Source organism: Xenopus laevis, chromosome 1L (assembly GCF_017654675.1).
Source record: "Xenopus laevis strain J_2021 chromosome 1L, Xenopus_laevis_v10.1, whole genome shotgun sequence".
Lineage (NCBI taxonomy): Eukaryota > Metazoa > Chordata > Amphibia > Anura > Pipidae > Xenopus > Xenopus laevis.
Window position 1 is genome coordinate 157,963,750 of NC_054371.1, and position 72,089 is coordinate 158,035,838.

At 39.4% G+C, this 72,089-nt stretch overlaps 1 protein-coding gene across 1 annotated transcript; it reads left to right on the top strand.

Annotated features, from left to right (window-relative positions):
• Positions 1-11,365: 11,365 nt before the first annotated feature.
• On the top strand, positions 11,366-41,529 carry rbm19.L (RNA binding motif protein 19 L homeolog). The gene is given in 25 exon segments (NM_001094604.1): positions 11,366-11,483; positions 13,905-14,087; positions 14,172-14,306; positions 14,394-14,423; positions 14,968-15,175; positions 16,710-16,918; positions 17,493-17,567; positions 17,830-17,908; positions 18,519-18,590; positions 18,762-18,962; positions 19,949-20,079; positions 21,754-21,872; positions 22,921-23,017; positions 23,933-24,043; positions 24,439-24,639; positions 29,279-29,393; positions 29,779-29,915; positions 30,013-30,073; positions 30,810-30,889; positions 33,706-33,761; positions 33,870-33,986; positions 34,759-34,864; positions 37,902-38,022; positions 38,987-39,076; positions 40,189-41,529. Coding segments are annotated over 24 exon segments (2,763 nt in total). The 5' UTR covers positions 11,366-11,447; the 3' UTR covers positions 39,070-39,076; positions 40,189-41,529.
• The last annotated feature ends 30,560 nt before the right edge of the window (positions 41,530-72,089 follow it).

Consider the following 72,089-nt stretch of genomic DNA (forward strand, 5'->3'; position numbering starts at 1 on the left):
GCTCACCATCTTGGATTTTATTAGGTGTGTCAGTGACATGCACATACTCAGTGTGCTCTGGGCAGCTGTTCAGAAGTTAAGATTAGGGGTCTTCGCAAAACCATCAAGTGGAAAATGAGGTTCACCTATCATATAAGCTAATACGAGTGACAGCAGCACAGATCATGTGCATTGAATCAGCAGAAAAGATGGGGAGCTACTGGGGGCATCATCAAATGCACAGATCTCCTTCACTGCTAAAGGGCTGTAGTTACCTTGGGCTGTACAGAACCCCAAACCGTAATGTACAACATTTCTGCCTTAATGCTTTAGTTAAGCTTTAGTTCTCCTTTAAGCCAAGAGTTTCTCTGAAGACTGATTACTATAATTTACAGCTGACTCACCATGACTAGCTTTCAACCTTTTCGATACCTATATTATCAGATAAAAGTGTAAAAAAAAGAATTTTGTTTTCTATTACAATACATTTCATAAGAAATAAACATTGTAGGTTATTTTCTAGGGCTTTTTATTGCAGTGACTTGTGTCTGGAGATCAAGTGGATCAACAAACCTCAATATGATGAAACATTAGCCTACCTTTTGCTATGATTACATGTATTATTTTGCTATATATCTTAAAGTCTGTTGGAATAACAGCTGAATAACCAACCACACTGTGAAGTTATCTATGTAAGGAAATCAACATCTCTGAAAATGATGTTTGGTTGTTTTTCTCCTAAAGCTGGAATACACATGTAAAGCCGTAATGATTTTAGATGCACTTATAAGAAGAAACATAATTATTGTCCACATCAGATGCTGTTTTATGTGTGTGTGTATACATAGTGAATAAAGTACCTCCTTTTGTAAAATTAAGGATATAAGTTACCGAGGAGTTCCATATAAAAGCACAAGGCCGAATGCATTGGAAGTTCATGGAACTCCGAGGTATCCTCATATTTTGCAACAGGGGGTATTTTATTCATTATAATACAGAAGTTTCAGTAAGTGTGACAGAAATTACATCACTAAGATCCGATTATAACTGATGACATCACTAAGCACAGTTTAGAAGGATATAATTTACAGGATATTCATATATATATATATATATATATATATATATATATATATATATATATATATATATATATATATCTGAAATGAAGATCTGCACTTCACAGGTCTTAAAAATAAACTTAATTTATTCAGCAACAGATATATATATATATATATATATAATGTTTCTATATGGTCATGGAACGCCTCTGTAACTTATAATATCCTTAATTTTACGAGAGGGGGTACTTTATTCACTATATATACTATATAAATGTATGTGTGCATATAAGTTTTAAATATCATGTAAAATATATCCTTATGTGTTATATTTGTCACAGTGATACCAGAAAGTGACAGATAAAATGATGCATTTCCATAAATATCATGGCCACACCACCCAATCAACACAATGTTCGATGGAAGCAGTAATTCTGTAGTGTTTAAGGTAGGTTCACAGACTGCATGTCTTTAATGATTGAATAACCGCAAAGCAGTGGCTTCACTTTAGAGCAATGGTAGATAAGGAGATTTGTCACCCGCAGTTAAATCTGTGCTACTACGGGCGACAAATCTCCCTATCTGCCATTACCCTTATATAAAACAGATCACAAACTGCTTCAGAAAAGGTTGTCTTGCTCTTTATAAAAGGATAATGCTAATATTATTATCAACAAATTTTTATATATTGGACAATAATTTATTATTTTACCCATAAACCATAGTGGAATGATAATTGTCTGCAAATGTGAGAAAGCTAGCACATTTGCTTTACTTTACTTTGAAACTTGCATAACATTTCATAATTTTTTTTATTAAACTAGGTTCCATGAGTTTTTCTTTGCTACCGAGAATTCTGGCGCCACCAGCTGGAAAACAATGATAATCAACATTTAGGGATAGACTTCTGGTTTATTGATGGTGGTGATTACCAACTCTACAGTAACACAGTAGTGATCAGTTGTTAACACCAGTAAATGTATGCCGATAACTCACAGAATGAGAAACATTTGCATGACAAAAATGTGAACAGAGTTGATCATTAACACTTTGCTGCTGTCTATAGAATATGGTTATATATATATATATATATATATATATATATATATATATATATATATACACACACACACACTACTACAGTACATGACATGTACTGTACAGATGCAGAGTAGGATGACTATCTCTCCATTATCGAGGAACATATATCAATTGCCTCCAGCAGGATAGCTACAATTTGAGTAGGTATCTGCTGATATCAAAGACTTTTCATACCAAGAACAGAATGGTAAGGTGCCTATTGTGCCCAGTAATTTCTAGCTATGGCAGGGAGATGCCTGAACAAATGCCTGAACAAATGGCATTGTTAATAAACACAAATTAACCTAAACTTGCTTAATGATATTATCAATTTTGTTGAACATTGTTTTGACATGTAATCAAATAAAGTAAAGGTATGGGACCTGTTACCCAGAATTCTCGTGACTTGGGGTTTTCCAGATAATGGATATTTCTTTAATTTGGATTTTCAAACCTTAAATCTACTAGAAAATCAAATATTAAATAAACCCAATAGGTCTCCAATAAGGATTAATTATATCTTAGTTTGGATCAAGTACAGAAAACTGTTTTATTATTACACAGAAAAAGGAAATAATTTGTAAAAATTTGGGTTATTTTGATAAAAAGGATTCTATGGGACACGGCCCTTAACTAATTCTGAGCTATCTGGATAAAGGGTTTCTGGATAATGGATCCCATACCCGTATATCTATAATAGAACTGGAAAAGCAAATTACCCTGTATGTAATCTGTTGTATAGCAATCGTTTGTGAAATTTGCTTATATCTGTATAAGTGTCCAATGTCCTATCATTGCTATGCCTATAAGACAGTGAAGGTACTGACAGAAGATGTATATCTATGTACTAACTGTCCCCCACTAGACTTACCCTCTTTTTCTGACTGAATGGATAAAAAGGGTACATACATTGGCAACCTTCATGTTTGAAAGAATAAAAGGAAAACAATAGCCAAAAAGCTTTTATTTCCCGAAATAACAGCGTAGCAATTAAGCAGGTCAGAAAGTGTCAGAAAAGGCTCACTTTCCATCTTGAAGCTCAATGACCTGAGAGAGAAGGGCCAAGAAGCGTTAGTGTGTTTCATGCGTCGGTGCTTATGAAGGTACACTTAGGTAGTGCAGGTTTTTTTAGTACACACTAAGATATATTTTAGAGGAAGATCATTTAGAATTCTACTTAAAGGAAACTAAACACCAAAAATATAATAAGTGGCAGAGTACAGTTAAATAATCCAAAAATTTATGAACTGCAGCATTATTAACACGTATTTATATAGCGCCAACATATTGCGTAGCACTGTAAAGTAAATTTAATTATACAACTAAATCACATGAATTATATACATAGAACATATAGAGTTACATACATCACAATCAATACCGGTACAAAAGGTGAGGAAGGCCCTATGCAAGAGAGCATACACTCTAAAGGAAAGGGAGTAATACACAAGGTGTGGGAGTGGGCAAGACTGAATTAAGTGGGTGAGAAATGTGGTACTGTATGAGGTGTTGCATTTGGTAGTTGAGCAGAGTGAGGGTAGGCTTCTCGAAAGAAGTGCGTTTTAAGAGATTTCTTGAAAGCAGAAAGGTTGGGAGAAAGTCGGACAGACTGTGGGAGAGAGTTCCAGAGGAGGCGTGCAGCCCTTGCCAAGTCTTGAATGCGAGCATGTGAGGAGCTAATGAGAGAAGAGTTGAGTAGTAGGTCAGTAGAGGAGCGTAGTAAGCGGTTGGGTGAGTATATAGAGATGAGTTCAGAGATGTAGGGTGGGGCAGAGTTATGAAGTGCTTTGAATGTCAGGGTCATTAATTTAAATTTGATTCTGAAAGGTAGCGGAAGCCAGTGCAGGGATTGACAGAATGGCGTGGCAGAGGAGGAGCGGTTGCTGAGGTGTATGAGCCTCGCAGCAGTGTTCATTATGGACTGGAGAGGTGACAGTCTCTGGAGGGGAAGGCCAATTAAAAGAGAGTTACAGTAGTCTAGACCTCATTTGACGAGAGAGTGAATAAGAATTTTGGCAGCATCTTGGGTGATAAATGATCGTATTCTGGATATGTTCCTTAGGTGAAAGTGACATGATTTAATAAGTGACTGGATATGAGGAGTGAATGACAGGGCAGAATCTAGGATAACCCCAAGGCACCGGGCCTGGGGAGAGGGTGAGATAGTGGAAATCCCAGCTATGATGGATACTTCTGGGATGTTACTGGTGTTAGTTGGAGGAAAGAGAACCATTTCAGTTTTAGAGAGGTTTAATTTAAGGTAGCGTTGCGACATCCAGGTAGAGATAGCGGACAGGCAGGAGGAGACGCGAGTTAGGAGTTCTGGGTTGAGATCAGGAGATGAGATCTGAGTATCGTCAGCATAGAGGCGGTAGTGGAAACCATACGAGTTGATTAATTTGCAGAGGGAGGAAGTATAGAGGGAGAATAGTAATGGTTCCAGGACAGAGCCTTGAGGAACCCCAACAGAAAGAGGTAGGGGAGAAGATGAACGATTGGAGATGTAAGAAGAGAAACAGGACAGGGCTGTGTCACGAAGGCCAAGCGAATGGAGGGACTGACGGTGGAGAGGGTGATCTACAATGTCAAATGCAGCTGAGAGATCAAGTAGTATTAGTAGTGAGAAATGATTGTTGGTTTTAGCGGTTAAAAGGTCATTAGTTAGTCGAGTCAGGGCAGTTTCAGTGGAGCATTAGTGAGTTACATTAGGGCTCAGGTAAACACTGCTGTGTTTTTTACTACAACTTACGTGCTACATGAATCCAATTATGTCTATTAATACCTGTGGCTGTAGCCATTCTGCTTTCTGTTTTAAAGTGAACCTGTCACCCAGACACAAAAATCTGTATAATCAAAGTCCTTTTCAAATTAAACATGAAATCCAATTTCTATTTTTTATTAAAGCATTTATAGCTGTTGTAAGCTCATTTAAAAATCTCACTATTACTTTCACTTTCCATTCAGCACTTCTTAGATGTCACTGCTCTCCACATATTCCCCCGCTCTCTTTACCATTTAATTGTGTAGCCAGGGCATGGGGATGGACATCGGGTCCCCCATTCTGGTGCACAAACAAGATTCTGAGATGATGCAAGGCTTGCCTTAATAACAGTGTGCACAAAATGGCTGCTGCCTGCTTGCTATAATTTTGAAATCCCAGCCTGAAGGAAGCAAGATTCAAACAATTTATATAGTGTAATTAAAGTTTATTTTGCTTGACTAATGTGATAAAATAGGATTTAGGAATATTTTTTTTGGGTGACGGGTCCCCTTTAAGGTAAAATGAAAGAGCACTAATAGACTTTAATGACAATAAACCATGTTATTGTGAATTAAAGATTGCCTGCTTGAGTATATACCAGGCAATAGTTTTTGTGTAAAATATGAATCTAATGAGCTCACAAAAGGGATGGGGCGTTCACATTTCGATATTGAGAGAAAAAAACATTATTTCCTGTCCTGCATTTTATAAGTTCCAATTGATTGCAATAAATCTTGAAGATAACTGTGTAGGTGCACAGTGTCAGTTAAAGCCTGCTGATTTATAGCAAGATTTGGAAGTGGCTGGAGCGTGAATATTTACTATACTTGTTTGTCAAATGGGGTTGTGTCACAGTATGCGGTTACTGGTGCGGGTTTGGAAAGGTGGTGTGTCTAGCTTTTGGTATTGTTTAACAACAGTATTTTTATTAAAAATAAAATTCTCCTTGCGAGCACTCTACCCCCTGAACAAGGAGGGAGCTCCTGGTGTAGTTCGCCATCATGCAGCACAGACATGAGCCTCTTGAGCTAGCACCCTACTCGAGCAGGCCTAGGTTGCATGCATACTTGCATGTAGTTGCGTGACAGTGTTATGCTTATGTGTGTGGCCTCCTACACTGGGCGCGCTTTTGGCTGAATAAAAGCAAATGTCACCAAAAATGGTCCAGCATTAAATGGAAAGCCTTCCAAAAAGAGTAGCAGCAAAAAAAAAGCCCCATCTGCATATTATATAACATTGGTTTTGGATTTATGTGGTTATGCTGTTTAGAACAGTGTGTGAAATATATATTATTAGGGCAATATCAAAATTCTCTGCTTTTTTATTATTATGTGTGTGACCTTTCTATTTTTATTTGGTGTGTAATGTTCTTCATAGTGGTGAGATGGCTATCCCCATTTTTAAATGATGAAGAGCTTTCATTGCACAAATGTCAGTGAGTCATTGACGTGTAAAACACAACCCCCAAACTCCCAGAAAACTAGCATCAGGGGGCTGGGGTATAAGTGCTTTCAGATTTGCATCCAGGGGAAAAAAAAAAATCTAAATAGTGAAGTTCACAATTCACAAAGTGTATTAAAATGGCAGATAGGATAATAATTGGAAAATTGGAACAATGAGACATAGTAATAAATAATATGCACCTGAATGCTGGATAGATATACTGTACAGTAACACCAGAAAATTAAAACAAAGGCCACTATTACTAATGTGACAACTGTGGGGAAAAAAAGTGTGTGGGGGGTTGTATTTTGTCATTATAAGAGGTCCAGATAATACCAGTAAGGGGCCCAACCCAAAGTTTGCACAATTCATTATTTTGGGTTATGGGTACATAATAAAAGTCAACTTTCAACACCATATCCTACAAGAAGGAAGATCCCAAAGAAAGATACCAGGGCACAAGTTAAAAAGAAACTGTCAGAGGTTGTGATCACCATTTACATTTTAGGCACATCAGAAGGACAAGCACTGCAGAACATCTGTAACCTTGGATAACACAGGGTCCAAGACTTTTGCCCAGTCCCTGATCTCCTTCATGTGATGAAGTGCCCTAAGGGCTTCTTTTGTCCCTTTGTGGTAGATGGAAGAGCAGCTTTGACAAGTTCTTTAAAAAAGACCTTGACCTGTCAGTAGGCATGCCATCTCCTTTCTCTACACCTGTCCTCTTTCTTTAGATGACATGAAGGCCTATTTTGCCCCCAGGTGAGGTAACTTTGTCCCTAAATGTGGCATTCTGAAGCATTGTGATATATTTACATTTATTGTCAGACTAGCTCCAGTTTTTCAATCTCTATTATCTAGCAAAAATAAGATAAAAGTGTGTGTGGAAATGTAGGAGGCTCCCAAAGATTAAGAAAAAGTTGGACTATTAAATTTCTCTCTCACACAGACTCATGTTTTCATTAAATATTCTAGCAATACATGATTTGTATCCCTCTATCTCAGAGCCCTCATATAATATGAGTGCCATAAAATTGGTCTTCTCTCAGATTTTCTTAAAGAGATTACCATGACTGGGAGCTACGGTTGATAATAAATCTGCAACTAAGGGATCTTTGTTATTGTTATTTTTAACTAGAATTGCTTATCTTTCCTTACCAGGGGATCTTTTCTTTCTTCATTGATTGGAATCTTCTGTCCCCATGACACTTCTGTAGAAATCAGACTGACATATAACCAACTAAATACTACGCGATTATCTATATAGAAGTAAAAGGGGAAGACAGGTTGCACATATATGTATGATATTTGCATGTTTCCCATGAGTTTTCTTTGTAGATGTTTTGGGGCAGATTCACTAAAGGGCAAACTGGCCGACACTAGTGTCAATTCGCCAGAAATCCCATCCGCAGGGACATCGCCAATTCATTTACAGGCATAGAGAACGAGACCGTCACTTGCATTCGTTTGCACTCTATCGACAGGCGACTTTTCACTGGTGAACGGTTGTTACTCCGCAAATTCAGTAAAGTGCAAATTTTTTGCCAGAGTTTACTTCGCCACCTCAGACCAGGCGAACTGATAAAATGAAGCAACATCTTCCTCAATCTTATGTCAGTGACATCATATCCTGTATTGATGTCAAATTAACCTAAGAGCAAGAGTGCTAGCAAAGTTTCACTAGGCAGAATTGAACGTGAGCTGAAATTTGCTATGAAATGCTCGCACTGCCTAAGTAACACTAAAAGTCACCAGCGTTCTGCTGTATCGAAAAGTCACCAGCGTTCTGCTGCTATGCATTTTAGTGAATTTGCGTAGTGGTAATGAATTTGCGCCTGACGAAGTGGAGCGGAGTGTGGCGTATCGGTCGCTGGTGAAAATTCCCCCATTAGTGAATTTGTCCCCCTGTCTGAATATAGAAATGACAAAAGTATCACATTTAGGTCACTGACACAAAGGGGCCCATTCACTAAGTTCGAGTGAAGGAATAGAGGAAAAATAGTTTGGTTTTCGAATGTTTTTTTTTGGCTACTTTGACCATCGAATTGGCTACTTCGACCACGACCTTCGAATCAAACGATTCGAACTAAAAATCGGTCGACTGTTCGATAGTCAAAGTACTGTCTCTTTAAGAAAAAACTTTGACCCCCTAGTTCGCCACCTAAAAGCTACCGAAGTCAAAGTTAGCCTATGGGGAAGGTCCCCATAGGCTTTCCAAATTTTTTCCTGATCGAAGGATAATCCTTCGATCGATGGATTAAAATCCTTCGAATTATTCGATTCGAAGGATTTAATCGTTCGATCGAACGATTATTCCTTCGATCGTTCGATCGAACGAATTGCGCAAAATCCTTCGACTTCCATATTCGAAGGATTTTAATTCGCCAGTCGAATATCGAGGGTTAATACATCTGCCCCAAAGTGTATCATGGGCAGTGAAACATTTTGACAGAGGTCTTTCTGCATGACATATTATTAGTCTGCTTATTTTTATGTAATCATACGAGTGGGAGGTGTGATCCATGTTGCTGACAAGTATATAAATATTTAATTCATAGACTACTGATCCAGTGGTCAAGATGTCATGTGAAATTGTTTTTCAAATTGTATTTTTTGTGTATAACATTGCTTTGCTATTTGAAGTTCCTAAACCTGACTGTTTTGTCAACCTGACTGTCCCTTCTTAACCTGTCAGTTAGAGTTTCTATTGCTAACAGACTACTGCTGCCCAAATATGGCAGCCCCTCATAGAGAAACATGGGGTAAGGAAGGTAATGTAAAAGCATAAGGTACTTTTATTGCAAAATTATAAATAGCATTCAAAGACAATGTTATGGTAGATATTGAAAAAGGTTATTTTCTGGTCAATCAGTATCTCTTTAAGGTCCCCACACACAGGCAGATATAAGCTGCTCACAGATTAAGTCGGCAGTTTATTGGGCTGTGTATGGGGCCCTCTGATGGGCTTCCAAGGGCCCACGATCAGACCAGTCCAATATTGCTCGCCTGAAGGATTGGCGAGATCTCTGTATGTTGGCAAGATTTACTAATGATGCACTGGTGCTTTTTAGCTGTGTTTTGTGTTGCTCCTCAACCAAGGCATTCTAAAAATGTAATGAAAATACAGCATTAATAAAAAAAAAAAACAGCAATAACTAGTGGCAAAATGTTTTTATATGAACAACCTTTGAATGAGAGGCATCTCTACAGGTTGGTAACTGTATTTCTGTTGCTATGAAGTTAGGGGTGTAACTACAGAGGAAGCAGACCCCACGATTGCAGGGGGAACATTCAGAGATGTAGGGAAAATAAATCAGATAGTGAGCTATAGACATTTACAAAGATCATGGACTATTAAAAAAACTGTTACTGAATTAAATGAAGTGAGAGAGACAGCATAGGGCAATTCTCAAGACCCATTTAGGCATCCAAGATATGCCCCTCTATTCCAAGATTCGCCAGCCCTAATACTAGGCACAACTGGCAGACACTTTATTAACGCACAGGAGAGACAGGGTATTACATTAAGCAGTTGCCTGTTGCATCACTTAAAGGGGTTGTTCACCTTCAAATAAACTTTTGGTACAATGTAGAGTCATATCCGGAGATAATTTGCAATTGTTTTTTATTTTTTATTATTTGTGTTTTTTTGAGTTATTCATCTTTTTATTCAGCAGCTCTCCAGTTTGCAGTTTTAGCAGTCTGGTTGCTATGATCCAAATTACCTTGGCAACCATGTATTGAAATGAATAAGAGACTGGAATATCAATAGGAGAGGGCCTGAATAGAAAGATGAGTAATAAAACATAGCGCTCCAGCTCATCCAATCACCATGCCGCTTTACCGGGACTTGAAATTCTGTAACCAATAAGGGAAGAAAATGCTGTCACTGGAAGACGATGCAGCCACCTGTGCTCCCCTCCTCCCTTCTGTAGTTGGCAGCTCACTGACAGCAGGTGGGCCACACTAATGAAGTAAGTACAACATGGCAGCCCCCCTAAAGGGCACCAATTTTTTTTTAAACTTCTGGGGGGGGCAAGTTTTTTTACATTGATGTTTAAGGGGGGCCCTGGCCACCAATTTCCTTATAACGTGGGGAGGGGGGGCCCTGGAAACCATTTGGCAACCATTTTATTTTTACCATTTGGGGTCCTAGCCACCAATATTTTTTAATGGGGGGCCCTGACCACAAATGTTTTTTTTAATGGGGGGCCATGACCACAAATGTTTTTTATTTTTTATTAACATGTGGGAACCCTAGCCACCAATGTTTTTTTTTTTTTTTACTGTGTGGTGGGGGGTGGACCTGTAGGTGGGTCTTGCGGTGGGCGCAGCAGCGCCAGGCCCAGGAAATTTTGTCGTATGGAGCCCTGCGATTTCTGATGGCGGCCCTGCCTGAACATGAAACCACAATGTCAGCTTGGGAGGCACACAGAGCAGATTTCAGCTTAAACACAAATACATTGTGTATAGCAGCACCAAAATTCACTCCTAATTTTATACTAATTGGCTGGGCTCCCATCTATGGATGAGCCCCACAATTTTTGAATCACTGCAACAGAAAACTGTAAGAAACTTTAAAACAATACATGTGTTGGCTTCAAGCAGGGGCATAAACACAGACAAACCAGACCCTGATCTTCCAGGCATGGAATGTAAAGAGCCCAGTAAGACCCTAATTATACATCAATTTTAATACATTTTAGTAGAATAGGTCAACTTACCAATTGTTGGGGGCTCTAAATTGAATTTTCTGTAGGGCCAACTAATATAGTAGATAAGCCACTGGTTTCAAACGAGTCAAACTTTAATTGTGAATTAAGAACTGCAACATGCAACCTTGTTTTCCTTTCGGAAACACCTATATTCGCCTCTGCACATTACTGCATGGAAAGTACCTACACAAAGAATTGCAGCTGTTAAAATATTTTCACAAATGTTCAATAACGCATGAAATGTATCCCGAAAGAAACTTGCACGAGGGCGCTCTAACTCACACGCAGCTGTAGCGTTGTGGAAACTTCCACTTCCGGCCATGTGACTCGCATCAAGATGGCGGCATCCATGCTGAAAACGTGAATCGAGTGGATTGGAACTGTTTTGTTACTAAATATCGTAGAACCATGTCTCGGTTGATTGTGAAAAATCTCCCTAACGGGGTAAGGATGCTTTGTTTGTGCTCACGATCCATAGACAGATTCCCCATCCCAACACACACTGCCATATCCGCGTATTACATTCCGATAGTCACAGTTTTAGTTTAGTACTAGGGATCAGATTCGTTTTAAATTTGCGAGCTGGATAAAGTACAATGTGCCACTTCATACTTCTATTAAAGTTACTTTAGTACAGCGCTAGCGATCTTGTAGGCACGTGTTTAGTAAGCAGCGCTGAGGCACCACCACGTCCACACGGCGTGCATACCATGTGTCAAATAGGGAAGGATCTTTGATCAGTGGATGGGCGCACTGATCTTTAAATCAACCCATTTGCTAAATTGCAGATGACGCCCGACATGCAGTCAGGGTTCATTTGTCTGTAACCCCCTCAACCAAAAACCAGACTGATTTCTAAGCAGCAGAACCGTAGAAAGGGACCTATTGGATAGCCGCAGGAAAAAAATGATAATATTAATAAAATAGTATCCAGGGTTATGGATGTCTTATAGCTTAATCTACAGGTAAATCATTCTTGTTTGTTCATAAGTTATGTGCAAGTTCTGGCAGGATCACACCTTTAATTTTACTAATACCTAGTCCCCATTCATACTATTGCACTAGGGTTTTTAACATAACGCCTCTTAGGTAAGTTCAGATTTTAAAGAGATAATTTACAATTGAGTGGAGCAAAGTGCAAAAAAAAAAAAAACAGGAGTAGAAAGCCTTTTTTTTGCCTTCAGCGCTACCCTCTCTGAATGCCACATTGGTAGAAGCAGCAAGTGGGGGAATGTGGGCATTCCCCTGCCATACTTTATATCCATTCACCTGGCTTAAGAAAGTTGCAGCTAGAGCCCCCTGCTTATTACCACATGCTCTTAGTCAGAGGTTGCTTGTTGTCAAACATTGTGGATTCTGCACTGCAGCTCCCACTGTTGCCATACAGTATGGTACGGTACAGTATACAGTATGGTAGCATTTGCTGATCATAGATAACATGGAGCACCCTACATATATTCTGTTTTGTTGCTCCATGCTCTTAGCTTTTCTGTTCTTTCTTTGTTTTGTGACAAAAAGTCACGCAATTCCCCTCGCTGGGATTCGGGTTCGGTTCAGCCAGGCAGAAGGATTCGGGCCGAATCCTGTTGAAAAAGGCCGAATCCCAAACCAAATCCTGGATTCGGTGCATCCCTAATATTTTCACTCTTGCTTGTTCTGCATCCAGTGTATTCCTTCCTATTTTCCTTTCTTTAATTCTTCTTTTTCTCCACTCCTCTTACTAATGCTCAGAGCTGCCATCAGAAAATATGGGGCCTCTAACTTTGGCTTAAACTTGCTTCTTTCTTCTGGTGTATACTGCAACACAATTGTCTTTTGGTCCATGCTGCAGGATATTTTCTCTGCATTTAACTCCCAGTACAGGCATGCAAGAAATGAATTCATTGGGGGGGGGGGAGTTCAGGCTTAGCCCCAGACAATTTAATTTTCTCTTAACTGTATTGTGTATTTAGGCCAAAGTTAGCTGTACCGGGACTTAAACATTTAGGCCAAGATTTGTATGTGCTTCCAGAAATTTAGCCCAAAACAAAGCCTTTTCCTCCTTGACCTAATAAAATCATATCTATAAAAGTACATGTTTTCTAGATACGATACAGACTTTAAGGGCTGGTTTACTAAGGACCAAGAGAGTGCTAAGGACAGAGAAATGACAATTAAGCTGGCCATAGATGTAAAGATTTTTAAAAGATCCAATCGTTATCGTGAGACCACAATTATCTCAAAATGATAGTTTAAATGTACGATGTGTCCATCAACTTAAAAGACCATTTCAGGCGATATTGCCAGCAAAACTGAAGGGCAGCTGCCTGCTTGGCCCTGCAAACATAGATAGATTGCACTGGGACCGATAAAGATTGAAATCGGTCGTTCACCAAAGAAGAATCGTCGCGTCTATGGGAACCTTTAGATCACAAAGCTGTAGGATTTATCCAAATGATGTCATTATTCTGTTATTGCCAACTACTGATAACACTTCTGGTATCAGTAGTCGGCAATAAAAGAATAATCACAGAATTTAATATGCTCTTTGAGTGCTCTCCTCTCAAAAAGCATATTAAAAGTCTAAACTCTTAGATCACCTAACATTAAGCACTTGTGTGTACCTATTCAGTGGCACAACTATGGTGGCTTTTCATTTAAGTTTGGAGAGGATCCTTACCGACTTGCTGCTTCCTGTCTCTATGGCAGGGTAAAGGGGTAAAAGGGGGTGTTGCAGTAACTGTTTGCCGCTACCATTATCTGCTATTTTCTGTTTCCTTTTTCTTGTGTGGACCATAGTGCAAGTATCATCTGACATGACTGCAAGCTTTAAATGTGAATATGGCCAGTTAAAATATTACATTTGTTTTGACACCTTCACTCCAGATAAAAGAAGATCGCTTCAGAGAGCTTTTTGCTGCATTTGGCACTCTCACAGACTGCAGCTTAAAATATACAAAGGATGGCAAATTTCGAAAGTTTGGATTTATTGGATTTGTGTCAGAAGAGGAAGCCAAAGCAGCTCTCGGTCACTTCAACAAGAGCTACATTGATACATCTCGTGTATCTGTAAGTGAGAATATGAAGCTGCTAGGAAATTACGTTGTGGCTTTTGTGCACTTAGGTAAAATTGTCATTTCTTATTTTTCTGAGGTGGAACTTTGTAAATCATTTGGGGATCCTGAAAAGCCCAAAGCTTGGAGCAAACATTCTCAGAAAAATGATAAAGATTCTGAGAAGAAAAAAGACTCAAAGCAGACACCTACTGACTCTGCAAACTCCAGAAGTGTGAGTTTTAACTACCAGTCTGGTCTGTAGGGAATTTTTTGTTGATGAAAATAACTGCTAATAATTCTCATATTTGTCTTTTTGCAGACTAAAAATAATACAACTGCCCTGGAAGAAGTAAGTGAGCTACAGTTTAGTTGATTATAATAATAATTTGAAGTGTAAAAAGGATGCCTCCTATGAAAGAAAGAATTGTTCTTACAGCTAGGTTGCCAAAAGAGGGGAATTTTGCCTGATTTGGCCACCTATGTGCTGGGCCAAATCGGGCTAATCCATTGTTTGCACAAGGGACAATTATCAGTTCATAATGTATATCTGTCAGAATAGGACTGCACCAGTGGGCGTATGTGGTCAATGGCTGACCGTATTCTAATCCAACAGATCTTGGCCCTCCTATAAGGATCAATAAGCTTCCAACTCACCCTGGTGGCACTGAGTCTGTAGGTAATTTTTGCCTGTTTATGGTCATCTTAAGGGTAGTCTACCTACTTTGTTGTGGTCACACCAGAGGTTGGTCTGGCAAATCGTTTTTTGTAGGATAAGTACAAGCAGATACAATATATCAATGCATTATGTGCATCATTACCATTCATCATTATTTGAAAAGGAAGTTAAGTCTGTCTATATGATTTCTCAGCTATTGCGATCTCCTTTTCTGCAGCTGGAAAAGGAAGATGACTTCAAGGAGTTCCTCTCAGTGCACCAAAACAGAACAAAGACATCTACTTGGGACAATGACACCCATGTAGTAGTAGAAAAGAAACAGAAAAGTCAGACACAAGATGATTACCTGAATTTTGATTCAGAATCTGAGGAGGATAACAGTGAGAATGAAGTGGAAAATGATGACAGAAATTCAGTCTCCACAGGTAAGAAGAAACTCCAAAGGCACTTGTGGGATTCTACCACAACAGGAAAATGTCTCTGTTAACGATCCTCAAATTCATTTTTAATGGAAAGTTTACTTTAACACGTTTGTTTGTAATTTTATAGTTGTTATAGTGCATATTTGCTATAAGTAGTATTATTTATATTTTCAATTTTTTTATTTACCTCATTAGACAAATTGTGCTTTAATATTCAAAAATTGTCTGGTTTGCTAGCTTAATTGTTTGCCCTTAAAGAGGTTGTTCACCTTTTAATTAACTTTTAGTATGATGTAGAGAGTGATATTCTGAGACAATTTGCATTTGGTTTTTATTATTTGTGGTTGTTATTTAGCTTTTTATTCAGCAGCTCTCCGTTTGCAATTTCGGCAATCTGGTTGCTAGTTTTCAAATTACCCTAGCAACCATGCATTGATTTGAATAAGAGACTGAATTATTAAAGGGGTTGTTCACCTTCAGATAGATCAACAGAAATAACAACTTTTTCCAATTACTTTCTATTTTCTATGTGTCACCATTTTTCTAATATTGAAGTGTAACCTGTCATTTTTCACCTTCTAAAGCAGCTCGGGGGGGGGGGGGTGCCGACCCTGTAAACTGTTCTAAATTCATACATTTCTTATCTTTGTCCCTGCTAAACAGAGTTTCATTACAGGCAGCTTGTTAGAATTGATACAATAGTTGCTAATACTAATTCCGAGCTGCTGCTGAGAAATGTATCAACTAAATGTTGCAAAATTGTAAGGCTGCACTGAATTACTGAGCTGCCAGACTCAAACACTAGAGACAGGAACCTTAAACTTTACACTTAGATTTTGAGAAAACAGTAAAAAATAAATAATGGAAAGTAATTGAAAAAAGGCTTTATTTCTGGGGAACAATCTGAAAACAACTGAACAGAAAAAAGTGTTCGGAAGGGGAACAACCCCTTTAATAGGAGGGGGACGGACTAAAAATATAAGCAATAAAAACTAGCAATAACAATACATATGTAACGTTACAGACCATTTGTTTTTAGATGGGGTCAGTGACCCCCATTTGAAAGCTGGAAAGAGTCAGAAGAAGAAGGCAATAATACAAAAAATAAATAAAGAAGACCAACTGAAAAGTTGCTTAAAAATGGCTATTCTATAACATACTAAAAATTAACTTAAAGGTGAACCACCCCTTTAATAGAGTTCTAAATGCATTTTTTTTTAAATTTTATTTGACTTCTGTTGTTCCGGCCATTGATACTACCCCTTATAATATTAACTAGTTTATCAGTGTGATCCAATAATTTATTGTTTAGTAAATCCATGGCAAGGTTGAGATCATTGTCATCTTCAACAGAGATAACATCCGGTTGGCTCTCTGGCTGTTTTCAGAACTCAACCACACAGCCTCTCCCACAACAACAAAGAAGGGAGGTTTACTTCTGCAGCATCGGGAAGCCACTGACTGCTTGTTCATGGTCTGTGCTACACTGAGTCATTAGAGCATGTATTACACGAACATGCATTTTTCTGTTTTATAGGAAAGCTTGCTTTGAAGTCAGAGATTTCAGATATGGAGTACCTTAAATCTAAGGTAGTGCGAGATCCCTGCCCTGCCTTGTCTGAAGAAATAGTGGAAGGAGAGGAAGCCGAAAAGTCTTCAGAGGATGATGAAGCTGTGACTCTGCCACAATCTACAAAAAAAATTGAGCAGCAGGACTCCAAGAAGCGCAAAGAACCTATGAAAAAGGTGGGCCAAAAGCAGATCTGCAATGTTTTTTCTGTCAGCAGATTAAATTCAATATAAAGAGACACAGTACAGAAATAATAAAAGTCCGTTGCACTGTAATTGTAAGGCTGTTGGCAGAGGAATGTAACTGCAGAAATTTTTTTTTGCTGCACTGGTGGCAGTATGTCTGCAGTTACATTCCTAACAGGATTAATGTAAATTGTCACTGGTTTAACATATGCATTACATAGAAGCCCAAAGTTGCCATGTGAAGCAACTGCAGGCTACTGCACACTGCTTGTTTTACCACCGGTGATGTTCCAAATGTAGGTAAGCACCTGAGCACCAGGTTAGGGTCAAAAGCAGACTAACTGAACAGTTATGTACCATGTGGTCCTCCCTTAAATTTGCTGACTTAATGACAGAGGTTAGAGAGCTGCAATGGAGGAAGTTGTGTTCTGATTATTATGTTAGACATCAGTTCACTCCAGCTTTTATCGGTTACATTTATCTATTTAACCAGTTTTATTTTCACACTGAACAATTCCTTTTAAATTTAGTGCCTTATCAACTAATTTTTCTTTTTCTCATTCAGAAATCAGCTGTACAGAATGAGCCTACAACTTCGTATACTGTCAAACTCAGGGGTGCACCCTTCAATGTTACAGAAGTATGTAATGGGATCATATTTACACAGACCTGCCAAATATTTTTAATTTCATTTTTATGTTAACTTTGTTTTTATTTTGTTGTCTCAGTTTTACTTAACCAGTGATTGGAAAAAGTAAAAGGGGAAAAAGGGATGGACAGCAAAATCAAGCCAGAAATCAATAAACAATGAGCACTAGAATATATATATGATCCACGTGTTCCAAATATTTGTATATAAATTTAATTTTTTTCCAATAAGTTTGTCTTTTATCTCTTAACAGCAAAATGTGAAAGAGTTCCTTGTACCACTAAAACCAGTGGCCATCCGGATAGCGCGTAATACTTATGGCAACAAGACTGGTAGGTACCCAGTGGTCAAGAGAACACCCATGAAAAAATGCATCCTAGTCACACACATTCAGTTTCTGGGATAAATGCATTAGAAGAGTATTCAGTAATCATGTTATCCTACTCCTTTAAAGTTCTCTATCTTTAGCCCACAAAAACAGATATATCCAGTGTACATTATATCTTATTCTTTAAAGTTTGTTTATGGCCCTTTTACCTGTTACCATTTGTGAGCAGCCATCTTTACTGGGAAATCAGCCAGCATTGCATAACAATATATTCCAGTATTTTCACCCAAAGTCTATAACAACTAGAGATTCTCATTTTGTACCCCTACTGTAAAATATAAAGATATTACAAGTCAGCTTGGCGTTCCATGAGAGCCAAGTGCCGGTAATGGAACCCAAAGCTGACTTCTAATATCCTCATTTTATAATGGGGCACAAATTACTTCACTATGTACCAATTATAAATTATGACATTGTTAAGCATTTTATTAGATTAAAACACATTATAATCTCGGCTCTTGTATGTATTTAAAATTATAGGACCTGTCTCTAACTGTTGAGTGCTTCTACTTCTAACTTTTTCTACATCCTTAATCAAATGTCTAATGTTCCAGGTTATGTGTTTGTTGATCTGAGCAGTGAAGAAGAGGTGCAGAAAGCTTTGAAGAGGAACAAAGACTATATGGGTGAGTAGGCTTTACTGGGGGGTGGGCACAAAAAAGTGATCATAGGACTTTGTGTAGAGAAAATAAATTGCTGTCCAGGTGAGCTGGTCTACAAATCACTACTTGGTGAATGGAAAGTCTCAATAAACGATGCACATGTTTAATTTGTTGTAACCAATATACATATCACAGGTGGCCGTTATATTGAAGTGTTCCGTGACAACTACACGAAAAGTCCCAGTGTCCAATCAAAGGCTGAGAGCAGGCCCTGGGAACAGCGTGACAAGCAAGAATTGCAGCAGGAGGATTTGTCAGAATCTGGCAGGCTCTTTGTACGAAACTTGCCATACAGTTGCACCGAGGATGATCTAGATAAACTCTTTTCCAAATATGGTGAGAAATAATCTTCTGTATTTGGATTTATGCATATTAACTAAACCTGACAATATTTTGCATAGGCAGGTGAGCTTTTAATGTTGTTATCCTCGGCTAATCTATTTGCCTGGAGCGTATTTATAAGAAAGTGCTATTATGTATGTATGTGTAAAAGAATGTATGAACAAATTAATATATTAATGTCTTAGAACTTGTACATGATTATTCTTTATTTTTTGCATTCGTAAACTAAAATGAATTCTGTATTACAGTGCTTATTGCTATGTGGCAAAAATGCAAATGCACAAATAACAATGTGAATTACCAAATTGAAATATTAGGTCTTTAAAAGAGAGCTGTTCTAAGCTATCCTTGTAAAATTAACTTGAGGATATTTTATGCTCTAGTTATATTACTATTCCCATTTCATTTGATTGTCTCATCAATTGCCATTGTTTTATTCTAGCAGTTTACAACACAACCAAGCATCTCTTCAGCCAGCAGCCACCTCAAATACACATGTGAAAGGCTTCTCACAAGTCATAGTCGGTATTACATAGTTTGCCGTGACTGCTCATTAGAGATGTGCAGATGAGGATATTAAAAGGACAGTCCTTTTTCTAATCTGGTTAAGTGACTAGTGCTGAACATATTTTTATTCTCTTTTTTTTTTTTTTCTTTTTTTTTTAATCACATAAACCTGTTTTTTGTTATATTTGAGATAAACATGGCAAACAAGGAGGCTACATCTACTTTTTGTTTAGTTCTTGCAAAACACTTTAAGGAAGGAGGGGTGTATTCAGGTAATCTAATTTTTTTTTTTGTGAGTACCTTCAATGTGCCTGTTTGCCCCATTTATCTGATGAAATAACAATCATGAAAAACGGTTATTAAAACAATATGGAAAAAAAATAAATATATATATATATATATCATATGTTATTTTATAGAAATTCTAATTTATTTTACAATATTGAAATGTCCAATATCCATCTGCCCTCTAGGTCCTATCTCTGAAATCCATTTCCCTATTGACAGCCTTACCAAGAAGCCCAAGGGTTTTGCCTTTGTTACTTTCCTCATCACAGAACATGCCGTAAAGGCATATGCAGAAGTAGATGGACAGATTTTCCAGGTAAATATTTGACCATTTGCATATGTATGCAATGACTGAGCTGGGTTTCTGTGTGATTAAGGACACCTCCTGATTCTGTTCTATTGACGATGAGCGATGGCTAAAAATAACTAGTATTTCAATAATCTTTAACTCCAATATGTTATGTAACTCCTGTTATGTTCTTAAAGGAGAACTAAACCCCCATTAAGCGAAAACCCCCATCCCCTTCCCTCCATTACCCCTTGCCACCCCCTGCTTTCTCCCTCCATGATACTTCACTTGAACAAAAGTGTCCCTGGCATTAATGTTGGCATATTCAGACAGAGTAGCGCAACAAAGCTCATGGGCACCATCTTCAGTATCCTTGGATTCCTTACGCAAGTGATCTCCGACACTGAGCAGTTGGGGCCAGTCTGGTATTCGTACCTACTGCATATGCGACAGAAAGCTCCGAAGATTGTAGAAGGTAAACAAGAGGATCTGAAGTTACTGAAGATGGCACTCATGAGCTCTGCTGCTCTTCTCTGCATGAATATGCCAACGTTAATGCCAGAGACACTTTTTTTCAAGTAAGGTACTATGGAGGGAGAAAGCAGTTAGGGGGACAATGGAGGGAATGTGATGGAGGTTTTCGTTAACGGGGGGGGGGGGTTAATTCTCATTTAAAGGCACATAAGCTATTCATAAACTTAAAAAAACATAAAATAATTTTTCTCATCACAGGGTCTGAGCATTTTGGGGATATTGCTTGTCTTCCTTTGGTGACACATAACCTGTTTCTACATTCTAGGCTTTGTCCTATGTCATTCCTTACCACACCTCGTTTGTGGTGATGGGATTTTTTGTAAATGCTCTATAGAGGATTTCGGAAAAGGGACTGAACACTAGCTTTTGTGGATGATACAGAAACTGCAAGCAGAGCTAGGAATGCCCATATAACTTTTAGATGAAACCCAGAAGAAAGTTTATTATTATACATAAACTCTTAAAATAGTCCTATTAAATGGAAAAATTAAAATATTTGCATATTTTTTTTATCTAATGCTATCCGTCCCAGCATGTAAAGTATTAGTTTTGCTTTGTTTGAGTCATTCATTTTTTTTTTTTTTTACCGTTAAGGGGATGTAAATTCAAAAAATTAAAGGTGATTTTAAGGTTCCCACATCAAAACCAGGCCTATCTTTAAAGTGATACCGACACTAAAAATATTCTTTTCAAAATATTAATCTACATTAAAAGTTACCTATAGGTCACGTTGATCATTTTTTGCAGATAGTTCTGCTTTTGTAACTGCTTTTGTAACTAACAGTTACGAAGTTCCTAAACCTAACTGTTTTGCCAACCTGTCCAAAGAAATGGCCAGCGCCGCACGACTAGCCATTTTGCGAACCTGACTGTCCCTTCTCAGCCTGTCAGAGTTTCTAATGTTAACAGACTACTGCTGCACAAATGTGGCAGCCCCCTCATAGGGGAAAAAAGGGGGTAAGAAAGGTTATGTAAAAGCATCAGGCAAATACAGTTAAAAAAAAAAATCATAAATAGTATTCAATGATAATGTTATGATGGATATACAAAAAGATTATTTTCACTGAGATGAAAAACTAAAATAAATATGATTAGTAAGCCACAAAGGAATATGCAAGATGTGAGTATTATTATATTATTCATTATTACTATCCAACTTATTCCCAGGGTAGGCTGCTGCATGTTTTGCCTTCTGCTGCAAAAAAGGAAGAAGTGAATGAGTCTGAAGGAGATGCATCTGGGTACAAGAAGCAGAAGGCCTTAAAGGATAAAGCAGTCAGTTCCAGGTAATAACGCAAACAAAGCAATGAAATGTGATTTACACAGAGTAATGAAGATATTTATAACAGTGCTGTCCAACTTCTTCCATGTTATTGACCCATAACCTGACTGAAGGAATGTTTGAAGGCCAAATGTGGCTGCAAGGACTATTGCTTGAAGTTCAGAATACACATACCACAAACTCTTAGGCAGTAAAATATGGAAACACAATTTATTTTGGGCAGAGAACATTCTTCCTTTCCCATCTTGCATCTAAAGATACATCTCCCCTAATGGATTAGACCATTAAATAAGCAGTTGTAAGCCTCCCCTTTGAGGGCCAGTATTTAGTTACCGCCCCATTCGCTCATATCAGGGTTATGAGCATATAATAACACTGCTGTATAGAGTAGTGTTAATCCCCCATTCTTGCCACAATTGACACCCAAACTGAGTTTCCAATTGCAAAAAAAACTAATCTAACCCTAACTAATCTTCACGGTTAAGTACCCTCCTCCCCATTGCATTGGGCTCTTTTCAGAGTAGGGTAGCCTCACCATTAGGTAACCACCGAATTAGACCTAAACTCCCCAAAAGCAATCAACAGGACCCTTTTTTACATTTTTATAAGATGGAGGGGCATTGATGTTTTGTAGAGTGAAATATCCTATGAAGACAAGCAGTATTGATGTTCCCAATTATATTTGTAAATAAGAATTTGCAGTGTTCTTATACTTTTCTCCATTGTTAACTTGGGGGACACAGGAACAGTGGGTATAGCTGGCACCACTAGGAGGCAGGACACAATAATTAAAATAATCTAGTGCCTTCTCTGCCTGCTATACCCACCTCTGCAGGCAGAGATATAAATTTAGATTTTTTTGCTGAATGGCTATTTCATCAATGCAATTATTATTTTATGGGCAAATCACACATAACTTAAAGACTTTAGGCTTAAACACTTTATTTAAATGTTGTAAAGGATATCTGTATAAAAACAATTGTATTTGTTCCTTTTTCACATGATTGCCTGTACCTCTCATCTATAATCATAAAGATGTTTCTTGTCTACAGTTCTCACAACTGGAACACACTATTTATGGGGACCAGCTCAGTAGCTGATGTCATTGCACAGAAGTACAACACCAGCAAGAGTCAAGTGCTTGATGATGTGAGTAATTTTGCTACTGCCTTCTCATTCTGAATGTCTCACCGCGCCATATTTCTTATAGAAGAAGCTATAGGTAGAAGCAGAACGTGGAAACTATGACCTATGGGCAAGAATTTGTGTCCCAAATTGTCTGAAAATACCTTGGAAAATGTACAAATGCCCATGCTTTCAACGCTGTCAACTATATTATAGGCAATTTTCTTCATTCCAGCTGTTACATATCTATTACTCCCATTCCATTTTGTGGTTTGCTGTAGCATTTTCTTGCTGTATACAGTTCTTTCAATGAGCACTATCAGGTGTATCTTTTATAATATAAACTATGCATTGTCCACAATGAGCCTACAGGGGTTTACACTTTAAATTAACTTTTCTTTTAATAGAGAGTGATATTATGAGACTATTTGCAATTGGTTTTGATTTTTTTAATATTTGTGGTTCTTGGGTTATTTAGCTTTTTATTCAGCAGCTCTCAGTAGTTTCAGCAATGTGGTTGCTAGGGTCCAAATTACCCCAGCAAACGTGCATTGATTTAAATAAGTGAATGGAATATGAATAAGAGAGGGCCAGAATAGAAAGATTAGTATTAAAAAGGAGCAGTAACAATAAATGTAGCCCTTCAGAGCATTTGTTTTTTTTAGATGGGGTCAGTTCAAGCTGGAAAGACCCAGAAGAAGAAGGCATATAATTCAAAAACTATGAAAAAAGAAAAAATAAGCCCAATAGAAAAGTTGCTGAAAATTAGCCATTGTATAACATACTAAAATTTAACATAAAGGTGAACCACCTCTTTAAAAGTTTTACTCCCATATGTGATAGTGTTACAGATGTATCCGTTTTTCTTCTGTACCTTTTCCCTCTGTTCCTTGAGTTCTTGATGCTGTGTTTCATATTATATACATTTTGGTTCTGCAGGGGGGGAAAGGCAGCCTTGCAGTCCGGGTAGCGCTTGGAGAGACTCAACTGGTACAGGATGTACGGCGCTTTCTCATAGAGAATGGAGTCAGCCTTGATTCTTTCAGCCAGGTAAATGAGAAAATCTGATCCTTAAGCAGAAAAGGGAAAAGAGCTGTACAGATGTTGCATACTGAATGAAAGTTACTATGGTATGTTAGAGACAATGAAGTATAGCAATAGAAATGCACCATAACTTTTGTTATGTATTTTGTTTTTAAGCATTGATTCACAAACACAAGCTGTGCCCAAAAATAACATTATGAATTTACATTCTATAGCATTTAATTTGTACTTTCCTATCATTAGTTTATTAGTATATCTAAAGGCGTCATATAGTGTCTAGCATAATTTGTGCGTGCTGTGCTAGATTTGACTACATTAAAGCTGTGTGTCTTAAAAAATTCATCACTGCTTGCTACAGATACTGCTATTGATATACGTGGTTTACCCTATTCTGTTCTCAGGCTGCAGGGCCACGGAGTAAAACGGTGATTCTAGTAAAGAACCTTCCAGCTGGCACGAAGCCTGCGGAACTGCAAGAGCTATTTGGACGGTTTGGTGATCTGGGGAGAGTGCTGCTGCCAGAAGGTGGCATCAGTGCCGTTATGGAGTTTCTAGAACCCACAGAAGCAAAGCGTGCTTTCTACAAACTGGCCTACACAAAGGTACTCATGAGCTGATGCTGCATCATCATCATCATTTATTTATATAGCGCTGTCAAGATACGCAGTGCATCATCTAGTAGTAATGCATTTCTCTTCCCTGTATATCTGGGACATAGTAAACGTGTGAACTCCTAGCATGCAACCGACTCAAATGCTGGGACGAGCAGTATAGCAAGCAAAATGTTTACATAAAAGTTGAATTATCCCACTGTAGGAATCCATTTTACCATACCAATGTGTGCTTATGTATGCTTGTCATTTGCACTAAGGGTTGGCATATTGTATTTCTCTGTTGTCTGAGGGAGACACAGGGAACACTGGGGTTAAGCTCCACCCTCCAGGAGGCAGGACATGTTGAATTTTAATTAAGGGGCATGCCAGAGGGACTGGCTTAACGATACACACCAACCGAATCTAATCAGTTTTTAAGTGTCCTGCTTCCTAGGAGGATGGACAGCTCTTCAATAAAGAAGATAGGCAGAAGATTCTGGCGGAAAAAGGGGGTCCCCTTGGAACAGGGAAACCTGTATCCAATTGGGGGGCTTCCCTTCGTGGGAGAATCTACCGGGGTCAACTCTAGCAATAAAGGCTATAACGACCACCCACTGCTTTTTCTGCGCCTGGTTACGGACTGCAGATGCCTTGGCCGGTAAGAAACAAATTTGAGGGGGTATTCAGATGTGCCTCATATTCACCGATGTGGCGCCATTTTACTGCATGCAGTCCAATGGAGCACAGCACAGGCACCACAAGGAGCTGCCGAAAGCGGCTCTGAGTGGCCGGCAGTTATCCGAGTCACTAGAGAGGCAAAAGGCTCATTAAAGGGGCAGACAGCAGTTAATAAAATCGCCTCCCTCAGTCAGCATCTCGTCAGGCGAGCTCATAGTACCCACCTTATCAGTAAGTACCACAGGGCAGCATGGCATAACCTAAGTCAAGGGGACTATTCCCCAGGGCGGGAGGCAGAGCACCAACACCAGTGCAGGCACAAGTCACATATTTTATGTGCACCAAATGCGAAGCTAAAATACCAGGGGATCAGAGTGAGCCTCTCTGCAGACCATGCTCCAAAGGGCATGGAGCGCTGCCCATCCCAGGGAGTAATCCCTCCTCCACTGCGACCAAGGCAGGTATCGCCACTCAGGAGGGCACATCATCAGAGGGTGCCGCGGGCACTTCATCAAACCCACCAGCCCCCTTCTGGGCAATTCAACTCTCGCAATCCTTGGTGTCATTGCAGAGTTCACCCTCGATAGCTGACAACCTAGGAAAAGCTCGAGCCAAGCTGGGTCAGAAAACTGGTGTGAAACGCAAAAGACCAGAAACCTCTAAAGGGGATACTACCACCCATACCCTTTCAGAGGGCTCATCAACTGGAGCGGATTCATCTCAATCGGAGGGCAAGCTACCCCCATTCGAGGTTTCCTCGGAAGAGAATATAGAGGACCCCCAGGGTCGCGAAATGCAGCATGATATTGAAAACATCATCAAGGGAGTTTTAGAGGTACTAAAAATCTGTAATTCTGCAGATCAGCAAACACAAGCAGCATGCTTATTCAAAACACAAGTTTTTCTGTCACATGAACAACTGCTCAACATCATACAGGAGGAATTCCCCACAACGGAAGTTCCAAGCTACATGAAAATTTTTGAAACCCATTTCCCAAGGACTTAATGGACAAGTGGTCAATGCCTCCAACAGTTGACGCCCTAGTATCCAGACTGTCAAAAGCCACAGCCCTACCAGTCAGATACGGCAGCGTTCAAAGATCCGTCTGACAGACGTTTGGAGGGGTTTTTGAGGGCAGTTTACTCATTGGCCGGGTCTTCCCTGTGACCCGTACTGGCTTCCAACTGGGTATCCAGGGCCTTACAAGCATGGTCCGAATCACTGCTCAAAAGATCTTCAAGAGGCAGTTCCCCGGTCCGAACTCCTGACTTCAGCACAGGCGATAACAGAGGCCTCAGCTTCCTTTGTGACACCAATTTAGTCACTGCACAGACTAACACTCGTCCGTTAGCACTATCGGTAGTGGCTCGCAGAACTCTATGGCTAAAAAACTGGGTAGCCAACCTCAGTTTGAAGAAATCCCTTACCTCCGTTCCCTTCAAGGGACACAGAGGCTTTTTGGAGTAGTAACGGAAGAAAATCATTCCTCAGGCTACGGGGGGAAAGAGTACATTCCTTCCTCACCCTAAAAGTCGATCATCCATATCAAAACAAAAAATTTTTCGAGGCCAAAGTAGTCTTTACACAAGATGCAGCAGTCCTCCCCAAAGTTCTCACTTTAGTTTAAAACCAACTGATAAGGGTTGCCCAGCATGGAAGACCACAACCGATAAGACCACCTCAGGTTGATGGGGCACACCCTCCAGAATCGTGGAAACCAATAAGGGGCAGGTTGCTGCAATTCCAGGAGTTATGGAAACGGCATTCGTCTGATGCTTGGGTTGACAAAAATGGCTAAGAATGCTACCAGTTGGCCTTTTCTTCCCTTCCCACAGAAAATTTCTTATGTCCAGAGTCCCCAACAGTACCCCAAAAGCTTAAGCATTTTTGGATTGCATTACCAAGATGGAGCAAAATGGAGTGATTGTACAAGTTCCCCCGTTGGAGTACCAGTTCCCCCGTCCGGGTTCTACTCCAATTTACCTGTTCTGGACTTGAAGTATCTCAACAAGCACATACATTCTGTACGGTTCAAAATAGAGACTCAGTAATTCGAGGAATGGAACCTGGACAACTAATGATGTCTCTGGGCATAAGAGAGCTCACATCATCTAAAGCAGTGATCCCCAACCAGTAGCTTGTGAGCAACATGTCGCTCTCCAACCCCTTGGATGTTGCTCCCAGTGGCCTCAAAGCAGGAGCTGATTCTTGAATTCCAGGCTTGGAGGCAAGTTTTGGCTGCATAAAAAACAGGTGTACTGCCAAACAGAGCCTCAATGTAGGTTGACAATCCACATAGGGTTTACTAAATGGCCAATCACAGCACTTATTTGGCACCCAAGAAACATTATTCATGCTAGTGTTGCTCCCCAACTCCTTTTACTTCTGAATGTTGCTCACAGGTTCTAAAGGTTGGGGATCCCTGATCTAAAGCATATCAGAGTCTGGCACAGCTACTGGAACTGGTGCAAGGAGAAAAATGTCCTTCCTTGAGTTCAACGTCCCTAGAATTTTGTCTTTCCTTCAATGGGGTCTTCAGTTGGGCCTAAAGCTAAGTTCACTGAAGGTACAAGTATCCGCTCTATCAGTTCTTTTTCAGTCACGGCTGGCACCGGGCCAACTCGGTACGGACATTCCTGCAGGGAGTGGCTCATGTTGATCCACCATTTCTGCCTCCCATTACAGGTTGGAATCTTGCTTGACCCTCTTTTCGAGCCTCTGGGAACAGCATCCGACAAATGTATTTCTTATGGCCAGAAGAGTCTCGGAGCTCAGTGCCTTATCGTTTGACCCAGCCTTTCTAGTATTCCACAAGGGCAAGGTGGTGTTGCGCACAGTGCCATAATTTCTGCCTAAGGTCGTATCGGCATTCCATATGAATCAGGAAATTGTGGTACCATCCTTGTGTCCGGAACCCAAGAACACAAAAGAAAGACGACTTTGCAATCTGGATGTGGTCAGAGCTCTTCGCTGGTACCTGGAAAAGCCCAAGTCCTTTCAAAGTTCTCAAAGACTGTTTGTAGTCCCGACTGGGCCACAGAGAGGCATGGCAGCATCCAAGACTTCTATTGCACGATGGATCAAGGAGACCATCTGTCAGGCATACATTTCTAAAGGAAGACCACCACCAGAGGGCATTTGAGCACATTCCACAAGATCCATGGGACCGTCCTAGGCATGTTGCAACTCAGCCTCTCTGGTTCAGATCTGCAGAGTGGTCACCTGGTCGTCTGTTCATACATTCACCAAATATTACAGTCTGGACACGTTTTCATCAGCAGAGGCCTCGTTTGGCCGCAGGGGGCTGCTTTGTTAAGTCCCCAGTGTTCCCTGTGTCCCCCTGAGACAACAGAGAAAACAGGATTTTTGATACTCAACGTTAAATCCTTTTCTCTGTAGTCGATAGGGGGACACAGGGCTTCCGCCCTTCTGCGAGATGTTGCCCACATTGGTCCATGAGGGAACATTTCCCTGAGTTACCTGTTCTGCTAATTGTTACTCGGATGTTTTTCTGATTTACTGTTCAGCAGTCTCTTTGGTACAAACTGATTAGGTTTGGTTGGTGTGGGGTTAAGCCAGTCCCTCTGGCACGCCCCTTAATTAAAATTCTAACCACCATATGTAATAAAAGGCACTAAGTTTTCCCAAAAGCAGTAACCCATAGCAACCAATAAGATGTTTGCTTTTAAACAGTTGACCAGCATATTCTACCTGCTGATTGGTTGCTATGGGTTACTGCTCCTGGGCAAAGTTAGTGCCTTTTATTACATAACCCCCTAAGTGTCCTGCCTCCTGGAGGGTGGAGCTTAAACCTAGTGTTCCCTGTGTCCTCCTATCGACTACAGAGAAAAGGATTTAGTCATGAGTATCAAAAATCCTATAATATGTTCGATAAGAAATCCTCTTTCTCATTGCACGTCAGAAATTTTAATGTGGTTAGCCATGTATTTATGTCTTTCCTCTTCCCAGTTTCATCATGTACCGCTGTACCTGGAGTGGGCTCCAATGGATGTTTTTACGTGTCCTCCTCCACAAAAGAAAGTTGAACAAACAGAGCAAGAAACTTCAGAGGAACAGGAGGCAGGTGAGAGAAAGGGGAGCTGCTTGTGGAAATGGCTTATATCAGGCTTAATAAAGCACTGGACTGAAGCATAAATTTAAGGAATTTGGGAAGCAGATTGGAACATACAAAGTTTGCTTGGGGCTGGTTCTCAGCACTCCCTATATGCAGTAGTAAAACCTTGTTGTAACGTAAATTTAGCTTTAATTAAACCTAATAAGGGATTTTACTGGGGAACTGATACATGACTGTGATAGAAGTAATCCTCTTCTATCCAAAATAAAACTGTAAACCGTTTGTGGAAGGAGTTCTATGATTTTAAAGTTTAAAGATATACTAGAGATTGTAATGTGTTGCTATTAATTATCCTGCCAAAACACTGTCAGACCTCGGCTTTGATATCATGCAGATGCTGCAGGCACCAAACAAGAGGTGAAAGAGCTGGAAGTGGAGGAGCAGGAAGAAGATGAAGAGGAGACACTTCCTGGTTGCACTTTATTTATCAAAAATTTAAATTTTAGCACCAGTGAGGAAACCCTTAAAGAAGTAAGCATCACTGCAAGGGATTTGTGAGGGAGGTTGATTTCTCAGCCATGGTATATTTTACTACACTTATTTCCAATTGCATTTTGTTCTGTAACAGGTCTTCTCTAAAGTCGGAACTGTGAAGAGCTGCAGTATTTCTAAAAAGAAGGATAAGTCAGGTAAGTTTAGTAATCTCTTATTAAACCATCAAATTTAGGTGCTTTGCCAACTTTTTTGTATTTGAGCACAGTCATGGTAAAAATGCTTTATGTGCCATGAGCCTAAATGAATGTTTTTTTACTATGGGAAGTCCATCAAAAAGAGAATTGCATGGTTGTAACTGTAAAGCACCAGTCGATAAAAACAATTTTGATATTCACAAGACTTGCATCTGTAAAAGAAAAATTTCATTTCTGCTGATATATGAGATGGCCAAAGATAATTCTGGGAACACATTTGGATGACAAAACATCCCGTTTGCCATCAGCCTAAAAGGCCATTAACATTTCTATTTTTGTCTGTTTAATAGCAATGTTAGTGGCTGGGTTGTTTTCCAATAGCATCTATAAACACATTCCATAAGTTAGTGTGCAAAATTAGCCTGCAGGGACCGCATGGCAAAAGTAAATGCCCTTAAACTTAAGGTCTTTTTTTTTTTTTTTTTTTAGGCACTTGTTTGAGGCACGTGTTTGGGTGCACCTAATCGCGTGAAGTAACCAGTTCCATTTTATTCTGCCAGTACCTAGCAGCCTTTAAAACTGTTTTTGGCATAGTGTTGTTCATTGCCTTTTTTAATGCAGAATGATGCAATTTTATGTATAAAGCATGTTCATAATATAATGAAATCGAGAAATACATGTTAGAAAATATCACTGCCAGTCAAGGAAAATAAGTCAATCTTTCTGCTCTTTCCAGGTTCTCTCTTGTCTATGGGCTTTGGATTTGTGGAGTACATGAAGCCAGAGCAAGCACAGAAAGCACTCCGACGACTTCAGGTATATATTTATTTATTTTCAAACATTTTAAATTTATTTCCTCTTTATCTCATTTTCAAAAACCCCCTAGTTCCTCCGCACAACAAATAATACATATCTCATTGATCTCTCACCATTTATTTAAATTCAAAGTAATTTATCTTGAACCCCCAAGCTTTATCCCTATGTACTCATTTGAGGTTCACACTGGGTAAGTTCCTTCCTAATTAGGCCACCCTCTTCATTGTTCTGGATGTCAGTGACATTTTTTTGTATATTCAATCTCCACGTTCCTTTATGCATTCAATCACTGGCAATTATTTATTGTTTTCCATGTCAGATTAAAACATCACCTTGAACTTTATGGTGCACAAAGCAGCATAAACCCATATTGGTGGCAAAACAATCCTAATGGGTTTATTTATTGTTTAAACTATTTTTAAATAGACAGGTGATTAAAATTTCTTAGGGATTTGCATATAATGTGAGCCAATGTCAGGGCTCATAATATGCAAATCCCCAAGCTATTTGGATCTACAGGTAGTGGATTATCTGTTTTGAGAGCTATGGTCCACAAGATTTTTCATAAGTAGGAGAAATGAAAGGACTTGGTGGGAATATCAAAATAGAAAAAAGTGTGTAGAAGAAAGGAACATCTGTAGACAAAGTAAAAATAGGGTAGTAAAAGAATGGGGTATAAATGGACTGAGAGTTTGTGATGTGTGAAGAAGAAAAAAGTAAAGAGAGGAAATAAACCAACACAAACAGATATTATCCCTCTCTTTCCCTATTTTATATATTTCTCTTCCTCACCAAACCTTTATACTGTATATCTTTTTACTTTCATTATTCCTTTCATGGCCAGTAGGGGCTGAATAAACCTCTGCTCTATGCTACAACCTTTGTAGGCTACTGTAGCTGTAAATGATTGTGTAAAATGAGAAATTCCTCATGTTTGCCATGTGATGGCAGCATTGATTGGCTTAATCTGAAATCAGGGCAAATCCAGGATCTCAAACTTGGCTAAGTGCTTTTGCTTCTATATCATATTATGTGTCATTGTATCTGCACATTTGGACTTGAAAAAAACACAGGTATGGTGTTTATACATCACATGAGCAACAGAATTGTGCAGTACACACCAGTAAAAAAACTTATTTCAGAAACACCGTTTAAAAAATCCAGTTGGAAAAATTATGCTGGCCAATGACACAGTGACCTGTTGCGTTCCTGTTTTTGGGGAACTTTTTGACTTTGCTAGCATATTTGATGGAGGGTATGCTACATCATATTGATCATGTGGTATTGATCATTTAGATGTTCTTTTAAGGCCCTTTCAAATGGGCGTTTGTTCCTGCATCACCCTGCAGTTAATCTTTTCTGCGTTCTACCACTGGGGGCAGCAGGAACAAATTCAGCCCATGCTTCCTAATCAGGCTGTACTCATTAAGGGTGAAACTATATGGGAGATTTTGTTTTTGATCATCAGATTTTGTTGCTCGGATTTTATCTGATCTTGCCATCCAACACCACACAGCAGCATGAGTTTTGAAGGATCCCACAAAATATGACCCCCCTATAGCTATAATGTATAGTCAGATCAGATAAAGTCAGTTGGTGTAGTTTGCATCTACATACAACATTCAGTGTATTTCAATGGAAAAAATCGGTCAGGCACCATCTCAGATTTTATCTTGTCGGATGAAGCATGCTGCATTTCCATCCAACAGGTGTGTCACATTGCAGGCAAAGTTTTCCATTTAGTTTACTCATTTTTGTATCAGTCCCATGATATTTTGACCCATGCAACTACAGTACATCCGAATTGTAGGATGTGATTTGTCGATCCGACACTATTGTACAAAATCTCCCATGGAGTTTAGCCCGAAGGCACATGTAAGAGCCAAACTCAGGTGAAACTCAACTTTATGCTTTCCACCTGCATTTGGCACATACTTGAGCGTCAATGAGGATGTCAAACCTTTCTTTGCCTGTTTCCAGATAGGCAAGTGACAAGCCTGACTTTAGTTTCCAATATTTATCATGTCATATAACATGGGCCCTTTCAGGTTACAGAGCCTTTAGAAAAATGCTTACAAAAATCAAGAGCATTAATACTATGACCGTTGACGCAAAATACAAAAACAATCATTTTGAAACAATGTTTCGCCTTATGTGCACTTCCAGAAGGTTAATATGTAGCTTTAATTTCCTTCATTTCTATAATTCCATAGAGAGAAGAATAGAGGGAACTGCCATGGGGGGAAATTTGTTCTATGTTGCAGTCTGTCCTATACAGAACATATCCTGCTGCCTCTTATATAAATACATAGGCAATGTAATGGATTGGTTACTTTAAATGGTGTTCATTTAATAAGGATGAGAGTGCTTTGAATCTGAGTTTTTGGTGTCTGCAGATGGAGATCAAGAATTGGCAAAGAATAAGTATGTACACAAGGGAAATGTGTGCCTGTTTTAAATTTGCTGTCAGTTTCTGTGTGTATCTTTTGAATGTGACATCCTCCTATAGATACTGGATGTCAGGCAGCAGAGAGAGAGTGACAAATGCCTTGCTCCTAACTTGTGATAAGGAGAAATGTGTACTGTCAGGCAAAGCGGACTCTCCTCTGCACTGCTGAGCCAGTTGAACTGGCCGTAGGGTTGCCACCAGGCCGGTATTTTACCAGCCTGGCCGGTAAAAATTATGGTTGATCCCAATGTTATTCATAGGGAAAAAAGTTAAATATATAGGAAGACCGGTATTTTTTTTCTAGAAAAGGTGGCAAACCTAACTGGCAGCCTCACGATTCTAAACGATTTCCTTTTGCACCCCCTAGCAATGCATGGTGGATGGGCATCAGGTGGAGATCAAACTGTCAGAGAGGGCAATCAGGTGAGTGACTCAAGTGTTTGCTTGCTTGAAAGCAGTGTTCAAGTACTCGAACAAAAGCATTTGCTGTAGAACGGTAATGAACTTTTCATTCTTGCCTGGCATCCACAGAGCAGCAACTTCAACGGAACGCAAAAAACAGATCTCTAAGAAACAGCAGAGCTCAAAAATTCTTGTGCGCAATGTCCCCTTCCAAGCAACGGTTCGTGAAATACGTGAGCTGTTCAGGTGAGTGGGTTCAGTCAGGCAGACAACAAGTACTCCTGCTACATTTAGATTGCAATTCTAGTGTATTATCAGTAGGGGGAGCAAATGTTTCATGCAGATAATACATACTATGGCTGATCATTTGTACACTTAGTGACATTGTCTGTTCAGGGATAGACTGAGTGATGCCTAGTGCCTGTGTCTGATTGTCGCCATGCTTACTGTGTTTTGCATAGGTCAATGCAGAAGTTCTGATTTACATATTTTTTGAAGCAGGATTTGTTAATGCCACGGATGGGGGAAAGTGCAGCATTCCTTGCTGAAATCTCCATGGCCTTGGTGTGCATTGAATATTGGAATGCTATACACACTCTATTGTGTCTGATGACATCCAGTGTGTCAGAGGCATAGATACCTGGATAGAAACAACGTTGTGTGTGGTAGACTCTACAATATGAATAAGAGTCCTGTGCACAATGTAATGCATCCTGCCAGAGATTTTATGTAAACTGCTGTGCACTTTGTTTCTATGTATGCCTTGGAAGATCATATTGCATTTCTGTCATGTAACATGCTGTAAGCTCATATGGTTGTATGGCCTTCTAGAATCCTATCTAGAAATTAGATTTAACTGGGCAAAAGGTTGAACTTGATGGACATTTGTACTTTTCATGGAAACATGAAAATGGAAACACATTAAAGGTTAGCATGAATACGCAAAATGTGGTTTTATATAATTATAAGGCATGAACGTTGAGTATCAGAGAGCTAACCGTTCCTTTCTTGACTATAGCACATTTGGAGAATTGAAGACCGTCCGCCTGCCTAAGAAAATGGCTGGCACAGGTAGTCACCGTGGATTTGGCTTTGTGGATTTTGTCACCAAACAAGATGCAAAGGTTAGGACAGCCTCAAATTCTCTGTACATTTGTATGCATATATGCACAGGAACTGTAATACTGTTTTCTTTGATAGTAGTGATGCACCAAATCCACTATTTTGGATTTGGCCAAACCCCCGAATCCTTCATGAAAGATTCGGCCGAATCCTGAATCCAAATCCGAATTTACATATGCAAATTAGGGGTGGGAGGGGGAAAATTTACTTCCTTGTTTTGTGACAAAAAGTCACGTGATTTACCTCCCATACCCTAATTTGCATATGCAAATTAGGTTTTGCATTCGGTTCGGCCGGACAGAAGGATTTGGCCAAATCCGAATCCTGCTGAAAAAGGCCGAATCCCGAACCGAATCCTGATTCGGTGCATCCCTATTTGCTATAGTGATCTTCTGCTTTAACTGCAGTAGAATAGTTCTCTCTCAAGGCTGCCCATGAAAAATGCCTCGGGTGAGGCTAGGAATGTTCCAGCTTCCACCTGTGTAAGATAAACCTGTGAGAGAATAAGATAATGTACCGTATATTGTCATGTCCATGCTTTAAAGTTCATATAAGAGAACAAACATAAAAATATTTAAATGAGATGTATTTCTCTTTTAATTCTGTCTATGAGTGAGGGCTGAGCGGTGTCCCTCCAAAGAAAAAATTCTCCCTTTTCAAAGCAGGGAGCAGTTCATGTGCAGCGATTTACTGTAGGGAAAATTGCTGGAACTGAAAGGAGCTAATCATTGCTGATGGCTTATCTGGTCATGGTGGGATTATCGACAGAAAAGACTGTCCACATTCACTGCTGACCTTGCTCCAATGAGCCATAGCTTTGGTGCATCCTATTGGCAACAATGAGTGATTTTCAGGAAGAATGCTGGGATTTCCTACAAAATGATGGGTATTAAATAATCCTGTGTGCTACTGCCCTTATGGTAGCCTTGTTTTGGATGCATGGGAGAACGTGAGTTTGTAGGTACATAATTGGGTAATTTGGAAAGACTGTAGAGAGAAACCATAATCTAGAGCCCAGTTAACAAACTTGTAGTTGGGGATCTGAATACTCCCTAGGGGTCCTCCAGTGCTTCCTTGGAGATATTCAGAAGACATGCACTTTTTGTGTGTGCTAAGCATTCCCATAACAGTATGTGGTGTAGGAGAATTATTCGTTATGATTTCTGTCCAACTCCGGACTTCTATTTCATTTCTATTTCTTAAATGTCACATTTGCACATTTGTTGGATTTCTGCCAGTCTCTTTCAACAAGAGATGTTCTTCTGCTTCATCCTGAGTCTTTCCCTCCAGACATGAAGATCCTATTTTCATTCTCTCCACCCTTTTAAATAGCTGTTTTCACACTGCCTGTTTCCCAATTAACAAGTGACGAATCTGTGTAAATAAACAGGCAGAGGGGGGTGATGTTTAGATGCTGTTTATGTTGCACAAAATCTTCCAATTACAGCTTCATTTATACTCTTACTTTCTCACTTCTCTCAATATTTGGCTCAGGCTGTCGCCCCTTCTGGCCCCACTTTCTCTGGCTGTCATTTCACCACCTCCCTGAACCCTAGTGCTAATGCCAAGGAGGTGATACTGTATTATTGAGTAAATAGTTTGCTCTAGATCCAAGATTTTTTGTTTGCATTAATAATCAGTGACCCAACACAAATGAAGTGTTCAGCATTCAAGTTCTTGAGCAACACGTTCTGATCTCTTTCCTTCATGCATTGTATTCAACTGTTTGTTCTATTTGTTTTATTTTCCATTCTGTTCAAGGCTGTAGCCTTACATGTTTCACTTAAATAAAAACCAAGGATACTGTTGAAGTCTTTTTTTTTTTTTTTTTTCCAAGGCTTAAGTCCTAAATACATTGTCGGCTTGGGGTTTTATGTCATAGATAGATAGATAGATAGATAGATAGATAGATAGATAGATAGATAGATAGATAGAGATATAGAAAGATAGAGATATAGAAAGATAGAGATATAGAAAGATAGAGATATAGAAAGATAGAGATATAGAAAGATGATAGATAGATGATAGATAGATAGATAGATAGATGATAGATAGATGATAGATAGATGATAGATAGATATAGATAGATATAGATAGATATAGATAGATATAGATAGATGATAGATATAGATAGATGATAGATAGATAGATGATAGATATAGATAGATGATAGATATAGATAGATGATAGATAGATAGATAGATAGATAGATAGATAGATAGATAGATAGATAGATATAGATAGATGATAGATAGATATAGAACGATATATAGATAGACAAACATAGATAGACAGATAGATAGATCTAGATAGATACATAGATAGATCTAGAAAGATAGATGGATCTAGAAAGATAGATGGATCTAGAAAGATAGATGGATCTAGAAAGATAGATACAGTAGATAGATCTAGAAAGATAGATTGTTAGATAGATAGATCTAGAAAGATAGATTGTTAGATAGATAGATCTAGAAAGATAGATAGATCTAGAAAGATAGATTGTTAGATAGATAGATCTAGAAAGATAGATTGTTAGATAGATAGATCTAGAAAGATAGATTGTTAGATAGATAGATCTAGAAAGATAGATTGTTAGATAGATAGATCTAGAAAGATAGATTGTTAGATAGATAGATAGATTGTTATCTAGATAGATCTAGAAAGATAGATAGATCTAGAAAAATAGATAGATCTAGAAAGATAGATAGATAGATCTAGAAAGATAGTGAGACAATTCCATTCTATCTGACAATAAGTGCTTCTATTATCAAAAACTGTTGGGTAGTTCTGGAAAACCACAGGTTGGACATTATAGTTTTAGCTTTGCAGCATTTAGTAATTAGCCCTCACTGAAAGGGGCCATCAGAGGCCATCGACACTAACACAGTTATGAGTTCAAATATAAGCAGACATAATGTTCCTTGGAACTGCTGTCACTTGATACGAATATAAAATAAGAGGTATCAGAATCCCATAAGTTCTGACAAACTGCATGGCATGATAAACAGCGGTCTCCATGTCTTTTCTTTCTCTTGACAGAGAGCTTTTAGTGCGCTGTGTCACAGCACCCATCTTTATGGGCGCAGGCTGGTTCTGGAGTGGGCAGAAACTGAGGATAGTGTGGAGACTTTGCGGAGGAAAACTGCTGAACATTATCATGGTAAGATGGGGAAGCGTGACAAAGACATATTCCATAGTTTAGCATTTTTACTAACTGCAAATTTTCCACTTATGTGGCTTTTCTGTTCCCATTGATTGCAACTGACTGTAAAGTCCAAGTGGTGTGTAAAATAACCATAAATTCCAGCTTTACTCAGGCTCTCATACCTTTATAAATAAGAGCACTGGAATTTTTATACAAAAATGTATGCTCAAAGGAAGAGGCGGTCTTTTACACGCCACCATGTTATAAATATGCAATTCATTGCATTCCAATGTTCTGCATTATTTTGGCATACAATTAATTTGCAGGTTTGGTAATATGCGCCAAAGAGTTGAATTGTACCTAGTATTTTAGGCCAAGTGCAATAGACTATTTTGCTGCTGATGAATATTTTGGCTGTATTTAAGGGAGGAGAAATATAAAATTCCTGTCCAGTTAAGTTTCTTTTTACATCAGTTCCATTTCTTTTCAGTCATATGCCGGTCGCCTCTTCTCCTTTTCTTCTTTTTCCTCATACCACTTCCCCCTTTCATTCTCTCTGTACCACTTCCCCCCTCCCGCTCTATCTCTGTCAGCAACTGTGTCTCCTGGCAGGTTAATTAGTATTGACTAGTTTTCTGCATTCTGTAAACATGCCAGTCAGTAGGGGCCTTCACCTTTATTCTCAAAGGAGGGAACTTCCTAGGTCAAGCAATAATGGGAAGTGATTGGGAAACATACAGCAGGGTCAGGCATCTGGTCCTTGGCTTGCATTTAAAGTAAGTCCCAAAATGATCTTTCATTTAAATTACTTCAAAATAAAATAGTTACTCCCTGATGTACGGTTACATTTGTAAAGTGCTGCAGGAGACAATGGCACTGTATAAATAATATTTCTGTAGTGCAGAGTTCATGCTGATTAATATTAGTTCGTTTTACTTTAACTAGTTCACATGTGCTTTGCATTTCATTTCTAATACAGGCTCCCCAAAGAAAAAGAAGAAAGTGTCTGACCTGATGGACGATTTCATGGAGAGCTTGGATAAGGACAATGAGGATGAATAAGATTTGGGTATGTGATCCACATTAACCATATTCTAGCTAGGCACAGGAAGGAGGCAACACTGTAACGGACACTTTAAGAATACTGTGGATGTGTTGCTGCCCATAGCTTACATGCTTCTTTATTCATATGGCATGTTTATAGTTTAGTAATGGAAAAAAAATTGGGAAGGAAAGAAAATAATTTTCCTTTCAGTGCTATGTACCATTCTCAACTTCATGGCATGGCTTCGGACAGCTTGTAAATTGTATTTAGTTTTGTGCCTGTTTTGTGAGTCCAGTTCTGCACATACATGTGTGCATGTGTTTATGTACTGACAGGTGGTGTGCCAGAGCACTGTGCATGTAGTTAAGAGGAGCTGGGTCCACTGCTTTAGGCAGGAATAGATGAGGTGGAATGATGCCCCCCTTCCTCTCCTCCTGGGCACAGCATGATTGACACTTACAAATGACCCAGCTGAGCGCGCAGTGCTGTGACCAAGCTGCTCCTCCCAGACTGCCAGCGTTTTGTCATCTCATTACCAGCCGTCCCCTGATTCCACTCAGCCGAGAGAACCTTTAATACCAGCAATCTCTGTGTAACACTGTGGCCAGATGGGCTCCTCTCCCCCCTCCTCTTTTATTAACACAGCTTCCCTCTTTTGGATCCCCTGACTCCTCTTTTTCTGGTGTATTCTTGCTTCTTCTGGATAAACTCTCTCCAATCTCTGTGTCTTCAAACTCACTACTGATTTGTCCAGTGCTATGGACCTAATCTCTCTTTTTCCTTCTTTACTGCTTGCCTCTGCATTCCATCCCTTCTCCTGGCTGTCTTTCCTCAATCATTTGTATAGTCTTTTGCTCTGAAGCTTTTTCTTAAATTAGTTTTGTATTTTAATCTCTACTCCCTCATCTTTTACACTTCATATTCCTTACCTCTCTAGGTCTCTCTAAATTCTTCTAAAGTCCTTATTTCCTTCCTCCTGGCCTGAATTCTCTCCGGTTAGGCCTATGAACAAAAAGTGAATAATTTCTGCTTCTACTTGTTCTGGAGACATTATATACTACAGTATGAACATAATGGTGCCAATCATGCTTGCACTTATGTTTCAACATAAAGTCTTGTCTTACCTTTTCCCGCAGAGGCTCCATAAGCTGCAAATGAAGCTTTTCAAGGGATAACATAGTTGGAAGACTCTTTGCCAAGGTTTGAGCTGCTGGATTGATAATGAAGGGGGTTACATGTGACAGCTGGACTTAATAGTTGAAATCACAGGACACTTTCAGCCCCTTCCCCAGTTCAACTCATGTCTGCTGCAGTTTTTAAAAGAATTTCACTTTGCCGTCTTCTGCAGTTTTTAAAAGAATTTCACTTTGCCGTCTGCTGCAGTTTTAAAAAGAATTTCACTTTGCCAACATACTGCATTTACCCACACCCAAATAAAACAATGGATTTACTTACATCTTCAAACGACCTGGGTTCAGAAGGTTTCTTTTGGAGCAGTGAAGGAGCCATGACAAGCTTTTGCAGAAAAGGTTGCTGTATGGTTAACCAAAGCACGCGGTTGTACTTTCTACACTGCTTTCTGGGACATGTCAGCTCTCTGGAGACACAAAAGCTTCCTAATACAGACAGAGTAGCCTGCCTCCTATTAATCATATTTAAAACAATGAGTACAGGCCCAGGGGTGTAGTTGGAAGGTCTGCTTGTTTAATTAAAAGTACCATTCTCCATATTTATTGCCCAATTCTGTTAAATATTAAGAGCCTGGGATGGGAATTTAATGGGAGGGTGGCTAATGTAATCTGCAAGCATCAAGAAAGGATCAGCAAGGTTGAGAGAAATTGCTAAGTGTTAGGAGGGAAAATCAGGTTGCTGAAGGTGAGGAAGTAGCAGAAACAGTGTGTCTGATCAGGAGGCTTGATAAATGCACTTTGCTAAGCTTAAGGCAGAGAGGACCTGGATCAGGTGGCTGAGATTTACTGTCCAGAGATGGCAAGGTTTTGCATTATAGACAGAGATATGTGTGTGAAATAGGAAAAGTGCTGCATCTCAGATCTACTAACACACATGACTATGACTGAGACCTTTCACAGTACAGATGTTTCTGGGACCTGTGAGGCAGAAATGGCTTGATCTCATACTTGAAAGAAGAAACAATGTTGCAGAAAGTCCAAATATAAATATAGAGTGCATTTCTTGTAAATGTACTCAGCGTGGCACTGTGGCTTATTATGCAAGTGGCCTTCAGTAGTCACTTGTAGTGGCTGAAAAGGCTGGTGGCATAAGGAAACTTAGCTGTACATCTCTGCCACTGTGATATTTTGGTTAGATTTCTAAATGGTATCCAGTTTGAAAGGCTCTATCTGACACTTATATCCACCATTCCAATATGAAAATGCATTATGACAGATTGGATTTAAAGGGATATGGCCATCACAAAGGAACCTCATTTTATAATATCTTTTGTTTTTTAAACAAAATTTTAAAGCGTTCTTGTATTTATTTGGGACTGAACGTAGGGGTAGATAGAAGAAGCACATACCTTTTGCACAATTTTAGAGGTTGGAATAATCTGTGAGGAGGGAAGAGTCTGGGATGGGACAGGGGAAAGTGAGCTTGTTGGGTGGTATGCAGACCAGTGGGCTGATGGTGAGTTGAGAGGGGTGTTGAAAATTCAGGGGACTGTTCCATATACCCCTGCCTTGGGTGCCAATTCAGATTTCATGTGTTTATATAGTACAAATGTTCAGAGAGAGAGAGATGAGGACTACAAATAACGTAGAGGAAACCTGGTATGTTTAAAACATGCAACACTTAGTTGGGCTGCTTGACAAATCTCACGCTTACTGCCTAAACACACTGTTGCGTTTAGGAGTCCCTTAAGGCCCCCATATACTGGACAATAAAAACTGCCGACAGACCAAGTTGGCAGCTTATTGGCCCGTTTGTGGGGCCCTCCGATGGGCTTCCGACTGTCCATATTGCCTCCATTCTGATCCGATCTTGGGACCTAGTGCCCATCAGATCAGCCCGATATCGCCCACCTCAATGTGGGCATAGATCTCCCTTTGTATGGCCACTTTTAGGAAGCAATTGCAACAGATCACTCTGCAATTCCATCAGTGTCAGTCTGTATGAGCAGAAGATTTGCTTTGCAAGTGACTTCCCATTGGTGTGTGGATGCCACTTCTGCTGAAGTACCTGAAAAAGATCAGCACACTTTATATAGTACGAATACATTTGTTCATAAAGCACAAATTGAATGCTATCCAACTATTTGTCCTATGGGCTGATCAGTCATATGCCCAAATGTATGGCCATTAGAAGATCTTAAAGTTAAGCAGAGTTTATGGGAAGAAAAACGTATAGGAAGAGGAAAACACAAAAGTAGTGAATGAATTGTGAGAAAGCAAGAGGACAAGCACTGATTATGAAGGGGAAGGAGTGCTGATTTTGGGTGCACAGGGGGCACAAAGCCATCCACACTGCCCTTTAATAAGTGTTCTCTCCTTTTGCACAGGATAACTATTAGGAGAAATGCTTAATCTATACAGACACCACTGGCAATGAAGGATTACTGGCTAGGTTGAGGGGCAGTGTGAAGATGTTAACGCAATGTGACATTTGTGAAATTGAGCCCCTTCGTTGCCACGGTGACAGCCAGAACGCCATGCTGCTTGATGAGATGTTAAATGGTTTTGGCCTCCTGTCAGTATGGAGACTTCCCTAGGGTGGGGAGGGGAAGGCTCTCTTTGCGAATCCTCACCTTTCCACCCTAGTCATCCAAAATCAGACAAGATTTTAAGTTTTAGCCTTGCTTTCGGAACGCACTCCCATTTGTCTTTTTTATGTTTTACTGCACAACTTCTTGCTGTTTTCTCCCAAAACATAACTGTTACTGCACCATTATCCCGCTGTGTTCTTTATATGCAACAGAACACCGTGATGTGTATAGAAGAGCTACTGCCAGCAAACTTTCTGCCTTATGTTGCATATTTTCCCAGAGAAAGCTCTGCAGTACAGTTATTATCCTCCTTTGTTTTCAGTTATTTTAGGCTTAAAAAGCCCCATTTATTGCAAATATTGTCTAAATATTTCTGTCAATGTTTGGGAATGTGTACAACCACATTAATGAATATTTTAGCATAAGTTCCATAATGTGTAAACTTATTTTATATTTTTAATCTTTTACCTGCCCTTTAACATATGTCTTGCATGAGCATGGTATGAACCTATCCCTTTAGCCCAAAGTAAAAAGCAGGTGTTTGATTTCACAATACTTACTGGAATAGTCCGTTAAAAACTGCTGTGCATAGATTTCTATGACCTGTGATTGCATTAATTCTCTTGCAAAATGGACATCACAACATATTTGTCCTCGGCTCAACCACCTGTTGATCTGTTGCTGCATGATAGTGCTGTAGTATTTACAGTAAATTATCTTTCTGCTTGTATTATTTTAGGGTGACACCCTGCTTCAGGGAGGGGTGCAGCTTAACTAGGGTGTCTAGTTTCATTTAAAGTTTGCAGTGCATCCCAAGATTTTTGTGTATTTGCAAGAAAAAAAGAAGTTATGAGATTGTGAGATTAGGCAATGAACAGAATGTGAATGACCTGCTTGTTAATAGTATCTCCACACATATTTCCATGCTCTTTTGTCATTTCCTTCTCACCCACTAAAACAATTTCCTTGATTGACATTCGATATTCTCTTTATGCCAACCGTTAAACTATAGGTCATGATCCAAAACTGGGTCCACACTGTTTACAGTCTGTCACCAATATCCCCTTTAATGTAATTTAGCCCCCATGTAGAACTGACAATAGTAATTAACGTGAGATACACAATTCTAAATATTGGTTTGCAAAACCAACTCCCATGCACACTCTTAAAAAATTCTGTCCTGTGTGAATCTTCTGCTACTGTTCTCTTGCAAAGTTCAGCATTTTTTTCAGTATATGCCTGTGTTTAGCTCTATCAATCCACAATAGTCCTTATGTATAAATCCATTTTATCCACATACAGCTCTGTCAGTTGTCTCTGCTCCTGCAATAAATGCTTTTACTGACACTTACAGCTGTTACTATGATTGGCCTCTGCAATTCATGTACTGATCAAAGACGTGCCTGTCCATAAACCACACTTGCTATTATTCCCATACAAAATTATTCTCACTTCAGTAACACCCGGCACACCTCTCATATCACTACTCTCACCCTACCCCATCACTAGGGTTGCCACCTTTTCTGGAAAAAAATACCGGCCTTCCTATATTCTTGCCATTTTTTCCTATTAATAACATTGGCATCAAGCATCACCCTACCTGCCGAATGTAGTTCAGATCTCTATAACTCCACCATCCCACTACACTGTATACTGTATCCAGTATACACTACACTGGATTCAGTTCTATTGCCTCCCAATCCCATCAGACTGGATGATTATGATAAGGCTACAGTTTTGCTTGTGCTGCCCAAACAAAGCTTTTATGTCACCAGTGTACTGCCCTGTTAATGATGCTTTTCCCAAATATCTGTCTATCATTTTGCCAGTACCTTGCTCTGTTATCCGCTACTGCCAAACCTAACTCCATAGTAATGATCTGTGTCCCATCATGACCACTGTCCCCTCCACTATTCTTTTATACTGTCAAACCACAGGTCTTCCATTTCACTACCCCAACACCTCCGTGCACAATGTGTTGTTTGCTAGATTTATCCACTCAAAAGATAATGGCATCCCGGATTGTATATCTTTATTATTCATCATGCATATTTATAAAGATCCAACATATTCTGCAGTGCTGAACAATAAATGTAAGCAATGTATTTACTGAGCTTACAGATTAAAGAGCTAACACTTTAATGGTGGCCATAGACGTAACAATTACGATCTTTCTTGGAAAGGATCTTTCCGACAAAGATCGTTCACTCCAATACACACGTGTAGAGCTGAATTGTCAGATATATGGGAAGAAACAATAGAATTCTACCTGTAGCTGACAATTAATCACTAACAATGGGGTTCGGCTTTTTTCCCACCATACACACACCGAATATTGTACGAAAATTTGTTTTGTACAATGTTATCTGTGCGTCCATGGCCACCTTAAGAAGAGAATAGGATACAAGATAAGGCAGTTCCTGAACTTGATAATAATACATGGGGCTAATGAATCCTTATGATGTTACCTTGCATATACAGCATTATCTGGATTTTTTGGTTTCCCGGAATTGATGCTTTTTTTCCCGCTGTCCCATAAAGACAATGGAAAGTGGTAGGTTTTTTTTCACAGAATTTATTTAGTTTTGATGCCATCCCCTGGGAAACAGTTCTGTGGTAATTCAGAGGTGGGGAAGAAATTTGATTATTACTTCCCTTTGTTGTTCATTGGATATATATATTTAAGATGCAGCAGCTATATAGGCAGAATTTTAACTGAGGTGCCACAGTAAGCATTCTTAGGGAATCATAGGACTATGCCTTGATAATGAGAAGTGTGAGTGTTGAGAAGTGTGCTTCAAATACTGGAAACTTAGTGCCCTTCAAAGATGACAGCAGTCAAACGAGTATATCCAATACACAAAGCAGTAAATGTATATATCAGTTTTCATGATTTTATTCTAGCCCATAATGTCCATATGGCTCCACGATAATCCAAAAAAAGTAAAGCTTCCAGTGGTAGTAAAACGACTTGCCTAATCGCTCACAGGAGCAAGAACATGAACATCTGTGATAAGCTGTTGTGCAAATTGTAAGCTAAGTGCTGCCTATTGATGGTAACAGGAACCCAGTGGCAGTAATTGCCCCCCTTCACTTGGTCACTACATGAATTAAACAGCTCTGTAAACTCTGCTCTGTGGTTTTTTAATATGACTGGCTAATTTTTACTATTTACTTTAGACTGAACATACATCCTTATTCCTAAATATCATGATAGCAAACACCCTCTGATATGTCTTTAACAGATATACAAAAGAAAATAATGTCAGTCAGCCAGAGGGCATTTTAAGTTTCACCTTGAAGAAACAAATAAAAAATCACTTGTAAAGTATAGGGTCTTCTGCAACATACTAAAGGTTAATGCTGACCCTCGCCTTATGCAGTACAGCTTTGTTTTTAATATCTAGTGTGTATATAACTGTACCATTACTCCAGCTTGTGCCCCTGAGTGCTGAGTAAATATGGGATCCTTAACCTATGGCTTTCAATGTCACTGTCCTTCACCATTCCTGTATAATCTATTGCCTCTATATAAACATAACGTATCTATATCGCCATGATCTTTCCCAGGTCTGGACTGGAGTTTTAATTACTATGGAACTTTCCATGGCATGTCAATATGCTGATGTGAGGTTTACTGCAAGTCATAGCATTCTGTTTTACTGCCATGCGCCTTTGCTTTTCCAGGAATGAGTCTCCCTGAGCCCAGTGCATATTCTTGCAGCGGTGCTGTCTGCAGTTGTATTATTGATGCAGCAATTCTCTTTGCTTTGCTTTGCTATATTCTCACAATGCATCTGTTTAATTACCTTCTCATGGGTCATTAAGGTATTTTCCCCAGATCCTAATATTATATCTTTAAATACTTAACTGATGAATAGGAAAAGTCTGCCCAGTTTATCATTGCCTACTAAGGAAATTGTCTGGTGCATGGTGCCGAAAGTGTGTATTGCCCAATAGACCCCCCACATTCTCAGATATGTATTCGGATGAAAAGAAAATCTGCATTTAATACTAATATTAACAAAATATTAGAACATCGGCCAGAATATAAAGAGATGAATTACTGATAGTAAAGCCAACATCTTAACCCCTTCATGTCCAGAGCTCTGCTCAGGGATAATAATCCATTCTAAGCACATTAAAAATCTCCTGTATATCTTGTCAAAAGGCTTTATCTGCTGAGGTGCCACTGATCTTGTTGACAGCAACAGAGAAAAAAAAACTTTCCCTACCCCCAGAAGCATTTTCCTGGCTGCCCCTTTAAAATACAAATCCTAGAGTAGAATAAAATTGCAATAACCATATGCAAATGTGGTGAGCGGAACGCAGCGTGTAAATCAGAAGAGAGAAGAGCCAGGAGCAATGGGGAGCGAGAGAGAGAGGGAGGGGGTGACCTGGGGTTAATCAGTTTTACTGCTCAGTGAGAGAAAGCTGAGCGAGGGAGGGGGGCAAGAAATAGGAGACAGAGGGAGAAGAAAGGAGAAATGAGAGCAGAGAGGTACAGAAATAAAGGGGAAAAGGATGGAGAAACAAACCAGAGCATGGAGGAAAAAATAAGAAAAAGGATAGGAGTGGAATGGCAACAACAAAAAGAATAAGCAAGGAAAAGAATCAGAAAAAGGAGGTTAAGGGGGTTGAGAGGGAGGAAAATGAAAAGGAGAAAGGAAAGGCTAAAGACAGGACAGAGCAGAAACAGCACCAATGTGCAGAGAAGGAAGAAGAAACTGGTTAGAGGGACAGAAAGAGATAACATTGGGCAAGGAATGAAAAGGAAGGATTTAGAAAGCTTGAGAAGTAAGCTTGTGAGATTCCAAATACAGAAGCAGTTGGAAAAATTAAGATAAATAGAAGGTAAAATGAGCAGCTGTAGGAAAGGAAGATGAGCAGGAGAAGGTATGGAGGGATGACAGACAGTTGAAAAGAATAGGAAGAAATATGAATAAGGAAAGATAGAAAGATGAGCAAATTCAAACTTGACTGAGAAAGGTAGAAGTGCACACACTACTAAACAATAGAATGGGAATAATATATAAAGCACATCCATACCCACACTATGACTCATCCACAATATGAAGGTTAAGCATACTTCAAATGCACCTATGCTGACACTACAAGGAGCAATCATGCATTATACTAGCATGTCTCGTTTCACAACCACAAACTCAGTCATGCCCATAATAAGAGTTTTACCATGATTTTGCTAATGTATTGCAACCAGAGATTTTATCTGATTATTTTCCAAATTGATTGCTTGATAGAATCCATGACTATTCATAAGAAATGGAAAAAATGTGTCCATACGCAACTACACCTTTACGTTCGGCTTCTCCTTTCACGTCCCATCCAGATGAACTTAATCGTGCATTTTTGACGCCGACGTCCGTTTTTAACACCGGCGTCCATTTTTTTTTGGACGCCGGCAACAATTTTTTTTGATGGCAGCGAACTTTCGCCAGCGAATTTTTGCGGACGTTTTGCAAATTTATTTGCCACCGGCGAATAGTGCAAATTCGCCGCGAATTCGCGCCTGGTGAATAAATTCGCCCATCACTAACTGCCAGTCATTAAAACTAATCTTATGCTGGGATACCTGTTATTTTAAGGCACCCCTTCCGTTCTAGTCCTGGCTAAGGCAGTCACCAATATCTGCAATGGACTTACTTTGCGTTGTAACTTATATGGTCACTTGGTAAATCCTGTTTTTGCAGCCATCTTGGGCACCATAGATTAGATTGCAAACTGGGTACTAAACGTCTTAAATATGGCATATTAAAACAGATATATTAATTGGGGCAGTGTACCCATTGTTTAATATGAGTTCAATAAATAATGCTTTTGCTGAAATACTTAGTTAATTAATGATTAATTAAGCTAAACAAAGCAAAAGGGGAAATTGAAGATACTCTATGGCTGGTCCTTGCGAGGTAGATCATTAGATTATAACAGAACTCGAATGTAATCCACCCTAAACTGTAAAACACCAATTTTACACCTGCGGCGCTTTTGGAAACGGAGATTAGCAGGAATCAGCACTTGTTCAAAAAATCACTTCCCCGCTCTGCAGTTTTACTAATGGGGTACTCCCTCTCCAAGTATTTGAAAATCTGTAGTTAAAAAAGATAAAATCGCAAAGACAGGGAATCCATTCTATGTAAAGTATTTCATTTTGGTTCAACACAATCACTGCATATAAATTACACTCACAGCATAAAGTAAAATCAAACACATATAAGTTCCTTATCTGTCCGTGTGTCTTGCTCTCTGTTCCACTCCATGTGTGTTTAGTGCTCTGTCTCAGCCTCACTCCCTTACCAGCAATCAGTAGTCCTGTGATCCGGACTTCGAGCTCTCAAGCCCACACTGTTCCTGGAGCAGTTCCTTAGTTTAGACGTATGGACTCCCCACAAGAGTGGGGTGAATTTGACCCTTTTCGTTTTGCCAAAAATTCGCCACATTTTTTTTTTTTTTACACGCGATGCCATACAAGTAAAACAAGGCAAAATAATTCACCCATCCCTAGTCTGTACGTCTAAACACACAATTAGTAGTAGCCTAAATAAGTGCCTATACATGTTCTTAGTAAAATAATCAGTCATGTGCACTTTCATTTCGGTTGCTTTTGGCTGATTTTGGCCTTGTCACATAAGCACAAACTGGTCAAGCAGATCAAGAGTCACTCACATTGGATCATGCAGTCAGAAATGCATACAAATAACTGTCCATATGGTCAGATTAAGAGAACCCTGATCCACAAGCTCTCACAGATCTCAAATGTATTGCAGTAGAACCCTATGTTTCTGAGGTGGTGGCCTCAAAATGGCGTCACTTTTGATTGATTGATTGATTGATTGATTGATTGTATGGAACTGCAAAAAAAATCCCAAAAAACTGTATAAATTCCGGGAAATCATAAATCTGGGAAGTAAAATTTGGTCTAATGTATACCGTTCCCAGTTAGACCAGTGAGTGGATACCATTTTATTTCCGACACACATACACACACACACAGCTTGTCTTAAACATTTTATTTAACTTGTCAATGGACTGCCCAGTCCTCCACTTTCAAATAAGCTTCTTATTGCCAATGCCCTATAAGCATTCAGCTTGTCTGAATTAAGTGGGACATGCAAAACAAGGTATGATGCGGAGCCTCTGTTTTGGCATTAGCAAGAAATGACATGTATGGATCAGCATTGTGCTCCCCCACGTTCTCGTTGTCCGATCAAAGCCACAGGGATTAGAACTATCTGTAAGTGCTGCCGCTACAGATCTTGGCAAAGAAAATGCTTTGTTTAGTAGCAGGCAGCAGAATGGGGCAGACCCCCCTCTCCCTAGGGGGGCACTCACTACATCTATCCTTTCATAGTATCAAAGGCAGGACAAATTTGTTCAAACACCCCCCATACTCAGTTTAATTCCTAAACTAGACCAGAGTGGATTTTATATTAGTGACACAGGCTAAATACTTTTCAGCTTTTCTAACTCTAGTCTTGTTCACACTTGGGAAGGAGAATTTTTTTTTTTGATCAGAATTTTCTGGATTGCTGTAAATTTGAATTTATGGCAGATTATTTTGTAAATTTTGACAGATGAAAATAACTGCAGAAATAGACAGCACTGCTGATTCTATTCAAATCTATAATGCTGCAATGCATTTATTTCAGGTTTGGACTGGCAATCTGTGGGTTCTGGCAAATGCCAGAGATGCCATAGACACACTACTTATTGGGCTGATGGGGGGCGGGGTCTGTTTGGGCCTCTGTGCCCTTTTAAATCCCAGTCCGGACCTGATTTATTTATACCATTTTGCTGGCTATAATTGTTATTTTTCTGAATGTCATTGGACAAAATATTTCATGGTTAACAATGCCAAATAGGAAAACTGCATTGACAGAAAAGGGCAATATGAAGCATTACATGAGGGGTTCTTAATATTTTACTTTGGGAATCAGCTTCCAAAAATTGGTTTATAATCAATCAATGACTAAACACCACAACCACCCCAAAAGGGTGTTTAATGCAGAACTTATTAACCTTTGTGGAAGTAAGGATACCAGCTACTGGCACAGTAACATAAGCATCAGACAGCAACATGTTGCCACCTGTCTGCCCACTTTAGCAACTGAATTTAGGCGTTTTCTTACATGTCCCTTGTACTGTACCTGCTTATAAAATACACTATAGTTTGTAGATACCATGAAACAGGTTAAACATGGTAGCTCCTTATGAGTATTTTGGGGGAAAAATAATACTGATATTTCTGAGCACCATGTGGTTGCACAACAACAACTGCCAATAAAAAGCTCTTTATAGATTGCTCTTACTTCTAACTAAGTTGGGTTACAGGTTAAGTGTCTTTTCTTAAAGAAAAGAATTGCTATTCTTCAATTCTCTCTTAAAGGAATTGTTCAGTGTAAAAATAAAAACTACCATAGGTAAATACTGTAGATAGACTGTGCAAAATAAATATAAAAATTCTAATATAGTTAGTTGTAATGTATAAAGGCTGGAGTGACTGGATGTCTAACATAATAGTCAGAACATTACTTCCTGCTTTTCAGCTCTCCTGATTTCCACTGATTGGTTACCAGGCAGTGACTTGAAGGGGGGAATAAGGGTCATAACTGTTGCTTTTGAATCTGAATGCTAAAGATCAATTGCAAACTCACTGAACAGTTATGTCCCATGTGGCCCCCCTTAAAGTCATTGACTAATTCAGAGTTAGAGAGCTGAAAAGCAGGAAGTAGTCTTCTGGTTATTATGTTATATACCAGTCACTCCAGCCTTTATAGATTTCATTTTTGGCTAACTAACTATATTAGAAACATTTTTTATTTACCCAGTTTTTATTTTTACACCGAACTGTTCCTTTAAATGGAAACCTTCATAAAATAAAGCTCTTTATTTACAGGTTCCAACACACAACCCCAATGGCAAAAGAAAAGAGACATTGCTGGGTAGAGAGTGGTGGAATTAAGCAACTGGGGTTATTGGAGACATGTACCTGAGAACTATAAGGTGGGAGCCCCATTGCAATTTCTTTCACCAGGGCCCATGAACCTTAAGCTAACCTCAGTTTTATAGATATTGCTTTTCAGTGTCATGGGGATTTGGTATGCAAGGTATGCTCCAGTATATCCTTTATGTGCCAAATGTAACTGTTCGTATGTTCCATTTGTTTGTCTCTCATTTGGCTCCAAGTCTTCCAAGGCATGAAGGAATGTGTGTTCATGTAGAAGATTTTTTTGGCAAACAGGGCTCCGTAATCCTCCTAATATATTCTGCAACCCTCCTCATTCACCCCCAAAACCAGTGTTAACTTCAGACTCTGCTAATCCTATACTCTTAACCACGTAATCCCAGGAGCTTCTATTGTAGTCAGATGTGATTTATGAAAGTGCAATACTGTCCATTCCTACATACATACAGCAACTTTGGTGTGAGTAAAAAGTATGCAATCAGCACCTTTCCAACACAAGTCAATGGATATGATTTCTGAGTGGCCCTGTAAGAAGTCAGATCTCATTTGATATGCAAGTAGTTGCTCCAAGCCCAAATGCATATACATCAGTGGTCTGGTCACATGCAGAAAAACAGGAAAAACAATCTAGCCTGTCAAGACTAGACTGGATGATTCTTACTTCTTATACGGGGCCCCCCTATATTGGAGATTACAATATATACGTATATGGACAAAGTGTCACATATGCATGTTGTTGAGTGCCATCTGATATTTAGTTTTATGTTGTATAGGAATTCTTGAGCGGCAGGGTATCCAGGAATAATTAAATATATATAGAGTTTGGGATTTGTTAAAGGAAGGGGCCTCCAAGCATACAATTTTAATAATAATGCACCATAAGTAAAATACCATATCTTTAGTTGTACATCTATGGGGTTATCAATTGACTGAGAGAATATACATTCTAATCTTTATGTATCAATATGTTTGGTCAAAATGACCCTAATGGAGTTGAATTCATTCTAAGTTATAGTAACTGTCCTGTGTTATTTTAGCTTTTTGAATGATGTTTAGTTCTTTCTGCATGATACAATGGATATATTTTCAGGAATGTCCTATATCACTAACATCAGGGCCCCTAATTATGTATTTCTTTATGCTTGGCCTATAGTTTGCAATAGTTTTTGTGTTGTACAGTATAGGATCACTTACCCGGAAGTCTGTTATCCAAAAAGCTCTGAATGATGGGAAGGCCATTTCCCATAGACTCCATTTAAATGAAATATTTATTTAAACATCATTTCCTTTTTCTCTGTAATTATAAAACAGCTCATTGTAGTTGACCCAAACTAAGGCATATTTAATCCTTATTGGAAGCAAAACCAGCCTATTGGGTTTGTTTTCATGTTTATATGATTTTCTAGTAGACTAGGTAAGAAGATCCAAATTACAGAAAACCCCAGGTCCCAAGCATTCTGGATAATAGGTCTCATACCTGTACTGAACTTTTCCCAGTATGCTGTGGAATATATTGGTGGTATAAACCATATAGAAAGGAATAATCAGTAACAGGCACTAAGCTTAGCTTCTCAACAGCTGCTCAGAGCCCACTGAGCATGTGAGCGTCGCAGATACTTTCCAAGATGGCGACCCCCTGTGACAAGTTAGCAATCCTGGATCATTGCTGCTAACTTTAGGCTGGTACAATACACTCAGTATATAAAATATGGCATTTTTAACCATATTCAGTTTTAGGGTTTAGTTATCCTTTAAAAATCCATACATGTGTACCCTAACACTGGAATATAATGCTCCCAGACACTGCCAATATTTCATCCTGGAAACCTCCAAAGGAAATAAGGTAGAATGGATGATAACTATGAACCCTACAATCTGTGTTCAAAGCAATGGCACAGAAAGAGAGCTGAGTAGAAAATAGCTTTGTCTCTATTTTATTGCACCACTTAAAAACATGATCATCTCTATTAAAGGGAGCATGTGAGTATCTCCTTGCTGCTATATGTGGGCAGAGAGTCTGTTGAGGTGCTGTGTTTAAGGCACGGCTGATGGTTAATGGAAGTGTGAGAAGCACTGTGTGATACAAATGCCCCATTGTAGGTTGTAGCGATCGTTTTCTTGTTTTCTTGCCTCATCCCAGCAGTTCCTTCTGGGATTTTGTTTATAGCAGTGTCAGAGTTCACACTAACTTTACTCTGCTCTGGTAATGCCTCTAATATTATATTCTTCACACCATGCATCCCACATGCTTGCAAGTCTAGTCTTCTATTCTTCTGGATAAAATCAAAAGCCAATTCTGACATTACACCTTTTTTCTGTCCATGGTTTTTTTGGGCCCCGAAGCTCAGAATTATGATGTACGGACAATGAATTGTGTTTCCTTCACATGAATATTTTTAATAAACTTGTAAGAATTTACATCATAACAATTCTTATTCTTTACTCTGAAAGTATATGTCCCTGAGATGAGTAGGTTACATTTAGATTAGATTTTACACAAATGTTTGCCCTAGACTAGCAATGACAGTAGAATGACACGTGGCCAGTGAAAGCTGGTACTTGTATGGGATCCTTTGTCTGGAAACTTATTATCCAGAATGCTCAGAATTGCGGAAAGGCATAGTCCCACAGACTCCATTTTAATCAAATAATTCTGATTTTTAAAATTGATTTTCTTTTTCTCTGTAATAAGAAAACCGTACCTTTTACTTGATCCAAATTAAGATACAATCAATCAGAGGCAAAAAAATCCTTTTGGATTTATTTAATGTTTAAATTAATTTTAAGTAGACTTGGGGGCAGATTTATCAAGGGTCGAATTTAGAGTTGATTGGAGTTTGTAGTTTGTAAAAAAAATTTAATTTTTCAAATTCGGGTGAATTCGGGTGAATGAAAAAACAACTCCAAATTGATCCCAGACGTCCCCCATGGGCTAAAACAGCAATTTGGCAGGTCTAAGGTGGCGAATAGTCGAATTCGAATTCTTATTCTAATTTGAAATTCGAAAATTCTAATTTTCACTTCAACCCTTGATAAATCTGCCCCTTGATGTCTGGAGATCCAAATTACAGAAAGATCCCTTATCCAGAAAATCCTAGGTCCTGAGCATTCTGGATAATTGATTAGCTGCCCAGATCTGCCATCTGAGCCACTCATACCTGCACATCCCATAAAACTTTGAAGACAAACCAAAAGGTAAAAAATATTATATGTACATATACAATAATCTTAATACAATCCCTACAACTGTTTTGGACTACCTATAGTAACGTTGAGAAAGCTTCATATTTTTTAAGACAATGTTATAAATATTTAACTGTTTCTAGCTTTAATTATAAGCTGGTGTATTTCTTTAGATGTCAGTAAATGCATACAGCAGAGGGAGCTGCAGTGTTGTAGCACAGGGAGCTGGTGGGCAGCAGATAGCATTGAGCAGTCTGGGAATGGATCAGATTTGGCAGTGTGCTCATTTATTTTGCATGGGGTGCTTCTGTTACAGAAAGAAACTAAGGATGGGATTCCAGTGCTGTTTTACTGAGGGGGGTTCATAGCAGGACCTAGCAATGGAAAGTGAGGTGCAGTACCAAGACTGTGTGGGTAGTGATAACCCTATCATAGAGCACAGCACGAGGACAGGAGGATTATAGGGGAGGTGAAAGGGGCAGTTGGGATTAAAGGAGATGGGATTAAAGGGGTATTTGCCTAAAACTCATAAAGATTTGCACCTCTTAAAGTAATTATAGGAAAATGTCTCCATTTAAAGCATAATCACCTCCCGTCCCGATATCTAACTGCTACTCAGTACTTCATATTACCCCTCTTTATCTCTCTTTATGTGACATTCCTTTGTCCCATCCCATGCCCTCCAGTCTCTTAACCCCCACTTTCCCATCTCTCTGTATAATAATCATTCCCCTATGTCCTCTCTCCGTCCCTCTGTAAGTACCTTATTTCTGAACATTCTAACTCGCATCTATACCTTTCTCTCCATCTCCCCCTATCCTCTTGAAGCACTGAGCGGTTTCTTGGTTATTGCACTTAAGATGCTTTGAAGTGTAAGGCAACAAAATTGTAGAATCTGATTTTTAATAGAATGAATATTTCTGAACATCAAGTAAGCAAACTGGCCTTGAATCTGGATTTGGTTGCATCATTAAAGGGGTGGTTCACCTTTAAGTTAACTTTTAATATGTTGTAGGATGGCTAATTCTAAGCAACTTTTCAATTTTAATTCATTGTTTATTTTTCAGAGTTTTTTAATTATTTGCTTTTTTCTTCTGACTCTTTCCAGCTTTCCACTGACCCCATCTAAAAACAAATGCTCTGTAAGGCTACAAATGTATTTTTTATTGCTACTTTTTATTACTCATCTTTCTATTCAGGCCCCCTCCTATTCATATTCCAGTCTCTTACTCTGTAGGTTTTCTTATTACTTGTACAGAGAGACACCATAAATATGTAATTGTGTATCCCCCTGAACTAAAGATACAGGTGCAGGTAACATTGATTGTATACTGGTCATTTTGCCATGGTTGTAATGATTATATTGTTTCTTGGTTTGTCAGCCATAGTTTTGTGGTTTCAAATGATGGCATTTCCTTAACCTACATTTCTTTTCTTACATTTTCCATTATATTTTTCAGTGTCAGGGTGAAAGATGATAAGCCAATTTCCCCCAAAATACTGCAAACCATATATTAGACAAGATATAAGCTCTTTGAAAAGAAAAAACTGATTGGATGTTGTGGGATGCTAGACCTGTTAGAAACGTTCTGCATGTTTTATATTTACCCAAATTAAAGGCTTATTCATATTAAATTATGTTCATTATAGAGAATCAAACAGTTGAAACTTTTGAATGTAAATAGGTAAGGGACCTGTTATCCAAAATGCTTGGGACCTGGGGTTTCCCAGGACCTTTCCTTATTTTGGAAAATCATGTAAACATTTAATAAACCCAATAGGCTGAATTACTGTATGTCTTAGTCTGGATCAAGTACAAGGTACTGTTTTATTATTACAGAGTAAAAGGAAATCATTTTTAAAAATTTGGATTATTTGGATAAAATGGGAGTCTATGTCCGTTATTCAAAGCTTTCTGGATAACGGGTTTCCAGAAAACAGATCCCCCATACCTATATGGGAATGTTGCTTAGAATGAAAATATTTATTTTAATAATTCAATAATAGTTGAATAGCACAGCACACAGGAAGGCATATCTACAATCACTAGGTGCTAAAATGGGTGTAAAATGTAACTCATAAAAATGCAATACCCAATGCTATGCTGTACCACTATTGGTTGCATCACTTGAACATTCAGCTGAACCACATGTAAATGTATGACCTTGTCACCCTTCCCTCACACATAACTTGCAGTGCAAAGCAGTTTACTAACCAGCAGAACACTTTGCACTTGTGGATAGCATTTTTACAGAATGTCTTGTCTTCAAGTTTTCTTAGTGACTTGCTCATCATTGTTGTGATTGAATCTATTGATCTTGTGCACTGGTCATCCTCTTGTCCTTCAACGTTTTTGGGTAAACTTGTCTTTTTTCCAGTTCATTTGATCCTTTGTGTATCAAGTAGAAGGCTAGGCTTGATTTGGTCAAGGATCCAGTGTTCTATTGTTGTTTAGAGAAGGTGTTTGACACTGCCAGAAGGTGAACAATTGTCGTACAAGTGAGTGTTTGTCAAGGTGAAACTCACTACCCCCTTCCTGACCACTTATGCTGGGGGCATTTTCAGGGGTTCTGCAATGTACTGACATATTACTATGGATTTTTGTAGGAACTTGTTAGTATAGGTATGGGACTTGTTACCCAGAATGCTCAGGACCTGAGGTTTTCCTGATAACAGATCTTTCCATAATTTGGATCTTTATAACTTAAGTCTTCTAGAAAATCATGTAAACATTAAATAAACCCAATTGGCTGGTTTTGCTTCCAATAAAGACTAGTGTTGGATCAAGTACACAGTACTGTTTTATTATTACAGAGAAAAAGAAAATCATTCTAAAAATTTGGATTATTTGGATAAAATGGAGTCTATGGGAAACGGCCATTCAGATAACCTGACCTGTATCACTTTAGGGGACACAGAATTCACTATAGGGGAGGTTAACAATTATAAGGTAGCATTGCCATCTTTCTGTGTGTGACAGGTACATGTGAATAGTGGCTGCATTTAATTCTGCATGATAACTATTTATGTCATTTAGATGCACAGTTCAGCGCTGATTCTTTTTAGCTTTCAGGGCGATTAGATGAAGAACTCAGGTGGGGGCTTGGATTTGGGTCTTGAGAAGGGGGGGAAGTATGTAAGTATGTAACTGGTGACCATCTCTTATCTGCAGGAGCAGGAAGGATTTTTATCCAGGGAAGAAGCAAAAGCTTAGATTTTTCTTTTATCTCCTGGGCCTGCAGGAAAACATGTAGAGATAAAAATGGGTCCCACCAGAGGCAGGGAGGAGAGGAAAGCCTAGGAGGGGCGGGGGGACATAGAGTAAAAAGAAGCCAGGGGAAAGGAGGGTAAACAGGGTTGAAGTGTGAGGTTGGAGGGGAGATTAAGTGAAAATGGGAAGAGCTACAAGAACAATTGCAACATGAAAAAAAGAAGAAAATAAAAAAGTGAAATAATGTAGGAGAACCTTTAGAAAAATGTAAGGATCGTTATGTCCTAAACATTCTCAGCCAAATATGAAAAAGAAAACAAATGTTAGTTTTTCCACTTCAAACCCACATTCCTTATTTCACCCTATGACTTGACATTGCAGGATTCAGATAATAAGTTAGAGAAAGTTTGGCTGCTGCCAGTACAAGTCAGAATTGTGCAGAAGCCCCAGTGTAACACAGGAGAGACTGCAGGTGTCTATGGGAAAACCATTTGCAATTAAAGCTAACTACCCACTCCGGGAGACTCAATTCCTCATAACGAACGCATTTCTAAACACACACTCACCCCGCTGTGCCTGTTATTGGCCTTGCTCGGATCTGCAGACACACACATTATGGCTTGTGTGGTTTTCTGGAGGAATCACGGTGCTGCCACTTTTCTTAGAGTTGGCCTAGCAGAGGGCGCAGCCAAGCGTTCGCTCACTATTAAGTACCCCTAAGTGAGTGCTACATTTATTAGACTATTCATTTACTGATACAGCTTGTGCAATGAGGCTTTCTATTGTGTGTCTTTTTTTGGGTAGCCTTGTTACACTTCATGAAACTCTAGCAATATCTTTTTTTCAGAGTGTTCCCTAAAAGCAGTCATTGGGATCCCTAAAGAATGTGCATTTACATAAGCATGGGTAACTCCGGCTCTAGTACATGCAGATCCTTTCAGACAGGGAACAATTGATCAGTGTGTATGCTTATTTGGAACATAGAAATCAAATACCTTGAACTTCACATCTCAGTTTGCTTTACCAGCCTATGGCTAGATATAGCTAAAGCAAAGTTAAATGGATACTGTCATGGGAAAACATGTTTTTTTTCAAAACGCATCAGTTAATATCGCTGCACCAAGACTGCACTGAAATCCGTTTCTCAAAAGAGCACACATTTTTTAATATTTAATTTTAAAATCTGACATGGGGCTAGACATAGAAAAAAAGCCAGCAGCACACCGAATCTGGTTGTAGTTGCGTTCAAAGATGAAAATTTATTTAGCCCATACGCAAAAAGGCAATGTTTCGAGCCTATCAGGCCCTTTATCAAGCTTGATAAAGGGCCTGGTAGGCTCGAAACGTTGCCTTTTTGCATATGGGCTAAATAAATTTTCATCTTTGAACACAACTACAACCAGATTCGGTGTGCTGCTGGCTTTTTTTCTGGATATTGATTTGACCCAGTGACAGGAGTGGGTCTCACAGTACAGCACCTGACACTACAAAAGTGTGATTTGGGGAGGTGAGCGCTCCGCATAATTGAGTCTATGGGGCTAGACATATTGTCAGTTTCCCAGCTGCCCCCATTCATGTGACTTGGACTTGTCCTCTGATATAACTTAAAAAAATACACTCGCTGGTTCAGGAATGACATTTTAAATGGTAGAGTGAATTAGCAGTGTAAACAGTGTAATTTAGAAATAAAAACGACACCATAAAAATCATGACAGAATCCCTTTAAGGAGAAACAGTCATACTAACTTACTGTGTCACACAGGAAATCTGTTTAAGGTTCCTCCAACTTAACTTTTGCAAAGATAATCTGTTTTTAATGCATTAGAAGGGATCCTTTTTTTGGGACTGACTGTACCCATAGGTCACCCAGCAGCAGCTTCTGGGCCTGCAGTATTAATCATTAAAGGGATACTGTCATGGGAAAAAAACATTTTTTCCAAATGAATCAGTTAATAGTTCTGCTCCAGCAGAATTCTGCACTGAAATCCATTTCTCAAAAGAGCAAACAGATTTTTTTATATTCAATTTTGAAATCTGACATGGGGCTAGACATTTTGTCAATTTCCCAGCTGCCCCATGTCATGTGACTTGTGCCTGCACTTCAGGAGAGAAATGGTTTTTGGCAGGCTGCTGTTTTTCCTTCTCAATGTAACTGAATGTGTCCCAGTGGGACATGGGTTTTTACTATTGAGTGATGTTCTTAGATCTACCAGGCAGCTGTTATCTTATGTTAGGGAGCTGTTATCTGGTTACCTTCCCATTGTTCTGTTATTAAGCTGCTGGGGGGGAAAAGGGAGGGGGTGATATCACTCCAACTTGCAGTACAGCAGTAAAGAGTGATTGAAGTTTATCAGAGCACAAGTCACATGACATGGGGCAGCTGGGAAATTGACAAAATGTCTAGCCCCATGTCAGATTTCAAAATTGAATATAAAAAAATCTGTTTGCTCTTTTGAGAAATGGATTTCAGTGCAGAATTCTGCTGGAGCAGCACTATTAACTGATTCATTTTGAAAAAAATTTTTTTTCCCATGACAGTATCCCTTTAACAACCCTTACTGTGGTGTGATTCTCAGCATGACTAGGGTTGCCACGTGGCCGGTATATTACTGGCCTGGCCGATACAAATTATGGCTGATCCAAATGTTATTAATAGGGAAAAAAAGATAAATGTATAGGAGGGCCAGTATTTTTTTCCAGAAAAGGTGGCAACCCTAAGCATGACAGACATATTTTGGGAATCATATGCCCCTAAAATAGGCCCTGGCATTAGGATTGCCACCTCACCTCTTTAAAACTGAACACATATGGAATCCACCGCCTGCATGGCTAATTAGCAATTTAGATGCATGGCTGCACATAAGGGTAGAACTAGACGGCCTATTTCAATCCGACTCGCTGCGACAAAACGCAGGCATCAAATCGAATGCGATGGAAAATAAGGTAAGAACTACAAATGTCGAATCTTGTCGCAACGTGCATCCGACACAACACGACTGTCGGATGCAGACGCAGCATGCAGTATCTGCATCCGACAGTCGTGTTGTGAAGGATGAATGCTGCAACACCATCCGACATTGCTATTGCTTACCTTATTTTCCATTGCATCCTATTTGATGCATGTGTTTTGGCGCAGCACGTCGGATACGCAGAAAACGCATTGAAATCGGCTGTGTAGTTCAGTCTGCAGCATGCATCTAAATGAATTGTTAATTAGCCATTCAGGCTGTGGATTCCATATGCGTTCCGTTTTAAAGGGGTGAGGTAGCAACCCTACCTGGCATTTCAAGTACATAGAGGGCCAAACAGTCCCCCGCAGGCTCACTAAATGGTAACTGTATATGGCATTTTACATCAGCCAGTGGCGGAACTACCGGTGGAGCCAGGGCCCGCACCCCCTCAGGGCCCCCCGCCAGCGCCGCACGCCACTGAAATCAACCCGGCAGCGCGCCGTACGGAGGGGGGCGGGGCCCGGCTGCGCATCATGCACCAGGGCCTGCCCCCCTCGCACCAGGGCCCGCCCCCCTCTAGGAACGCTGCTGACATCAGCCCCTCTGGTATTTGCCAAATCTTCAGATATCCAGGCCTGCCCTAAGTTTTAACATAATGCCTGAAGTACCATCATTTATGAGCTCAAAACCTTCAGTTGGGCCTGATTCTTAGATACAATATTTACAGTTTCTTCCATACAAAAGAAAATTCTGATTTAATATGCAAAATATGTTTCTTAAACTCCTAGCCTAGCCTACAATCTTATAGAGGTCCAGATGGGTATGTGATATTGGCCCTGCTTCCTAGACCAAAGCTGAAAAAGTCTTCTCTACATAAAAAAAAAAATCTTGTTCAGCGGAGCATTTTGCACAGAATATGCTCTGCAGCCTCCTGCCGAGTGTGTGCACTCCTGTTTTGCGAGGAAAAGCAGGACTGTTTGATTTTAATAGGGCAGCGTGAATAAAATAAGACTCTGCAGTGTATACAGAGATAATTCTTACGCCATAAGCAGATAAAAAGCAGGACGGGGAGAAGAGATAGCAGTGTTGTGTGTGTATCACTTGTATTGCTTTATCTTGCCAGAGCCAGGCCTCAGGGGAGAAGCAAGTTAACCTTTTCCCAGCCACACGGACCTGCATGTTGCCCTCTTCTGGGAAAGAGTTAACAGGCTTGTGGCCACAAAAGCACCAGGGGATAATTGAGAAGACAGGGAGCCTGTTGTTCCATCACACGTCTTTGGTTCGGCACCTGGCCTGTTCCCACACTACCAGCTGCCCATTCTCACTGTAATCTCCCACACCTCACATTTCTCTCTTCCTGGGACCTTCTTGTTGTATTCTCTCCTGCATTTGTGAACAAGTCTTTCCTCTCTTCCTTCTTTCTCTCCTTTCTGATTTTGTCACTATGACATGTATGAGCTCACATTGTTTCTTCCCACACAGCATTCATTCCTCTGGCCATTTCCATTTTTCTACTAACCTTTTATTTGGTTGCTTCCGTTCAAGCCTTCTATAGAGCATTTTATGTTACCTTACTACATGCACACTATATTATCCTGTAGGCATGGAAATCTAATGATATCCATACAGCACTGCTGCCATGGCATAATATGCTTACTGCATGATGGCAAAAAGGATTGGTAAGGTGGAGGTAATCGGGTACAAGATAAATTGCATGCTTTATGGCCTTTAGGTGACTTATTTAACCTAAGGAATTCGATGAACTGTTTGTATTCACACACTACAGGTATGGGATCCTTTATGCAGAAACCCATTATTCTGAAAGCTCCGAATTACGGAAAGGCCACCTTCCATAGACTCCATTTTATCCAAATAATCCAAATTTTTTAAAATTGTCATTTTTCTCTGTATTAATAAAACTGTAGCTTGCACTTGATCCAAACTAAGATGTGTAATCCTTATTGGAAGCAAAACCAGCCTATTGGGTTTATTTAATATATACACGATTTTCTAGCAGACTAGAAAAACAGAAATGTCTATTATCCAGAAAACCCCAGGTCCCGTGCATTCTGCATAACAGGTCCCATACCTTTACAATCTTCTCCAGCTGCTGGTACTGGGTTTCTCTGGTATTGGTTCCAGCTACAATAATATGCAACCAAAAAATAGAAAAAGTACTTCATGTTATGCAGATATTACACTAAGGGTATCACACCCACTTTTATTATTAGTGCAAAATAGCATCACAATAAGGTAGGGTTGCCACCATTTCCAGAAAAATATATCCTATATTCTTTTCCTTCTTCCCTGTTAATAACATCAAACATCGCCTGGCCAGGTTGAAACCCTAGATGTGGGTTGTTATAGCAGCATCCTGTATTACTGTGTTATTTTTCTTATGGCAAGTTCCTATCCTGAAGCAGATCCGGACTGAGAATTAAAATAGGCCCTGGCATTTCAGGTACACAGAGGCCCAATCAGCCCACATAGAGGCCCAAACAGCCCCCATCAGCCCACTAAATACTGACTTTCTATGGGACCTTATAGCAGCCCCTCTGGCATTTGCCAGAACCCACAGATTGCCAGGCCTGTCCTGAAGGTACATAGGTACTTATCTGGGAGAAGAAAAATCTGCAGGCCAGTAGTAATAATAGTAAAATACTTTGTAATCTATTTGCATTTTCCAGTCCCTGTATCCATCCTAGAGCCAAATGCTGGATCTCTGCCAGCCATCCCTTCTCTAGGCATCCTGGAAAGACTTTCATTACATGCAGGGCTTGATTACAACTCATTAAATGTGGCATGAGGCCTTGCAGCTGGACTATTTCTCCTTTTGACCTTGGTGGTATATTTTTTTATTCCTGGCACCCTGCACCAGATGAGCTCCATGTACAGCACCCTGAGCACTTCCAGTTTTATTAAAGGGGAAAAAAGTTCCCCATTATTATCTGATGTATCCATGGAAGAACATGTTGTCACAGCTTGCCTACAAGAGAAACTCATGTTACAGGATAACCCATCAGAAAAAGACTCTATCATGGCACAGCACACAGATAATCAGTAACCCTCCTCCCTGGTGCCTTGGCCTCTCTCCTCCTCTCCTCTGTTCAGAGGGAGAGCTCTCTGTTCTTTGTGAAGAGAGGCAAGTACAAAGGTTCGGGTGAGAAGGGTTAATTTGTTCTGGAGAGGTAGGATGATGAGAGATGTTTGAATGAAACAATAGCTGCTCCTCTGCTTTTGTTATGGATCCCTTTGTGTTCTGTGTGAGGAGAGAAATCTGCTCTCCCTTTAGAAGGGTGGTGATGATGGGGGGGAGCTTTATATTCTGTTCACAAACACCTTGTATATAGATAATGTGTTAGTTTGTTTAACCTCTTCATTGCTGAAGACCTATTTATGCAAAAGACCCAAGTGTTTGTGTTTTCTTTAGTGTCTGGGAGTTTTATTTCATTATCTTTCAGGAGTATAGTGTATATTTTTAAATTTCTTAAGAAAATTCTTTATTATACTGTATGTATACTAGCATCTTTCATCCTTCATTCCATTTGCTTTTCATAACCCCCCGCCCTGCACCCTAGCCACCTAGTTCTTTATGCTATAAATATACAGTGTATCTCTTTTATGTGACCATCACCAGATGTTGCATCTGTTCGCAAACACAGAGTGGAAATAGGAGTCATTTGTTGGAATTATACCATCCCAGGTTTACAATTTTAGATTTCTAGACAAGCTTTTAACATGCCAGATCTGTTTTTAAAAGTTTGTCTGGCTATAAATAAATTATTGTGTATCCACACTCAAACCCAGAACACTACCATGGCACATTTGCCAATCCTCACTCATACATGATACATTACAGATCCACACTCCCACCCAAGGCTGCCATTAGAAATCACAGGGCCCCGTACAACAACATTTTCGGGGGCCCCCACCCACACTGGCACCCAAGCCCCACCCACATCCCGCCCACTCCACATCACAGTTAAAAGACCACACAGACATCAGCGCTAAAAAAGTAACCCCCCCCACACACAAGTTATAAAAAGCTATTTCTTTCAAGTTAAAAAAAATCGGGTCCCCAAAGAATATTTTTTTTAAAAAAAACCTTGGTGCCGGGGCCCCCCTTAAAAGTTAAAAAAAATTGGGGCCCCAAAAAATATTTTTTTAAAAAAAAAAACATTGGTGGCAGGGGCCTATAGAATATTAAAATAATACATTGGTGGCCAGGGGATTAAAAAAAAACCCCACAAATTGGTGTTCAGTAGAATTGAACTTGTGGCTTCAGGACTTCAACTTTGCCCCCTTTCGTGACTTTTGTGACTTTTTGTGACTTCGGGTCTTTTCACCACTTCAGGACTTCAATTTCGTCTGTTTTCGTGACTTTGGGTCTTTTCGCCACTTCGGGGCTTCGGGTTCGCCTATTTTGCTGATTCGGAGGTTCGGCTACGGCTGTTTTCATGTCTTTGGGTCCTTCAGTTGTTCGGCTTTTCGCCCCTTCCGCATTTCGGCTACTCGCGACTTCAAAAATGGCTGCACGGCTTCGGCACTCTCAAGGGGGGCCCGGCTCTTTCAAAAGTGCAGCACTGTCGGGCCCCCCTTCATGCCCGGGACACTTGTCCCCCCCGTCCCCCCCTGATGGCGGCCCTGCTCCCTTCCCTCACTCACAGATCCAGAATTAAATATAGCACCAGCACCCTCTCAGATGCTTCATACAAACAGAAATGCTCAATATTTCCACTCTATCTAATATGTATCATCTATTAATCATTAGGTTCAATGGTCTCAGTATTCTCCCAAGTTTTCCTACCATGTCAAGTCTCTAAAGAGGATATCTGGGCACCATTTTTATAACCAGATATTACAACACTCCAATATACAAACTTTCTCTGAAATTATTTATGGCAGAAATGAATTTTCAAAATGTCTTCAAAGTAGAGTTCCCAAATATACTAACTAAAGGGGACCTGTCACTTATTACTGTATAATAAGTAATTTTCAAATGAAACATGAAACCCGCATTCTTTTTTTGATTAAAATATCCATACCTGTTATATTGTAAATGTAACAAACATGTGGCAAACTTTATAGAAAAAAATATATATAATATAATATTGGATAAAGGAGTTCTAATAATAGTGGTTATATATAAATTGGAAGGCCAGGTCCAAGGTACAAAAAAACAGGCTCAATCCATAATTCTTTTGCCTTACACGCTGCAGGCCTATGTTTTGGAACCAAGAGACCTTCAACCACACCCATGAATACAGATTTGCCTTTGTTCAGCAGCATAGGCCAAACACAGGCAGTGCTGTATTCATGGGACCATTTAGTAGAGGGCATCATGGGGGTAGCTATAAAAAGGTAAAGGTAAAAGAAGCAAACTCTGTAAAAAGCAAGTGAGATAGTAGTGCCACATCCCTGTAATAGACACTAGCCAAAAATGCAAGAGCCCCAGTAGGCTAATAGGTACAAGATACCATGGCTGACTTTATGACCATCACAGTGCTCTTTTAAATTTACATGCTCATTCATTTTGTATGAGATACTGGTATTTTTATGTAAGTAGTAGCTTCTATTTTCTCCAGTCAAGGCTTCTATATTTCTGTGGTCTGCCCCACTGTTAAGTCAGGAATATTGTTCTGTATGAGGAATTTGCACCTGTAACTATGATGCACTGGGGAAGGTCCGACTAGACAATTATGTTTTTTTTAATTTAATTATATGCGCTTATAGCAAAGGGCATCCATTATGGTCCCTTACATTAAAGGAGAATAAACCCTCTACTGCTAAAAGCCCCCATTCTCCATTCTTCTTGCTTCCACCCCCGCATAATGTTCTATTTGTAAAAGTGTCCCTGGCAGCAATATTGACCTATATATGCAGAGTAGCACAGTGGGCTTATGGGTGCCATGTTGTGTAACTTTACAATCTTCTGGATCTTTACTCTCTCCTTTCTCTTCAGTAATTTCTGTCTCCAACTGCGCATGCATGTGGTGCTCACATCACAAAGAAATCCCAGAGCTACTGAAGATGACCCATGAGCGCCGCTGCACTACTCTGATGCTATTAATATTGCCCACTGTGGGAACCCTGGGGTTTGCGTAGTTCCAGGGTTCCTCATCCCCAACTTCAGTAGGTGTACCTAGGCCTGGACTGGCAATCTGTGGGTTCTGGCAAATACCAGAAGGGCTGCTGTAAGATGGCATAGAAAGTTACTTTTTATCAGACTGGTGGTGGTGGGGGGTTGTCTGGGCCTCTGTGTTGGCTGTTTGGGCCTCTGTGCACCTGAAATGCCAGGGCCTATTTTGATTCTCAGTCTAGACCTGGGTGCGCCTATGCATGATCTGCAACAGGAGACTGGACAGAAGCATAGAACATAAGTATGTGGAAGTGCGCAGTGCAGCTTTGGACATAAGTACCTGTTGAGCAACTGCAATTGCAGTTGTGGTATTAAATATGCCTTTCTAAGTTTACCCAGGTTCAATAACCTATAGCAACTAGTAATCTGGTAGAATTTACTGGTCACCTGGTTTTAAAGCAAATATCTTATTGGATACCATAGCTAACTGCACCCGAGCAAACTTAGGGGGGTAATGTTATAAATGGTTTTAAGTTTGCTTCTATACCCCCAAAATGAACACTTAAGCAACAGATAGTTCATATCATATTAAGTGGCATATTAAAGAATCTTACCAAACTGGAATATATATTTAAGTAACTATTGCCCTTTTACATCTGTTGCCTTGAACCACCATTTTGTGATGGTCTCTGTGCTGCCTCAGAGATCACCTGACCAGAAATACTACAACTCTAACTGTAACAGGAAGATGTGTGGAAGCAAAAGATACAACTCTGTCTGTTAATTGGCTCATGTGACCTAACATGTATGGTTTGATGGTATGTTTGTGAGTACAGTGAATCCTACGATCCCAGGGGGCGGCCGTTATTTTTTAAAATGGCAATTTTCTATTTATGATTACCCAATGGCACATACTACTAGAAAAGTATATTATTATGAAAATGGTTTATTTACATGAAGCACGGTTTTACATATGAGCTGTTTTATGCAATATCTTTTTATAGAGACCTACATTGTTTGGGGGGTATAGTTTTCCTTTAATGGTAATTTTAAAAAGACATGGCCATACCTTAGTTTCTGGAACATGTTAATGCTAATTAAAACTTCAGTGAACTTACACCTTTTAAAATGTTGACTTGCTAGTTATCAATAAGTCATATGTAAATAATAAATAAATAGCTGCATCTCGCATTGGCCTCATCCTTGTCCAAAACTTCTGGAGGCAAATCAAGGACCCACAGAATTACAAGTTACACTTTTCTTTTCTTTGATCACTTACTGTACCTATATATCTGACCTGTATTTTACAATATCTAACCCTCCCCCAGTCTTTCTTTTTACTCTCAAGAATAAAGTTTCATTTATTGTCTCTCTTGCCACTTTTCACCAAAGCATCTCACATACTGATTTAACTCTTTACTGTGAAACTGTTCTGTAGCAGTCAGAGGGTTAGTACTTTTCTTTGTGTCTCCCAGCCCCCCTGAACCTCTTACTTTAATCTTCCCCTTTCACTGCCACCCCACTGACTCGCACATTTACAAAGAATCTTGTCTTAGTATGTCGACCCTTTTGTGCATCTAGGATGAGGCAGAAGGGAGCGAGGGTGAATGAAAGGATTTACATATGGGGATCACATAAAGAGGATTTAACAGATTTTTTTTTGTAAGTTGAACAAAAATTACAAGTATAATGGAATGGACACAAAAAGGAAAGGGAGAATGTACAAGCTCCATTGAATAAGACATTATCCTGTCATGTTTGTAATGCTACCCCCAAACCCCCACCTCCAGCTTTTAATGGTGGAGTACAAGGAACCAACATATTGTGGCATGTATCTAATATGGGGCAAGGCAGGGTTAGGGGAGACATAAAAAGGCTTACAAATCCCATTCAGACAAAGCAGTGATAATGAGAAAGTAGAAACTTAACAGCTAAGAATGACTAACCAGAGTTTTGTGTAGCTCTCTTTAAAATCTATACTCGTGGACATGAGACTTTTTCAAAGATACTAAATTTACCATCTGACAAATTTGCTTAGGAAACAACTCAAGGAAACAACTTTTGATTCCTTGAAAGTTATTGGAAACTATTGGAAGTATTGATTTATTCCGTGCTGAACAGGAATGGATGATAGTTCCAGCCTATGGGATATATACTACAAAGCTATTTTTTCTATCTACATTAAATTCATATGTTTCGAAGAAATTTTAAAACGAATGTGTTTGTGAGGTAGATAAATCAAATCCAGCTCAGTCATGCCACTGTCATCCCTCCCCCCTTGTTTCTGTCAACACTCGGCATATTATGTTGCCACAACAGAGCGCTGGATTTAGAATGTAGAAGAGAAGGACACTGAACAATTAACCTCTCTGCTCTTTGCAAGAGATCTGATGGGTGTGAATATATAATAGAGTACACAATGTCAGTCTAAGACCAATGAGGGCAGTGTTGGACTGGGACACAAGGGGCACACCCAAAAACCTTTGACCAGGGGCCCACCAATTAATCTTAGACAAGGGGCCCACTCTCAGTACTATTTTTCTTCCTCTCCCCACTCAACCTTTATTCTCCTTGTCTCTTTTCTTTACATACTATACTCTATTTTTCCATCTATTTAGCCTCTTTGTTCTCATAGATATAGGGAATGGCCATGAAATATGCCAAATGTTTAGCAGCATGAGGGCCCACTGACACCTTGGCCCATCGGGACTTTTCCTGGTATCCCGGTGGGCCAGTCCGACACTGAATGAGGGCACCTCACTTATAGAGCTCACTGCTCCATTCAGCTTTTATATGTCATTAGTGGCCAACGGCAGATGCTGGGAGCCCCAACATTAAGAAGACCCATTAGGGCCTGACTAATGGTCAATCTCAATATAATTTGATAAAACTGATCATCCGCTGGAAAGTTGTAGGGCTCAAAAAATAAACTGTTGTCATGTCCATTCTCTTCTAGATATGACTCTGGCTATAGACAAGATGCATATGAAGAAAGAAAGCAGTCTTTAGATCCATTACAGGTCAAATTACTTCAATACCCAGTAAAAAAGGAGGAAAATAAGAATTTAATCCCAGTATTAGACCCAACCAATTGCTCCCTTGGGAGTCAGATTCAGAAAACTATTGGAAAACTATTGGAAGATTAATATAATAATATATAATAATAATATAATTGCTTTATTACGACACACTTGGTAATTTCCCTACATCAGGGTCACTTTAATTTAAGGGTCTGATCTTTCCCCATAAAAGAAAATGATCGATCGTTGTGGGTCCAGAGAGGAAAAATTGATGGTTTCGAGTCTTGGGAGGAGAACAACATACCTTTTTTTCAAAAAGTACTAAAACTGGTCCTAAAATGAAGAGGAATTGTGTCTAGTTTACTCAAGTAGCCAGGCCTCTCCAGAATTATAATTACACATATGTGTGTGTAAACAGGCTGGAAACAATGGCAAAGTATTTGCTGTGGTGGAGGAGGTTGAAGAATTGGTGCAGTGTTGGGGTACCTGTCGGCAGTGACTTTTATCAAAACTGCACGTACACACTTTTTAACCCTAAATCTGGCTCTGAGGTGTGAACAGTTCAGGGACCAGTTAATCTCAGTATTGATACTTTTTGAAGTTTATACAAGGTAAGCAGTGACAGCAGGCAGACCTTAATCTGGGGGGCCATCAGGCCCACAGGCCGCCAGTTGGACAGCACTGTTCTAGTTCAATGAACACTTTAGTACTCTTGTTGGCCACTGCATGTTCTAGCACCTTAAGTTGGTTACACATCAACAGTTTTGTCTGTTAAACATTCAGAACATACAAGCCAAAAAGGCTAGGTGCAAGTGATTTGGGAATTTAGTTATAAGAGTTGTGACTTTGCCCTTGCACCGAGCCCTTCATAAATAATCTCTGTGGAATATATGGGCAAAGAACCAGAAATCAAAAAGACATTGTAACCGGTATGAGTGTGTGTATGTGTGTGCACTGGGGATCATTTTGAAGGGGTTGAACTTGATGGACTTTGGTCTTTTTTCACCCCAACTTAACTATGTAACTATAATTCTACAAACAAAATTCAAGAATAACATTTAAAGTAACTACAGTTTACGTTAAAAATATGTGTTTTTGAGTAGAAGGCCTCATACTTTTCAGAGTTTATCTTGATGAGTTCTTTATGTTTACATTTGGGGGTACAATATCTATACTTATATATGACCAAGAACAGTCAAAAGTAGAAGAGCACTTTCAATATACTGTATTATTATTATTATTATTTTTCTTAACACATATGTGCCAACATAATCTGCAGCGCTGTACAATAAATTGTATACATTAGAGATACAGACTAACATACAAATACAACTAATAATCGATGCAAAAGGTTAAGATGGCCCTGCCCAAACGAACTTTCAATATAAAATCAAGACATTTTAAAATATATTCTTGCTTATAAATTAGGAAATACAGCTAAGAATGCGTGAAATACACATGATGAAAGACAAGGACAAACGTAGAAACTGAAGGTTAATTTTTCACAATTAGAAGGGTTTATGGAAGCAGCAGGCCCCCAAAGGGAGAAATGAGAGACATGCAAGAAATTAGGAGAAAGCAGGCAGGAATGCTATTAATATATGGCAGCAGGGTTGCACCTATCACTAAGTTAGAGTGTGCCCAATTGATGTTGGTCAGGTCTGCTCAGATGATTATTAGTTAATTGCAATCCATTCTGATTAAGTGCACAGATAATAATTCCAGCCCCTCCCTCTGACCAGGGAAAAGGTTGTAGGGGGTAACCATTAAATTCCTAACCAGGCAGATAGGAAGGAACCTTTAAATTAAGAGGTCTAATTATAGAGGTAATAATAGCCATTAATTATAGGGATTCTCTAGCTAATTTAATTATTTTTTTACTTGTAGAG